Here is a 60,948-nt window from a genome sequence, read left to right on the forward strand (position 1 = left end):
TAACAGAATCCAGACAGAAGTTGAGGTTATTTTTTGTACTCTCCCTATAAATACTTTGCATGGTCACGTGATTGCAGACACTTGTAACGAAAGGTCCTGGTGACATCATCACACAGCCCACGAGGAGCACTTGGTGTTATCACTGCAGTGCTTTCTAGATATGACTAATGTTCTGTAGCGTCTGTAACTTCCACACACACTCTCTCTCTCATTTCCATCCTCTTTTTTCTATTTTTTGTTCAGTATTTCTCTGTAAACTTCCCTTCAGTTTTTTCTAAAAACCTCAGCTTTTCTAAACCCTTTTTTCTCAGCTAATCATTGGTGTGTTATTCGTGTGTTATTGGGAACAGAAAAAAGTATTGGTGTCAAAATGTAAATGCACCATAAAAGTATCATAAAAAATGGTCCATATGACTCTTGTGCAACATTGCTTAAACCACATGATATATCGCGATGAGCAAATAACAGGCTAAATTTAAGATATTCAGTGATAATCTTCACCTGCTGTGAGCTGTTAACTGCTTTACTGGATCGAGTCAGTGACTTGAACATGAGAACTAGACAGGTCAGATGTGTTTATGATAACAGAGTATAAGGGCTTGGAACAACATGAGGAAGAGTAAATAATGGCATGTGATAAAATAAAGCTGCCCTTTCTCTGGGGCTCTTACCTCCCATGTGTCCACAGAGCTGCTCTCTTTAACTCCATTTTGTGCTGCATTCATTTGCAGGGTTACTTCGTAGCATTCCTGAATATCTGAGAATAATGGAATAGCGATGTCATTGAATGCATCCATTTAAATAATGCAGGTATTTACATTGAAATATGTAATACCTCCATTACATTTTTAGATTGATAGCAGATGTATGCAAGGTTGCTGTTGGCACTATGATATTATGTGCATATTATTCTACATAGAATTGTAAAAATAATAGAACAAAATTAAAATGTGTAGTAGTATAAATAATGTTTATGCATTTATGCTAAAAGGATTAAATAACTCAAAAATGATTTATTTTTAGAATTGTCCTTTACACACCCTCATGTTGTTATAACTCTGTATGACTTACTTTCCAGAGTGAAACATCTTTTTAGCAGAAATTCCAGATTTCTCTCTATCACTAAATAAAAGTGGATGGAGACTAACCAAGGACTCTCAAAAGGACAAAAAAACATCATAAATGTATCATAAAAGCACTACATACTTGTGTGACATATTCCAAGTCTTGTTATGAAGATGTAAAATTTGTTTGAGGAACACACAAACACACAAAGTGTTTGTGTGACTCCATTCGCTTGCAAAGAGCAGCTTGAAAATACTATACAGTGTAAAGTACAGTACAGTTTCACAGTGTAAAGAAAGTCATATGCTTTTGGAAGACATGTACGGAGCCACTAAAAGAACATGATGATGATAAAAAAAATTGGAGAATAGTTTCAAGGCTTTTGAGTTATCTCGCAAAACTTTTGCATTTTTTCAGAGAAAAATGTTTTGCCAACATAATGCTCTTTATTTTCTCTTAAACTGACTACAAAGCTTCAAATGTTGCTTCTTCTAACACACCCAGGACCAATGCTAGGTCTCAAAACAGAACTGATGACCGGCACCGTGCAAGAACCGAGACACTAGAGAATGTCTCCCAACACGAACTCCTTTTAAAGCTTTTAAACCCTGTGTGGAACAACACATGATACTCTCTCAGCAGGATTGAGAGGAAATGTTTCAGAGTTATGAACACTGCCCTCATTTCTAGAAAAATTATGTACCAGTGAAGAAGAAGGTCCCCTGAAAGCCCACTGGCTGGATGGCCATCGAGAACCGCACTCCATCATTTAAGTCAGAGAGCACGTAGCCCGATATGTCCTTCAAATCTAATATCACAAACCAATCCTCGAACTGGATTTGCAACACGATTAGCTTCAGGGTAAGAATCTTGAACCTGTATTTCTGAAGAGTACGGTTCAGGCCCCTTAGATCTAGAATCGGAAGCAGCCGAATCAGCAAACTGAAAGGGACCTACCGAACTGGCCAATTTTTTTAATCACTCTTGAGGGAAGATGGGGTAAATATTCTGTTACGCGCCTCCACCCTCCGAATCACAGTTAGTGACAGGGTGAGTGGAAATTTGGGAAGTCGGGCACACAATGTTGTGGTGTGCACAGACCTCCCCTAGGAGGAGACACCTTCAGGGGCCAGGATTGTCAGAACTTTTTCTTTGCCATCTTAGAGGAAATAATATCCCCGGGATGGCTGTGTCTGAGCATGCTTCCTGGCCTTCTTATCTTTGTGCATGGGGGCAGGGGGACACGGGCCGCTATGCTGGCTTTCTGTTCTTTTCTCCTATCACTGTGCCCTGGCCTGAAGCAGCTGGTAGATGGTGCCGACTCCTGGAAATGGTGAGGGATAAATTCCCTTAGCACCACCAACTGCTTATTGACCTCATAGTATCTGTTGAACAGACCAGAAGGCAAGATTGAGGCTTTCAGGAGGAAAGCCTTGTCTCTTTCCTTGATCACAGTGAGGTTTAGCAACAGATGCCACACCGTAACAACCATACCAGCCATAAAACGGCTGATAGCGCAGGCCTTTACTTGGTCAAGTGGAGGGCGAGGTCTGTGGTCCTGCGTAAATCTTTCACTCCCTTCGCCATAATCCAATTATCTGAGCAGGTCAAACTGGTAAACCTGCAGAACCGCCATGGTGTGCAGAGGACGCCCCAGCATGACCCGCTGCTGTGTAAGCCTTACCCACAAGAGCTGAAGTGGCCCTACAACAGTGGTCATCGTGGAGGAAGCGATTGAGGGGGAAAGATAGCCAGTAAACATCTCTTCCACCCTCGGCACCGCTCCACCGACCACCGTATAGAATGTCAAAGTGGCCTGCGTATGCACTTCTGCTGAGTACGGATTCTTTGAAGAACCTCAATCTGGAAAAAAGGTCAGGGAAGAAAGGTAGCTGGCAGCGGGGAGGTAGCTCTCGGACAGATGTCAAATAGTGGCCATCTAGCTTAAACCGCGTGACCCATCTCTTTTCATCAGGCCACTCAAGGTTTAACTTGGCCCACACATATGGCTTCTGAAGACAAAGAAGCTGGCTTCATGCTGGCATGCCATCTATTTATGCATGGTTTCAGTCACGTACTAAGTTACGTAGCTATGTCATCACGCTCAGCGCTCCCATAGCATCAAACCATGACGTGGCGTAGAGTTCCACTCGAAAGGGAAATACCCTTTAATGGTCCTCAACAATAGATTAGTAAGTATTTTACATGCCAAAAAGCACAGGTGCACAGTCTTCACAAGTCAAGTGTGCAAGGTCAAGAGCAATGTCAACTTTTGGCTCAACTTGGGCATCGCTCCCACTATTGTGGGCCTCTATAAATATCGTCCAGGGGCCTCATCCAAAATTCCTGTCCATACTGGGTTTAGAGGGCCAGAGCAATCACCCTCACTTAGAGAGGCTTTTATGACTCACGACAGCACAGTGCCTGCAGACATTAGCAGAGGTAACAGTGGCTCTGGTGTTGAGGGTCAAGCATAAAGCTGTGAGCTAATTACACTAGTGCAAATTGGGACAATTAAAAATAACATGTTAAAATCATCAGTACACAATATAGAAGAGCTGTGGCATTATAACTATTCAGAATAAAACATAGGAACATAGGAAACTTGCTTAGATCGCTCAAATCAAACTTTGAAATCAAATCAAACTGGGTTTTGCAGGGGTAATTGCAGCAAATTGTTGGGTTTCTCTAAAGCATTGGACAAAAAATACCATAAATTGAGTCCTCAAAGTGGTTGGCTTCTCTTCTCTATCCACAATACTGTATATGCACATTCAAGTTACAAAAGCAAGCGGATAAAAGCTGTGGACATATATTTACCATTAATTTATTAATTCCAGTAGGGTTAATAGGAATCCACACAATCTGGAGTTCCCAATACATCGCTTGTGTTCAAATTTGTCACTCGAATTCGCCACTCAAATGTTGGCCTACAGAAAATTGCTTGGTTTGAAAGTTACTTCTGTAACACCTGACAATTGACTTGTTTTGCCCGGAATGTCGCTAATGTGACCACACCTTGAATGTAAATAGAATGTACCACTTCTAGCATGCAATATACATCTCAAATTTTAATAGGACATGATGTTCACAGTTACGACATCTCTCTTCCGAAGTAATGGAGCATTCCTCGTCGCAAAATAAGGTGGATAAATGAGTAATTGAATCGTTCATGCAAATTATCTGTTCATTGTCGGGTATTGTTGTGTGATGCATGCTGTTACGTTGCCTTCTTGCATATAGATTACCTGAGTTTGTTTTATTAATAAATCTTTTGCTTATTGGAACCTTTTTGACTCGTCTTCATAATCTAGACTAAATTGTGACATATTCGAGTTACTCAATATTAATCTCTTGATTTTAGTGTTTACAGTAATATAAAACAAGGCAGGACAACAGGACAACCTGTCGACCACAGCAATAGCAAACCACAACGATACAATCAATTCCCAGTGGACAAAATCAATTCCCGTCCAAGATTTTTTTTCTTGTTCGAGAAGCTGTTTCATTTCAGATATGTCAGGGTTCTGTCACTTCTGTCTAGTCTATTTCTTGGTTTCCTGATACTCCTGTTTTGTCTTGTCTGTGCCTTGTTTCATGTGCTTTCATGTCTTGTGCTGTGTAGCACATAGCTTGTGTTTTACACTAGCTGTGTGCTTTCATGTTGTCTTGTTTTGTGTGAACACGTGACTTATGAGTGTTCTCATTGGCTGTGTGTTCATGTCTCGTTTTGTGTGAGCACATGGCTGGTGATTTGTTTTACTGGCCATGTGCTTGTGTTTTTTGTCATGTTTGGTGTGAGCACATGGCTTGTCATGCGTTTCCTTGTGTCATGTGCTCTCCTGTTGATTGTCTAGCCCCTTCCATCTTGTTACCTGATTATTGATTAATTTGCCCCACCTGTCCTCCCGCATTACCTGCTTTGTTTGCTCTCCCTATTTATTCTCCTTGTGTTTTCAATCCAGTGCTGTTTCGTTGTCGTATGTACACTGTGTATTTCCCTGTTGTCAAGTTAAGCTAAGTCTGTCTTGGTTTCCCCCTCGGGGTAGTTTTAGTTGTCTGTTTTGGTTTATTTTTTATTATTAAAAGCCCACCAACTCTGCACTTGAGTCCTCGCTACTTCCACCTACCCAAACCCTGACAGAACGAAACAGCCATCAGAGGACTCAGCAGAAAAATGGGCATCTTCCTTTTCCCATCTGCCTGCCCCTCCGCTCAGCAAATGGATCAACGCAGCAAACTCCTTTCTCTTCGAGAAGGGGGGAGCCCCAGTGTGAAGGAGTTTGCTCACCAGTTCGTGTTTGTAGCGGAGGGGCTCCACATCAGCGACGCAGTGCTCAAGGACATTTTCAACAACAGCCTTAATGAGCCTGTCTGTGCCTGGGAGATGGGAATGCTGGGGATACTGTCATTCTGGCAGTTTGTGGAGTATGTATACAACCTTGGAGGAGGCTGGCCTTCCACCTCTTGGCCCACCTCCCATTCACCTAACAAACTACCAAATCCCCAGTCCTCCGATGACTCCTTCGGGGAGAGGGAGGAAGAACAGGTCCACCTCATCTGCCTCCTACCCAGTGGTGCCCGAAGAAGCTGCAGCGCCACCAGAGGTAACCGAAGAAGCTCCTTCCCACAGCCTCGCCCTCGCAAGCGCAGGGAGAGGGCTCCTGACGCTTCCTATCGTCCGGTGGTCCAGGAGGACCCGACTTCGGTGGTCCTAGGTCCGGCTGTCCAGGAGGACCTGACTTTGATGGTCCCAGGTCCGGTGGACCCAGAGCTGCCCGCTTCCCCTGTCAAGACTACAGAGGTCATGCCTGAGGCGCCTACTCTCCCTCTCTCAGCCACAGAGGCCGTCTCAGAGTCTGGTTTCCCAGAGAACTGTCTGCCCTGTGCCCACTGCATTGGCCGTGCTTCCCTTGGAGCAGTAATCATTGTGGGGTTCCCCTTCCTCACTCTAGTCCCTGTCTTGCCCAAGTATGACCAGTGTCTGGAGAAGACTTCGCCTCCTGTCCCGAGTCCAGTGAGGGCCCCAGTCAAGCATCCATATCTGCCTGACCCACCATGGCCTTCTGCCAGGGATCCAGACCCACCTGACCCACCCTGGACCTCAGCCGGGAATCCTGAACCGCTGGAGACCGTCTGGTCTGTCCCTCCGGCACCGCCCTGGCCTTCTGCTGGGACTCCACACCACCCTCCCATTTTTCCCCCTAGGGGTAGTTTTTGTTGTCTGTTGTTTTATTTTGTTTTATTAAAAGTCCATCAACTCTGCACTTGAGTCCTCGCTACTTTCACCTACACCAAACCATGATATTCATGATATTCATCAAAATAGGGATATGGGGGACTATCGCAACTTCCGACTTCATATGTGTTCATTGTTATGTATTTTAATACTTTAATATTTTTAAAAAAACTTTAACTTTAAACTTTAAAAAAAACATCAAAGCCAGACTTCTACTGTCCTAGTCGTAGGGTAGGTAATGTTCTTCATAAACATTTTGTTTTACTGGATTAAACTCTCTTCACATCCTGATTGCAATCAAAAATAGAAGTGGTAAAAATGTACATATCTTCTGTGGAAGTCTCAGGACCAAAACATGTTCATCCAATCATTGAATTCATTCCAAATGTGTTTTGGGGGAGGCGTGGCTTTGGAGAGCGCTCTGAAGGAGGGGTGGGATCTTATGCTTTGCTACTTGCTGGCTTGCTGTTGCTGGCCTCTCGAAATTGCCTACCCTACCTTCAAACATATCTTCAAACCAGAACGACTTGTTTCTTTACCTCATCCTTCTACCCTCTATACGTCTTACCTCATTACCTCTCAGGTCACTAACTGCCGTGGCCTGTGGTCCCCGACAGAGGGGCGACCAGCTGATGAGAATGGAGAGAGACAATACTGCTGATGTCACCCACACTGGCCCACAGCCTGAACTAACAACATAATGAGATGCTTGTTACCTTGCTGTGCCTTTGAAGCATAACACTCTCTGCCCCCTTTGCACTGGAAGAAACGAGCAAGTCTTTTTTAAGACGGAAGAAGAAAGAGATAGAGAGAAAAGCACTTTTTTGGAGAGATACGCAGTGAACTTGGACTGGCAACACATGCGGACGATGTACGTGTGCGTGTGGGGGCTGTTAGGGGCAGTAATGGAGTCCCACTGGGGTGCAGCGGGAAAGACAGAAGAAGAATGGGGCTATGTGACTCATCTGTGTCTGTGTGAGCCTGTGTGAGTGGGAGGAGAACAGTGTGTGGGAAGCGGTTTCATCGCCTGGCTGGCCAGAGCCAGATGAGAAAGTGAGAGAGCAGAGAAAAGAAAGAGAGCGACGGAGAAAGTAAACTAAACCGTAGAGTCTTCCACTAAATGGTGCATGATTATAAAACATACAGCTGTATGATAAATGGAAATGTATAAGTGTGTCAGACGGAAACACCTCCACGTTTAGTAAAGCTGTCTTGAATGGCTTTGAAGACGTGTAAGTATCTTCATCAAGGAGACCTTTCCACACAAATGCTTTTTTGAGTGAAACATACAGTAGCAGGCAACATCAGTGATTATTCATATAGGGCTACTTTCTCTCAGGATTAAAACATATGGATGTAACAGCATTAAAATAGTTTTCCAGCTGAATGTAGACAATCGGTTCTGTAAAACATACTTTGATATATGGGCACATATATCTCAGACAAAGTCCTGGTTAAATGATACTTTTTCCCAAAAAAAATGCATTCCAGCAGAATGTTCCCAGATCCAAGTAAATCCTAAAAGACCACATAAATTCCTGGCCACTGAACAGAAAACACAAAGTCCTTTTACTTAACTCCACAGTCCTCTCCACAGAATCATTCTTACACAACTGCTCTCCTTTTCACTGGGTTTAACTCATTTCAATGTCAGTATGAAGTTCACACATATTTGATTAGTTAAAAACTGGGTTTTAAAACTTGGCTGGTGTTAAAAATTGCCCTGAATTAGTTGACCGCATATACAGAAACTAAATTCATTAATTAATATTATGTATATGGTAGGTCTTATTTCATCCTTTTTATAATACTTTAATATACAAATTACACATCTAATATAATTTGTCACATACTGTATAGTAATTTACAATACAACTGCAGAGATTTGTAAAATAAAAAAATACCACTTTTATCCTCTCTGGGTACCTTATAATAATAAATAAATAATAATAAGTTTATTTTATATAGCGCCTTTCTCAAACCCAAGGTCGCTTTATATAGTTGGAAGGCAAGGAAACACAACAACAAACAACCAAAACAATACTACAAAGACAAGCCTTTGAAGGGATTTAGCAGGGAGACCAAGGAAAAGTGAGTTGCAGTAGTCTAGACGGGACATAATGAACGAGTTAATCAAAGTCTGCGCATCACTAACAGAGAGGAAGGGTTTGAGGCGAGCAATGTTACGGAGGTGAAAGAAGGCAGTCTTAGTGAGTGATTTGATATGAGGATCAAAGCTTAGGGTGGAGTCAAGTAGAATGCCAAGGTTTTTAACAACGGGGGTAGGATGGACAGGTGAACCATCAATGTTAAGAGTGAAACTGGGAGATTTGGAGAGGATGCTTTTAGGGCCAATCAGCAGAATTTCGGTTTTATCTGTATTGAGTTTGAGAAAATTATTTTGCATCCATAGTTTTAAGTCAGAAAGGCAGTCAGTGAGGGAGCGTGGTGGAGACCTTGTGTCCATTTATAATATTTTACCATATATTTCAATAATTATTGTGACATTTTGTTTAATATTTGTTTAATTATTGACAGACTTGCAATACCGTTCAAAAGTTTGGGGTCAGTCATTTAAAAAAAAATAGAAATTAATAATTTTATTCAGCAAGGCTGCACTAAATTGATCAAAAGTGACAGTTGAGACATTCATAATGTTACAAAAATATATATTTAAAATAAATGATCTTTCAAAATTTCTATTTATTCATTAAAAAATCCAACTGTTTTCAACTTTAATAATCAGAAATGTTTCTTAAGCAGCAAGCATATTAGAATAATTTCTAAAGGATCATGTGACAATGATGCTGAAAATGTTGCTTAGCCATTACAAGACTAAATTGCATTATAAAGTATATTTAAAAAATAAACAGTTATTCTAATTGTAATACTATTTCACAATATTACTGTTTATAGTGCATTTTATAATCAAATAATCGCAGCCTTGTTGAGCATAAAAGACTTCTTTCAAAATGATTTAAAAAATGTTACTGACCCCAAACTTTTGAACTGGAGTGTACATTAGCAAAGTTTGCCTCATAAAATGCAGACTGCAAAAGATTCTAAGGCAGGATTGACAATTTTAAGGTGAGGCTCAGTGAGGAATCAATTAACAGGCTTTTAATCTAGCTGTTTTACATTGTTTTTCTATTAAACTTGTGGAAAAAAGTATTAGAGATGTTGTTAGAAAGTGAAAGTGAAGTAGTAGGGTTTTTTTTTTACATCATGAACTAGTTTAACTTGGAAAGTACTGGGGAATTATGGATTGTCAGTTTTCCCTAGCAATGAAAATAGCCCTGCCTTGATATTGGGTCAAATTTGGGCACAGAACCTGTGTGATCCTTAATCTCTTTGTGTGTTTGGAAACAAAGAGATGAGTGTGCAGTTAGGAAAACCTTTGTTCGAAATTGTGCAATCATGCAGACAACCAAACAAATTTTCCCTCCTCCCACAGTGCATCACAGGACTGAATTGGTACAGGCTCATTGAATCCCCAATATATTCAATGATCTCTTCTTCTTTGATGCCACAAATAAAAAAGCTTTCGACTTTAGAGTCTAAGAACACTTTAATTATGTGAATGATCTACAAACCCAATGTTAAATAATATAAATCCTTCAATATATGAATACAAAATATAAAATAATAATACTATAATGTTTAAATATAAAATAATATAAAAATTAAACTTGGTGCTAATTTATCCACCCTCAATCCTCCTCATTTTTGCTAGAATTCGTATTGTATTCCCTTTTTTAACTCTGGCCAACACCCAATAGGCTGGAGAGATGATTGAAACCACATGTTGCTTAACTCAGCCTTACATGACCCCTCTCCTCAGTACCTGAGAGAGCGAATGGGCCGTCCTGCATAAAGCGTAACACCCTGCCTAATCTGGCCTGAGGTCAGAAGGGAGTACAGCACTGCGGCCAAGAACTGTTTGTTTATCAATCTACCTACATGTTTTCCCACATTCCCGCTAATGATCCAGCCTCTTTCTGGAATGTGTGGAATCCTTATCCGCTTACTGTGTTATGCCAGTTTCGGAATGGGACTCTATAGAAGTGGACTGGGACTGATTCAAAGTAATATGAATAAGAGCATTTGCAATATCTGTTTGGCCTGCTGTAGTCAAACAGCTTTTTTCGAGGCACAGAAAAGCGTATACGTAAATGCCAGTAGCAGGAGCCAAGTTTCTTTCAGAAAATTATCTTAAACCCTTTAGGACTAAATCACGCAGCTTACCACTATGAAACATAAATATGAACATTTTAAGTGACTGACAGTTTCTCTAATACCAGAGACATTATAATAAAAAGGTAAATACCCTCAACAATCTCCAAATGCCTTTTAACAAAAAAAAACTATTTACACACCTTTTTTTTTTAAATACATACATTTTATTCAGCAAGGATGCTTTGAACTGTTCAAAAATGACAGTAAAGACTTGATACACAAAACATTTCCATTAGTGCTGTCAAATCGATTAATGTGTGTGTGTGTGTGTGTGTACATATTATAATATATAGCCTATATTATATATAATATATAGCCACAGTTTTCACAAAAATACTAAGCAGCACAACTGTTTTCAACATTGATAAGAAGACAAAATCCTTCTTGAGCTGCAAACCAGCATATTAGAATCATTTCTGAAGGATCATGTGACACTGAAGACTGGAGTAATGGCTATACAATTTTAGCCTGGTGCTACCAGACTCTCATACATTTAATTTGTACAGAGAGTCTGGCCTCTCTCCATTGACAAGCGTTAACTTTCTTGTAGACGGGTACTCTGTTGAAGTTTAAAACTATTGGATCTGCCCAGAGCCTCTCTGCATCTGCCATAACCAATCGCTAACGTTTGGTCGTGACGAAACTTCAACTCAAACTAGCGCACGACCTCAACGTGATCGTTCTCAGCCACTCCCTCTGTTCGCTGATTGGACCGCTAAAAAAATGATCAGAGAAAACCCACGAATATACCACAAACCCAGACGTAGTACTGAAGGAAAATTAAAATTGAGCGGAAGTACGTAGGAGGGCGGAGCCAGGCTAATCAAATTTACCCAAAACTATACAATTTTGGAATTTTCTATGCCAACTCTTTATAGACTGACCAAACCATGCACAACAATATCACGTTTACTTATTAATAAGCTTATCATGCCTATCAATCCTATCACCACTGGCATATGAGAAAACTCATGAGTTAAGATCAGGGGGAAACCTGTCCCTCTCCTCACTACAGTCCCATGGCAACACAACCCCATGTCTTGGTCACAGCCCCTGTGGTCCTACTCTTCTGCATCACAGCAACATCAGCACGCATGCCTCATTAAACACTGGGCCTGGTAATTAAGATAACCACTCAACCGTTTCATAATGGGACTAATTTGTTTCCTTTGCAGGACAAAAACGAAACATAAGTTAGGAAATCTCTTATTTTAGTTAGATGCATCTCACATAACAGTGATATCTATTGTTACTTGTATGTTTGTTTGTTTTTCTGGCTGTTGTGAGACATTATAAAAATATGACAGAACATGTCCACAGCATTGATAAATCAGTTGGGGTTGTGAAAGTCTGATCCGTTGTGTAACATAAGAACAGTGGCACAAACTTTGGTAAATTTTGTAATTTACTGTATAAGTCGAGTTCTCAAATCCATGTTAAAGATTAAGCCATTGGAGACAACAGCAATGGCTCATTCAAGATTTCATTTAAAAAACAGACAACCTTTTGTTTTTATACTGAAAGAACCTATTTATGTGACTTAATCTAATAAATCAAAACTTGGTTAATGTCACATATAAATGAGTGTAAAAGATGAGCAAGTTCCAATAGGTCTGTTTTACAAAACAAAATAACAAACTTGTAAAAGTCACAGAAGGTGTAAGTTAATTTGTAAGGTAGAGTCAATAATGTGTTTGTTTACTGGGTAGAACTATTACACCCTAAAGCCATTGTTAATGTAACGGAGGACCTTGAGGCAATTGGTTCAAGGACAAAAAACTAAATGTACCATTTAGAAAACCATCAGCAGCGTTTAGTAAAGTTGAACAAACAGTAACACGACTTCTTGAAACGATTTTGCTCAGCATGGAATGTGCTGGAATCATGTGGTACGGCCCTATATAATGACAGTTAATCATTATTTTTTTTAGATCCATTACAGTTTACACAGAAACAAACCTCACCCAGCAGAGCATGAAAAAGATGACTGCCAAAGATGGTGGAGACCTTTTCCACGCTGGTCTTCAGGGCCTGTTCCTCTGGGCTAGTCAAACTTGCCTGGTACTCTTTCAGTAGCCCAGCTGCTCTTTTAGTATCTGAAATAAAAGTGAGGACAAGCATTACTATTTCAGTACAACTCCTAATCGTTTTAATGCCTTTCATAACATTACCTACATTCTCCTTGTAGGTAATGAAGACATTTTTAGACGTTCAAACTGTATGTTTAATTCCGAAAATCTTTGCACAATGCTAGATGCGTGAAATCTGACATTACTTGCCTATAATTATAAGAGCCCCTCGAAGGGGTGTGAAGCCAGATGTTTGACTCAACCAGGGCTGTCTAACAACAATTTTCCAACTAATAGCTACAAATAAATGAATGATTTAGTCTTGTGTGTTGTATAGTGAGTTATTCTTTTGGACTAGTCTAACAGAGACCATGTAGTGGCCTCAAAATTATTTGGACACTTAAGTTTCACTTAAAATGCATTAGAAAACATATAACGTTTAAATTAGTTAACCATTTTCAAAATTAAATAGTTTGACTTCCCCTTGTTCACACAGGTATAGTTCATCACATTAACTATGCATGAAAGTGCACACGTGTTGTATACAATGAACACTACAATAACAATGTGTGTTTTATTTAAAAGCTAACACACTTGTGCTTTGAAATGGTGCTTGTGTATTGTCTTTCTTTAAAATAGGCTAAATGCTAAGTTTTATTTTTTGGTATGTAATGCATTAATATTGATAGATTTTTTTGTATTATTTTTTGTAATGCTTCAGGTGCTGGTTGAAGGGAAGATGAGGTTAGTAGAGGTAGGAGGTTCCACAAAAACATCACAGTTTGTGATGGGTTAAACAGGGTCATGGTGTCACCTATAGCCTACACTTGACATTCATTGAGCTTCTGTAAAGAATAACGGATTTTTATTCAAAGTCACATAATCCCACTTCAGACTAATGCTTCCTGTTTCCCATGTGGGTTTAAAAGCAATTCACTTTAAAATACACAAAGAAATGTATCTTGAAAATACACATCGACACCGAGAAAAGTGTAAAAGAACTAAAAACTATGAAATGACTGTCATATATTCATTAGCATATGATATCGGTTTGTTTTAACGAAACTTACCATATTTATGGACCATGATGTGAAGATTGTTGCAGTTAGTTAGAAACCAGTCTTGTATCCAAAACGTTTCGACTAGTTCTCCAAATAAATAACGCTTTAAAATCCTTCTCGGGGCCAGCTGTCCCTTTCTAGCTGTCTCCGAACAGACTTTTAAAAGTTTTGCAGTAATTTCCCCACAGTGACGATATTGTTTCTTTGGGAAGTCCTAGTATTGACGACGAGAGTAAGTTAGTGCAGTTGGCAGGAGATGCGTGTTGTGGTAGTAGCCTAGTGAGAGTGTGAAGCTTCCCGTTATCTGCCTTTGGGAAGTTTTGAGGGGAACTGGGGGGCGGTCTGCAGTAACAGGGTCTTACTCATACTTCATCCAAATGTAAACTGTGGATAAATAAGCGTCTCAGTCTTTATGGTGGAAAAACATGCAGCTTTATTGTATAACGGCGAACGCTAATTATATGTGATCATAAGTGTGAACTTGTGGCTAGCAAAGAAAACAGGAAGGAAGAAAGGGTTATAAATGATCACTTCAAATATAGGCTACCTGAAATGTATTTCGTCAGTCTTTCGGAAAACACCCTGTTTGCTATGAAGGGGTGATGCAAGTTCGGCCATGGAAATTATTATTCCGAAGTGTCGCATGCCACCTAGTGGAGAAAGAGTGAACCTGCTTCAAGTGGGTCTGTCACCCTTTTTAGCAATCGTTTTTTTAGAAAAGGGAAAACACATTATATCAATAACCAGCGTGATTAGGTAGGAGCCTCAAGTTTTTCCACAAAACTTTTTTTGCCGGTGTTTTCTCTCGCCTCTATGAACGCTTTAGGCAAATGAAAATCCAGAAGTGGAGTATATCTCTTCTGTCGTTTCGCAGATCCAGATCCAGACGTTCAAGGCTGTGAGTTGCTTGGTGACACGAAGCTTGACGTTTGCGTTGAGACTGGACTTTAAAATAAAAATGAGAAATGTTGCTGTTTCGGAATTATATTGTTCTATTTTATTAAATGTAATAAAGCAAATGTTATAGAACAAATGCAATATTTTACAGTAGGCTAGCCTACAGTCTCAACGCAAACGTCAAGCTTCGTGTCACCAAGCAACTCAGAGCATAACATTTTCACACCACATAAAATTGTAAATTGTCACACCACATAAAATTGTGTTATTAGCCACCCAGCCAAATTTGAATGATAAAAAAGGCGGCAAGTAAAATAAGCTATCAAAATATTTCAAAAATTAGCAGTAGTCTCTGCTCTCAAACGCTGGGGGCGTGTCCACTGGCTGCGTTGAAACCACGCCCACTCACGAGAAAGCTGCCGTCGCGACACTCAACTGGAGTTACTGTGGAGTGTGGACTAGTTACCTACTATAATTATAACATAATGCGCACACAAGGCAACTTACACTATTTTGGTGGGCACGCACTGCTGATGATGGCACATCAGCAGCAGGCGCGACGGGACGGGACGGGATGAAGGCCGAGGCGGGAGATAGTCAGTTCGCCACATTCACCAGTAACAGCGGATTATCAGTGAATCCCAGTTGTCCGACGAAAGTTTATAAATCTATCCCGTGTAAAATGATCATTACAGAAGCGGGTTTTGGCGGGCCAGCGTCGGTGGCTCCAGTGCGTCATCAAGTAGGAGCGTGTCCAGGAGCTCAGTGGCTCCAGTGCGTCATCGAGCCCCCGTTTTAGCCCCGCCCAGAAAATCCGGAACACAGCATTGTCTGTTGTGATTGGTTTACCGCGTACAGCGCTTGTCGAAAACAAAAAAACGCCATTGCCATAACAACGCTCTGCTTGTCCTGAGGCTTCCTACACTGTAAACTAAAGACAGTCAGAAACATTGACGTCGATTTTACCATATCAATGCCAGCCTGAGTCCGACGATGAAACATTGGAAGAACTATTCATTCAACCCGAACCTTCATCACAAGGACAACTCGAGCAGGACATGTCTAACTGATACACCACTCAGTTTGAGGTACATTATGTGATGTTGCAACTGTAATTCCTCACCATCAGCACATTAACACGTGCATGTCCATCAACAAACCGATTATTTGATTTGTACTTATTTATTTACAGAGTATTTTTATAATAATATTGTGGTGAACACGTGAAAACTGTATCAATAGCAGTGCATATGCAATGTATTTAGCTGAGCTCGAGTGAATGACTGATGTAACATAAATGTTGGTAAAACAAATCTTGCTCCATGCTTAAAGGGTTAGTTCACCCAAAAATGAAAATAATGTCATTAATGACTCACCCTCATGTCGTTTCCAAGCCCGTAAGACCTCCGTTCATCTTCGGAACACAGTTTAAGATATTTTAGATTTAACGTTAGTCCGATAGCTTTCTGTCCCTCCATTGAAAAATGTATACAGTATACTGTCCATGTCCAGAAAGGTAATAAAAAAATAATCAAAGTAGTCCGTGACATCAGTGGGTTAGTTAGAAGTTTTTGAAGCATCGAAAATACTTTTTGGTCCAAAAATAACACAAAATAAGACTTTATTCAGCATTGTATTCTCTCCCGGGTCTGTTGTGAATCTGCGTTCACGACTCCGCAGTGACGCTGCTGACGTAAGACGCTGATGACGTGTTATCTGGTGCGCCCGAGCTTCGTTTACAGTCTGAGGGAGACGCACGCTATATTCAAGCTATTCTACATTGTTTGCGTGGATATCATTTTTTTAATGGTGCGTAAATGTGCATGTCGCGGATGAGACACTTTTACAGCGTGCGTTTCCCTCAGTCTATAAATGAAGCTCGGGCGCACCAGATAACACGTCATCAGCGTCTTACGCCATCAGCGTAACTGTGAAGGATTGACAACAGACCCGGGAGAGAATACAATGCTGAATAAAGTCTTATTTTGTGTTATTTTTGGACCAAAAAGTATTTTCGATGCTTCAAAAACTTCTAACTAACCCACTGATGTCACATGGACTACTTTGATGATTTTTTGATTACCTTTATGGACATGGACAGTATACTGTATATACATTTTCAATGGAGGGACAGAATGCTCTCGGACTAAATCTAAAATATCTTAAACTGTGTTCCGAAGATGAACGGAGGTCTTACGGGCTTAGAACTAAATGAGGATGAGTCATTAATGACATTATTTAAATTTTTGGGTGAACTAACCCTTTAATCTTTCCTCAAAGTAGTGAGAACGACAGACAATCTACATTAGAGATGGACAGTAACAAAGTAAATTTACTTGAGTACTGTACTTAAGTATACTTTTTGAGTATATGTACTTTTTACTTGAGTAGGCTACTATTTTTTCTGGAAACTATTTACTTTAACTTCACTATATTTAAAAGACATATATCGTACTTTTTACTCCACTACATTTCTGTCAAGATCCTTCAGTAGAAAGTAGTAATGTCAGGGATGATTTTGGTTGCAGTGAGGGGTTGCATTTTGGTTGTAAATCAAAATCGAGTTGACGTCAGAACTCGACCGATTTTGGTTTCTGACGTCAACCTGATTTTCAACCACAATACAACGTCTGTTCAACATTGGAGATTAATGTCAATCTGACGTTGGATTCTGACATCAACCTGATTTTCATTTTTAACGTTTGTTTTTGTCCTCTAAATGCGAATTTTTGTCATTGTTTTGGAGCACACTAGCTTATAACAGTAAGACTAACATATTCACACTAAAAGACAAAAAACAGTGATCAGCAATTTGGGTGTCTGAAACCATTGTGGACGTTATTGAGTGCACTTATTCAATCCCACTACTGGAACTGTGATCTAGAAATAAATGTGATGTTGATATGAGGGTAGGTAGACAGTCATAGATTCGGAGGCATAAGGTACTGTAAGTAATAAAGCAACAATAATAAAACGGTGCATTGACATTTACTTTATAAAAAGAGTACTTTTGTACTTAAATCTGTCTTTACAACTTTTGCTTGTAACGGAGTGATATTTGACCAGTAGTATCTGTACTTTTACTCGAATAAGGAAGTTGTGTACTTTGTCCACCTCTGGCATTAATAGACACAGTTATAGGTAATAGTGGCCCACAGCTGTTTAGCAGATACTTCATAGTGATAACATGAGTTAGCCAGTTAGCAGGAGACCTACACAATATAAACGAATCCTGCATTGAACTCCGAGATTTGAGAAGCAGTCGTCAGTAAAATAAAGGGAACACAGCAAAAGTTTAGGATTTATACTGCTGTGATATCGTGGTAAAGGTGAATTTTAACCACTGATTCTTCACATGCTCGTCCTTGGGCAGTGGAAATGTGAAGTCTTTACCTTCACATTGTAGAGCACAGCGTCTTATCGACATGATGCTGTCCAGTATCCACAGGAATCAGCTGCAGTGTTTGGGGTTTCAAGTTTTCCCTGGTGTGTGCGGCTGTGCGCGCAATAAGTGGGCGGACAATATGCTAATGTTTCGTCTTGACGTCACAACGAAACAGCTAAGACAATAACTTTATATACGGTGCACTTTCAGATTTAAAACTTTGCAGGATGTTTTCATTTACCTAGAGCTATGTTACACACTTACATAAAACGTCATTTTCAAAAATCCATAATAGTGCACTTTAAAATGTAGATGTTGTGCTCCTTAATTTGCCTGTTTTTATAATTCCATTTATATATTTAGGGCTATAGGGGAACCAAATGTAATATTTCAAGAATCAGGCATTGAATTTCCTATACTGATTGATTAGATGTAGGCTATGTTAGCATTGTGGCATAATTTATCACATTTGTTGTTGTACAAAAAAATAAACAAGGTTCCTCACACTATAACATTCATATATTTTAAATTCATATATTTAAAAATAAAAATCTTTTTTTGTGTGTGTGTGACAGATATCTTGGAAGAATCAATGAATGTGGAGGGCAAACATTAATTTTTATGATCTCAAAATAAACCCTGTACGCGGGTCAACTGTACTAGCCAACCAGCCTTGATCTCTTTACATTTTGAAAAATACACACACACACAACAATACAGTTAAACTTACACAAATTATTTCAGAATGTGTCTTAAATTCCCGTATTTTCCAAAATATCAATAAAAATAGCAAAAATCTTGAAAAATTAATTTCTGTTAAAACATTGTGGTCCCACTTTATATTGGGTGTCTAACTATTTAATTAGCGCAGTTAAAATTAGGGACAGGTTTAGTGGTATAGTTATGATATAATAATAACTACAGAAATTAATTACAAATGTGATTGCATGCTGGTATTTTTTATATATAGGTACCATGTAAAACAATAAGTGCATGGTATCAAATTATTAATTTAATCAAAGTACACTGTAAATCAATCAACATGTACAATCAATGTACAATCAACTTGGATGTTTGTCATTTCAACTTAAATTATAATAAACTGACTTAAAAATTAATCTTGTACAACTTGATAAAAGTTAAAAATTGCTTAACTTATTTTGATGAGTTAAAGCAATGTATGTCATAACTTATTGATATGCAATTTTTTTTACAATGTATAGGTAAAGACACTTAATATAAAGTGGGCTCAACATTCAAAGTCTTTCTTTTAAAAATGGCCTTACAATTTATCACATAAACAAACAACATCTAAATATTTTCATTGAAATGTAAACAGCAGTTCTGCCCCCAGTTTCACAAACAAGGCTTAAGTCTAGTCCCAGACTAAAATGCTTGTTTGAGCTGTTTTAACTGAAAGCAACTTGCACTGAAATTTCTTAAAATATGTCAGTGGCATTTTTTTGTCTGAGGTTTTTTGTCCTTAAATTAGAACTTAAATGTCCTAATTGAACTAAGGCCTAATCCTGGCTTAATCTAAACCCTGTCTGTGAAACTATGGCCCTGGTGTTGCAAAACAAAGGGCTGAAATAACATACATTTGTCAATGGTTGGCAGCATTGCACAATTTTCTGCCCTAGTGAGGAAATTATATCAAATATATAAATTCTCATTCCAACTGATCAATACATTGTACTGTGTAGGCTATGTAACTAAATAAAAGTACAAATATTTTGTGAATTTTCTGCTTTACAAATTTAATATGACGTGATTTTATTTTTGATGACCATATACATTCCTTCAAAAAGTGAAACGAGGAAATGCCCTTTCATGATATGGATGCATCTTTCAGAAGTTTAGCAGGGGGACTCCTCTCTGTTCTCTATTTCGACGAGAAACACGGTTCCTTTTCCTGTTCACAAAGAGAAAAATGCCCATTATAATCTGTTGTTGAGCAGACCGGTGGACATGCATGGCACGGCACCATCAACATAATTTTAGTAACTCTTCAATTAGGGTGCCAATTTGACTATTTTGTATTTTTTTTTTTATTAATCTTAAAACATTTGTTAAATGCCCTGAAAGAAAGAACATTAAAGAAAGAATGAACAAATAATTAATAGCCTTGAAGTAGGTTTGTATTGTTTTGTATTTTGTGTGGTGGTATGTTTTTGACATTTTATGATGGACATTTTCAGTTATTGGGAAAAAGTTGGATAAGCCTTAGAGTTAGTAACAAGTTAGCTTGCCTTGCAGTCATTTTTACTTACCATTTAGAATAAACAATACATTTATATTTATAAAGTAACTAATGGTTTCTGGTTTCATAATTTTAATACATTTTATACATTTATTAGAGCAAAAATTAAAAATAGAAAATATGTTACATACACTATTAATATTAGAAAGAAACTAATATAAGAACACCATTACAAAAGTTTAAAGCTATTAAATCTATCTGTTAAAGTCACGAGGAATTCAAATATGACAATCCTTATTTTTGAATGGAGTATTCATTATAAATGTTTTATCTGTGCTCGTCATTGTTGTAGTTTTTTTATTCATGCGTCCTCATAATCTTTAGGCTACGGTAGTTGAAATAACTTCCTCTTCCTCTTGTAGTGACATCTCTTATCTGATGATGTTTACAGGTGTGAGGGCGAGACACCTATTATTATAATTAAAGACTCCCTGGTGAAACTCCATACATGTCTATGTGGTGTTTTAAATGTATATATATATATATTTAAACCAACCATGTGCAAATTGAACACCATTGCTGAGTATTAAAAGAGCACAGGCTGTTTCCGAAATCGCATACTCTCTTGTATAGATACTTATTTTGAATAAGTAATTACTTCACAACCGCTAAAAAAAGTAGGCCTATGTTCTATATAGTATGAGTGGTATATTTATGGTCCACGTATACTACCAAATGAAGCAAGCGTGTAGAGTTACATCCAAGCTATTTTAAGGCATGAATTTAAAAAAATTACAGGAAAAAAAACTTTTAAATGTAATTTTGGTGATCAAAGATTAATTTTAAGGGATAACATTATTGACTCCAAGGTGACTTAAACATCATTATAAAGCACAACATCTTTAAAGGTTTAAAAAGCTATTATAATCTATCCGTAAAACTTGAATTATCCCAACAACAATGTAATTTAATCAACTCTACAGCATTATACTATATGTGCTGAGTGTCATTGCTTACCTTTGCCAAATAAACAGCCCAAACATCAACAGCAATGATATCACATCAGCCGAGATCCATATTCCCATGTACTTATTAGGCTCCTTTCATTATTACATGCATACACAAACACAAAGGATTCCAGACATGTTACATATTCAGACAAGCCCATGTGAATTATAAATGAGAGGGGAAAACAGCTTCTCTTTTATGGCACAATAGACAGTGATAGGTGAAAAGATAGGCTGAGATTTACCAGATGCCAGTCAGGCTTAGACATGTTTTTGAAGATGTGGCAGGCATTGGTGGTCACTGAACTGGCCCCAGAGCACCACAGTAATGAGAAGAGCCAGCGCTCATTCACAACCCACAGATTCACGGACACATTTTTTTCCCGCAAGTCACTGTCCAGCGAAATAAACAAAAATGTATGTAAAAAAACAAACAAAAAAACACACAAATCTTCTCTATGAATCTGGCTTTGGCGCCACATCAGCGACCTTTTCGACAGGTCGCAACAAGCCAGTTTTTTGCACAATAGACAGGAGTGGCAGGACCGTTTTAACGTGCGGTCTTATTCATCAGTCAAGCTTTTCTTGTTCAATTTGATTATTTCTTCATCTTTACAGTCAGGTAAAATTATAAAATGACAGGTGCACCCAACCGGACAAAACAATGTCTGGAAAACGCCTCATAGATCTTCATCTGTTGAAGTTTGGTAAATCAGCATTCCGGCTACTATAATCATTATTAGATACATTTTGTGTGTTTAAGCTATAGAGCACATACTTTTTCACAGCCTTTCTGTTATCTTTGTAAGAAAGTAAAACCCTGTGAGAATGATCCCTAAGGCTGTGAGATCATACCAGCAGCGGCAGCATCATGTCTCTGCATGTCAGATAAGCTGCACCAATCCTCCTCACACTCACCTTATTTCATGAGCGCTTAGTGAACTATATTCCATATTCAGGAAGCTTCCACCATCCGCGTTCATTTCGGCTACCACATTATACACCTGCTTGAACCCTGGTGAGATATTTCTCACATTGTGTCTATATTCTTTAGGAAGCCACCATATCTGAAAGTGATACACAGCATTAAAGTTACATATAATGGTGCAAAAGGGGGAAAAAACACACACACACAAAAGAATAGCATTAATCATTTTGGACAGAGATTTTTATAACAACATGTAGCATTCATAAAAGGCATGTTTTTAGGGCCTTAGGGTTAAGATTAAAGAAAAAAGAACTGTTCATCTGAAATAAAATTACTTTATGTTAAAGTATTAAAATTACCAAAAAATAAACTGAAATACGTAAATATAAAATATATATTTAAAAAAAAACACAATGTAACAAACTAAAATTAAAAAGAAAACTAAAAACCTAAAAGCTCATTTAAAATATAACTAAATACTATACTAGTAGCCTATATAAATAATACTGCTAGAAATAAAACGCTATAAGATTTTGTCACATTTAAAACAAAGAAAAAAGACAAAAATGGATGCTAGGAAATTATGACATTTCTGAAAGCTTAATGGAAATATATATTAAATTAGAAAATGGTCACAGACCCATTACTAATGGTCTCAGACTTTCAGACCCCACTGTATACAGTGCGACAATATTACCTTGTCTGGTGAGATGCCTGACTTTTTGATAGTGTCAGTGGTGTAGTAGGAGTCGCTGTTGTGGAATCCTGTTGAGTTGTTCTCATTTTTTAGGTCAAATATGAGGGAGACATTATGCTTTTTAGCCATGAGTAAGAGCTCAGAAAGAGATGGCACTGTCTGGTTTTCAGCCTCTCTCTTATCTTCCTCTGAGAGCGATGACACTGACTGAAGTGGATCTGTCTGTATTTGAAAAACAAAATATCTCATTTTAAACAATTGTCATTATACAAAAATCAGACCATCTGAACATCAAATGCAAAGTGGACTTTTTTTATTTATTTTTTTATCTGCTTAAATTGGATGAAGCTGCAACCTCAGGTCAGTTCAAGGTTGTTTTGCTAGAAATCTCTAACCAAAACATACTCCTTCCTCTTTTAATGGTGCCTGAGAGATATTGTGCTCCTTGAGGCTGCTTTTTTTTCAAATGCAACTGCACATCAATCCTTTACACCAAATATTTTATATTAGATAAGTAAGGGATAATGTATAGCGAGGCGGTTGTTATAGCGAATACAACCCTGACAGGCCCGAATCAGCCTGAAGGGGTTGTATTCGCTCACTGTAAAAATGAAAACATAGATTTTATTTATATCTAATTAATAAAAATGAGGCAACAGATTACAAGCAATATTATTAATTAAATTTAACAAATTAGAATTGAGTAATAATTAATCAAATTAATTCATTAAATGTTAACCATTTAAAATGAGTAAAAATGACAAAATATATGTTATTGCCAACATTGAAGACACCTGATGTTAACAAGCAGAATCACTGAAGGAGAAAACCATAATTAATAATTCACCATTATGGAGATCAGTGTGTGTTTTAGTTGGGCTCTAGCCTGGGAAAACCCAGACCACTCTCAGTTGTAACTGAGTTAGGGTCTGGCAAAGCTCCATAGACAATTCATTTCCACAGGGGCGTCACCAACGGACGTCACTCAAATGGCTCTGGGCGCAATTGGATAGATCTAAAACCAATCAGAGCGACGGAGAAACATCTGAGACTCTCAGCAATTCTCTGTTTGTGTTTTTCAGGAAGATGTAGCAATGGCTTCTGACGACTTTTTCCGTTTTTGTAAATGACAATTTTAAATCGCTTGAAACAGACGCGATAGCTGATTCGAACGAGTGATGTTCCACGGCGGCATCCATCTCTGTAATGTACAAAATCTGCGTCACCGTCGCTGCTCTGTCGTCATCGTGTAAAGCCCGCCCCAACGTTTCTGATTGGTGCCGCGATTTCGACGGATTGGAAATGGGTTTCAATCATAGACAGTATATAAACTGGACACAGCGACCCCATAGGTTTCAACGGAGAGAAATGAAGTCAATTAGAAGCACTCACTTCCTGATCGCAAGGCGAACTGCGCAGGCTCAAACTGAGCTTGACGACGTAGATGTGACGTGAGCAACCTGTAGGTCTTCTAGTAGCTGTGCCGAGAGAAATCTGAATCATTCCCTTCCGAATCTCGCAGAGACGGAGAGCGTGAGTATTAGCTGTCCATGAGGTAGCAGCAGGATCAACTTTATGACTCTCTATGGGCTTCTCCCTTGACTTTATGCCTCCACGTCCTCCCGATTGCTTGCGAGCTTCTCTGCCTGTCCATACGGTAATTTTTCGACTTGTGCGACAGAGTCGCGCGGGTATGACGCAATCGTTAGCCTATTTTTACAAAAACAGCTTCTACGGGGCCATAACGTAAGATACAAGGTAATGGAGCCTTTTATACATTTTCGTGTTTCTTTAGAAATAAACAATGGACAAACGGTGTCTTTAAACGCCTCAGATGTAAAGTTATTCGCTGTCAAAGTGACGCCAAAATGAATGGGAGTCAATGGAATGCTAACAGCAGGTGGGGGTCCGCTAGCCAATGGCGGCGCCCAGGTCGGCTTCAATGTCTTTCGGAACACTGCCCCCCTGGTTTCAATGGGCTCTTTGCCAGACCCACTTGCAGAGCAAATCTAAATTTGCCGGAAGTGGTCTGGGTTTTCCCAGGCTAGTTGGGCTCTTGACCCTTAAATAATTAACTTTAAGTTTTGTTTGACTGCTGTACATGAGTTATAACAGCCAGATGATGAACAAATAGAAAAGGTGATCTAATGGTGTTGGTTGTGTTTTGATGTAATCATTAATTCACAATCATTTACCCTGAATCACTAAACTCATATAGAGTCCAATTCATGAGTTAGGTTAACTTTATTAACTATAGCAGTACTGGCCTTGTACACCATAATATCATTAACTTTTACAATGTAATCCAAATAATTTCTAAAAAGTTTCTCTTGTACCTAAGTATAACACACCGTTGCCATGAAAAACAGAGCGTTGCTATGGACACGGTGTTCTTTAACGGAAGCAATACAATAGTTTTTAAATCAATAAACTCCTTTTTAAATCAATATTTTTTGTAAAATTTTTTATTTATTTGGTAGGTAGCCATGTAATAAGCGGGATAATGTATAGCGAGGCGGTTGTTGTCTGTTATCAAGAAATAACAGACCGCATCAAAGAGTATAGAAGTACTTCTATACTCTTTGACCGCATTCTACATTAGAATTTAACCAAGCCATGTAATATAATATAATACATACATTTTTATTTCTACTTTCCTGTTGTATAACAGCAATTACTGTATCAAATGTGTTATAACTATATATAAATGAAAACTTAAATTAAATTAAATACAGATGCTATAAATATAAAATAAATATTTGTCCTCACTCTTAAAAACCATTCGCCTGCATTTAACGTCTGTAACTCTTGCAATGTGAAGTTAGTGTGCCTGTCGCCATCTCGACCTGGAAATTTCTTCTTCACATCAGTTGTTCGTAGAAAGCTTTTATTGTCATGCATGAGAAAAGGCTTCATGTCCTTGCTGAAAAAAGATAGACAAGTGTATTAAAACAGACACACACACACACATACAGAGGTGGACAAAGTACACAACTTCCTTACTTGAGTGAAAGTACAGACACAACTGGTCAAATATTACTTGTTACAAGGAAACGTTGTAAAAACGTTGTAGGTCTACTTAAGTATCAAAAGTAAATGTCAATGCTTTGATTTATTATTGTTGCATTGTTGTATGTAATACTTACAGTACCGTATGCCACTGAATCTATGCGTGCCTACCTACCCTCATATCAATATTTAAAAAAAAATTAGAACACCGTTCCAGTAGTGGGATTGAATGTGAGATTAAGTGCACTCAATAACGTCCACAATGGTTTCGAACACCCAAATGTCTGTTCCCTCAAACAGTGCCCTATTTAAAAATTTTGGGCTTTTAGTATGAATATGTTAGCCTTATTGTTATCTATAAGCTAGTGTGCTCCAAAACAATGACAAAAATAGCACAAAATGACAATCAGGTTGATGTCAGAATCCAACACTGTAATGAAATTAATCTCCAACGTTGGACAGACGTTGTATTGTGGTTGAAAATGAAAATCGGGTTGACGTCAGAAACCAACATCAGTCGGGTTCTGACATTAACCCGACTTTCATTTCCAACCAAAATCATCCCCTGACTGATGTTACTACTTTCTACTCAAGAAAATTGTTGTGGAGTACAAAGTATGTACTCTTTCAATATATTACATATATTGAAAGAGTACATACTTTGTACTCCACAACAAAAATGTATATTTTTCTTTCAAATGTAGTGAAATTAAAGTAAAAAGTTTCCAGAAAAAATAATACTCAAGTAAAGTACAGATACTCAAAACGTGTACTTAAGTACAGTACTCAAGTAAATCTACTTTGTTACTGTCTACCTCTGCAAACATACACACATGTACACACATGAACAGAATCTGAACCTTTTACCTGAGTTGCACATCTGTTTCAAAAGCCACCACGCCACACTCCAAACTCTTCCTGAATGACATCATGGTATTCTCTGGAGCCAGCTAAATACATAATTAACACACACATTATATGTATATAAATGTTTTAAAACGACAAAAGAAATAACTTTTTTCCAGAAAGAACCATTAATTTACTACGTATATGTTGAGGTTCCCATGTCATGTATAAACAAAAAAGAATTCAGAGCTCTAGCATGAGTTCTTCACACGCCTCTGTTTTTATTCACATTTAACCTCCAGTCTCCTGGTGAGCGCAGGAAGATCAAACCTACAGAGCTTCAGATGTCAAAACACCTCTTCCTTTCATGCCAGTGGAATTTATCAGGTTGTGTTTGAATTGTATACTGTCAGCCATTAAAATTATATTTCTGAATGAGGACTACATGTTTTGTAATAACTGTATATGTTTTCATTGTGATTATTTAATCTATAAATTGCTTATGCTTGATAAATGTTCCAACATTTATGAGCAGACTGACATGCTAATGAAATACACTCCCCCACGTTGATAGCTTACAACCTGGGAATTATGCCATAATCATCATAATCCTAAACGGATTCAGAAACTACAGCAGATGATTCATCCTGAGGCATTTTTCTAATAAGTAAATAAATAAAAATCCTGCAGTTCAGCACCGACAAGAACAAAAACAGCAAAAACAAGATTTTGACGGGCACACCAGTGTAAACATGAGCTAATACACGTTAACAAAAGGTATGTCTCAAAATGAAAGTTACTCTGTCACTTACCATTGGAGCGCCACGATGACCGACGAGGGAAGGTTTTGGGGGAAGATTATTGGTAATGCACGGAGAGCAGATTGCAAGAGGACACAGGAACACAGCAGCGGACACGAACATGAAGGTCATCATTATAAAAACCTTACAAGCTACACAGGCAAAAACACACAAAAATATTCAGTACAACATTCTGCAATTTGAAAATAAACCATAATTAAATCTTTGCATCATTAGTGTTAACTTTCACATTTACACCGAATACCTGATCATAACTTTCATTAATATGTCACTCACCAGTAAATAAATAATGCTTTATTGCACGGCTCTTTGATTAATTCTGATTGGTCACTCGAGGTCTGATCTTTTTTCATAATATTTGCTGTCGTCTATGGCAACACTCACTCTGCTCATCCAGGTAATTAAAACTGGCACTTTTATCTCTCTAGTATCAAACTGCAGACCCTCTCGTTTTTTTTTTTTTTTGTTTTTTTTTTTTTCTGTTGTAAGGACCTTTTGAAACAACTCAATCATTTGGCGAAGTGATATAGAACTGTAAAGTGGTCAAGACCTGCCTGGAACTCCTTTAGCTGAGCATTTCCCTGAAAATGATTGCACACCTTAGAACGTTCGTCAACCAATCAGATTCAAGCATTCAACAGCCCCATAATATAATCAATATTTAATGTCCATTTTTCATCTATTTGGTAAACAGCCGTGAAATAAACAAGATAAAATACAGTCAGAAAAGATTACATTTTAAGGTATTATAATAAGCTATAAGCAGGGCCGTTGCTAGCGGGGCGAAAGGTGGGGACGATTCTAGATTTCAACAGAGGGGGACACCCTCCCCGGAATGTGATTTCAAGGGGGCCCACAGCAACAACCGGGGCCCCAAATAACCCAGCTACGGCCCTGATTATAAGCTGTTTTGGAGCCATATACTAACCAGATGGTTGAGCTTTATGATAACTCTTGAACACTAGCCAGCTGATCAAGGTCAAAGCCACTACAGCACACAGATGCAGGAAAGGAGCCGTGGCCTATGGGAAACCAAAGAGGGGATTTTCATACTCCATACAGTTCAACAATAGTGGTGTAACTGGAGATACAGGCACCTGAGAGTCAGTTCTGATAAATACAGTATAATGTTGAGGGATATGCTTTCTCTCTGTGAAATATTACACTGCCATTTTAATGTAAAAGATAACATAGAATTCAATGAGAACATGCCACAAAAACTAGAAAGAAAGAAAAAACACCAATACTGAAATGTTGAATGGCTGAAGGCTGGTTTCGATTTCATACCTGAAATGACATATAGACTGTTTTCCACTCTTTTTTCCATTTTATACAAACTCCAACTGTGCCCATAGTCACAGTGAGGAGACCCAAAAACAGAAACACCTGAACAGAGAACAGAAAGATATTAACATTTTCCGATCATTCATTAACATGCGGTGAACAATGATATAAAGTGTTACAAAAGTTTTTTTAAAAGGTAACCAAATACAGTATGACATATTTTCCTCACCTCAACTATGGGCATATTAGGTCATGAGTCTTTTTAATGCTAATTTCTTAGTTAGCATTTTATGTATATTAATATTCATATTCACTACACTTTCCAAATAATTAACCAAATAGAGCTTACTAAACATGTATTAGGGGCTAAATTGTTTGTTTCTGTGGAAATAATCTCTGGAACTGCCATACCTACATTTAAAATGTAAATTTAAAAATATATATTTTAAAATAAAAGTTGCACAAATAAATAAATATTTATTTATTTATTAATGTTTTTTTATTAACATTTAAAAAAATAATGTTTTGTTAATATTTTCTCATTTGATTTAAAGTTGGACAGCCTGTGGAACAAGGCTTCTGTCATATACAGTGGGAGAAATAATTATTTGATGCCCTGCTGATTTTGTAAGTTTGCCCACTTACAAAGAAATGAAGGGTCTATAATTATTATGGTAGGCTTATTTTAACGGATAGAGACAGAATGTCAACCAAAAAATCCAGAAAAACACATTATATAAAGGTTGTAAATTGATTAGCATTTGATCAAGTGAAATAAGTATTTGATCTGTAATATGCTTCCCACAGATTGGTTATGTGCCCATGTGGAACACAGAATAGTCCTGTTACTTTAAGAAAGTACTCCTAATGTCTTAATGTCAGTGAACACCTGTCCACAGAATCTGTTTCTAACCTCTCCACCACCACGGGCAATACCAAAGAGCTGTGAAACGTCAGGAACCAGATTGTAGACCTGCACAAGGCTGCACAAGACCATCAGCAAGAAGCTTGGTGAGAAGGAAACTTTTGTTGGTGTGATTATTCAGAAATGGAAGAAATACAAACTCAATCGCCCTCGGTCTGTAGCTCCATGCAAGATCGTGCCTCATGAGGTAAGGATGATCATGAGAAAGGTGAGGGATCAGCCCAGAACTACACGGGAGGAGCTTGTTAATAATCTCAAGGCAGTTTGGGCCACAGTCACCAAGGAAACCATTGGTGACACACTACGCTGCAATGGATTGAAATCCTGCAGAACCCGCAAGGTCCCCCTGCTCAAGAAGGCACATGTAGAAGCCTGTCTGAAGTTTGCCAGTAAATATCTATAAGCATGGAGGTGGAAACATTATGCTCTGGGGCAGTTTCTCTGCTAAGGGTACAGGACGACTTCACTGTATTGAGGGACCATGTACCGTCAAATCTTGGATGAGAACCTCCTTCCTTCAGCCAGAACACTGAGGATGGGTCGTGGATGGGTCTTCCAGCATGATAATGACCCAAAACATACCGCCAAGGCAACAAAGAGTGGCTCAAGAAGAAGCACATTAAGGTCTCGGAGTGTCCTAGGCAGTTTTCAGGCCTTAATCCTATAGAAAATCTGTGGAGAGAGCTGAAACTTTGAGTTGCCAAGTGACAGCCAAGAAACCTTAAGGATTTTGAGAGTATCTGTAAAGAGGAGTGGACCAAAATCCATCCTCAGATGTGTGCAAACCTGGTGATCAACTACAAGAAATGTCTTACCTCTGTGCTTGCCAAAAAAGGTTTCTCCACCAACTCTCTTAAGTCTAAGGCATGTTTTGCTTGGGGTTGAACTACTCATTTCATTTACTGAAATGCCAATCAATTTATAAACTTTATATAATGTGTTTTTTCTGGATTTTTTGGTTGATATTCTGTCTCTATCCATTAAAATAAACCTATATAACCCTAGACCATAGACCCTTCATTTCTTTGTAAGTGGGCGAAAATCAAATAATTATTTCCCCCACTGTACTTCCTTGTGCGTGTTTTGGGACTTTTGTTATATTTCCTGTCTTGTGTGCCAATCGGAAGTGTCCATCCCTATGCCCTACTAATTCCAAAGGGCAGAACAACACCATGAATAAATTAAACTACTTCCTTGAAGTGACCATTGCATGTTCCATTCGCTAACGGACACGTGGAAGGGCCTTCATAAAAGGGATTCAGTTGTTCACTTCGGTTGGAACGCTCCTTTAAATGGCGTCCCCTTCCTGAAGTGCATTTCAATGGTGCAAAAACGCAGATTGGAATGTGCTGTTAAGTTGTCCTTTGTAGTTTTCCCTTTTGATTAGTCTCCCCAGGTGTTTCCCGTTACCTTGTTATCTTGTTTAGCTTGTTACCCCCTGTGTTATATCCCCTGTGTTTCTCTTGTGCATTGTCAGTCGATGTTGGGATGTTCCTGTGTTTCTTCTGTTTTGAACTTGCTTCAGTTTGTTTATTAAATGTACTCTTGTGCTCTTCGATCCTCGTTTTTTAAACATACTCTTTGCACTACAGACTGTCCAGCTATGGATCTAGCAGGAGTTTGTTTTGTTCTCCTTCGTCAGGACAAGTGACCTCTTGAGGACTACACCTGTCATTTTTTTGATTCCGCTTTTCATTCCCACTTCCTGGAAAATACACTCATAACATTTTATTGTTCTGGACTCCATGAACTCCTCAGAACTCAACTTTCATATGTTAGTCCTCAAGAGACATTTTGGGAGTTTGAGGAGCATGCTATACAACCCAAGCTCCAATGGCCACAGAGCTTGGCCCACTGCGGACCCCAGCTGTGATGACTGTCATTGCAGAGTACTCCGCCATCATAGCCGCCATGCCAGAGTTTCTAGTGGTCACGTCCCCTGCACCCGAAGCTACAACGGCAGGCCCAAGGCATTTGTGACCGGATGTCTAGTGTGGTAGTGTGATCCACTGCTGATGTTGGCGCCAGCAGCCTGGATGCCCAGTTCAACGCTCTCAAGCCCGGCGACCTCTGCACTCCCTGTGATGGCAATTGCCATTTTATGTGTTTGGGCTGCACACTTTCTCCTGTGGCTGATGCCTCTGTTATGGCCGCGGGTGCCGTTTCTGAACTCTCTGTGCCCCCTGATGCCTCTGTTACGACTGCGGGCACCGTTTCTAAAATCTGTGTCCCATGATGGCTCTGTTGCAGCCCCAAAATTAGTTTCCGAACTCATTGTGTCCTCTGATGGCTCTGTTATGGCCATTCAGGTCGACCCTGAACTTCCTGTTTGCCATGAAATGACCACTGAGGTCATCCCCGAACTCCCTGCATGCCCTGTTATGATCACGGAGGCTATTACTGAACTCCCAGCCTGTTTCTCTCTCAACCAGAGAGGCCATTCTGAGTTCTCCAGTCTCATCGACTCCCCAGAAGTGGTCTTCAGCTCCGCTGTGGTGGCCTTTTGCTAACCCTTGGTGGATTTTTGATCTGCCGTGGGGGTCAACAGCTCCGCTTAACCGGGGTGGTCACTTGTCCCATCTGCTCTGCTGTGGTGGTGATCTACTCCGCCATGGGGATCTTCTGTCCCGTCTGCTCCTCCGTGGTGGTCTTGGGTCCTGCTTGCTCTGCCCTGACCACATGCTGGCCACCTGCTCATCCTGCTCCGCCGCCCTGGTCACCCGTTCCACCTGCATTGCCCTGGTCACCTGCCCTACCAGTTCCGCTTTGGCACCCCGATTCACCTCGGTCTTCTGATCCTTTCCCACTCCACAAACCTGGTCCACCATCCCTCCCCAGGTCCGCCTCCGCTCCACCATCCACCTGGACTTTTGTTTTTAGCTGTTTCTCCCTGTGAGTGTCTGGAAGCTTCTTTTAAGTGGAGGTCTCTGTCATATAGTCCCTGTTTGAGTTTTGGGACTTTTGTGATATTTCCTGTCTTGTGTGCCATGTTTGTTGTCCTTTGTAGTTTTCCCCTTTGATTAGTCTCCACAGGTGTTTCCCGTTACCTTGTCTAGCCCTGTGTATATACAGCCCTTGTTTTTCTCTTATGCTTTGTCAGTTGATATTTGGATGTTAGTGTGTTTGGTGTTCCTTGTGGTTTCCCTTTTTTGGACTTGCTTCAGTTTGTTTATTAACCCTTAAATGCATGTAAGTTTCTCCAATCATTATTACACATTTGGGTCTTTAGCGACCTGGATCTATATCTAACATGGATGGATATCTACCTGTCGCAACAATATAAAACTCACCTGATATTAGAGCATATAAAAGCTTATTTTGTTACCCTAACAAAATGTATTTATTTTTTCTTTGTTTTATTGTTTATAATAAATTGACTGAGGAATACTAAGAAGGTTGATGTCTAACTTTAAAAAAAAAATGTATTAATTATTTTCTTTTTAGAAAAGTTGCGAAAATTAAGACATGGCTAAAAGTTTCATACAAAGTGACCTTCATACAACAAATACAAAAAGTAAAAAAAAATAAGAGTACCTTATGCAGCCAGTGCAAATTCAAGGGCTCTCCAATTACAAAATGTAGCAATCCAAATACCTGAAATAAATGAAGAATGATTTCATTTGAACAACCATTATTTACTAATGCTACCCACTAAGCAATCTGTTCGCATTATTCCCTTCTTCTTACCAGTAGAAGTAGACAGTAAGTGGCCAGCACAGCAGAAATGACCATTACTATCATGTACCAGTTCACCCATGTTTTCAAGTTTTCAAAGGCACGGCTGCAAGAGGAAAATGAAGCAATATGGCACAATGACACAATCAGTAATTAATGAACAAAGTGGGAAGCAACATGCCAATGTATTTACAATTATAATTATATAATTTGCATATTGTGTTTATTTGCTCACTCGTTTACATCGGTGCGGTCGTTGAAGGCAATATAGCAAACGTACATCCAACTCAGGGCAAGTATGGACACAAAAGACAGAAAAGAGAACCAGCAGCATGGCCTCTACAAACAAAGACAAAACAAGACTGCACATTTCAAAATGGTTCCTCTTTCTGTAAGTCATTAAGCTCTTCTCTTTATCCGGTTTAAAAAGAATTAAATAATAGTTTTCCCTGATCACTCCCCCTGTGTGCGTGTTATGTTTCAAAGTGACGATTTAGCAACAAATGAGAGCCTGGGGGCATAGTGTTCTCACGTTGAGTTTCGCTTACTGATTATAATATTCAAAAGCGGGGCCAACCCCTAAAGTGTTTATTATTGTAGCTGATTATTACTAGTCCATTCCACACAGGATTTAAGAAATATCTGAATGCAGCGGTAATTGTTTCTGACACAAATCAAAATAATTGCTTTTATTCAGGCTTCTAATTAACATACTTTTCTGCCTGTTATGATCATCATCAGTCTCCACAGCTTTGTACTCACTTAAAAGGAAAGAGCATTTACATGATAATTGCTCATTAAAGAGGCATTCAATGAAAACTATTTTCTTTGATTCTGTTCGAAATTTATTATGAGAAAATATTCTGCCTCTCTCAACTGATTATGTGAGAAGAAAAAATAATCAAAACATATTGAAAAGATGTCTGCCAATCATAGAGAGAATGGATGCATAGCCTATTTGGCTAAAAATAGATTGTGAAAAAAATCTCACATTTGGTCTTGTATTATCACTGATCCAATGACAACTGTAGATCCCTCTGAGGAAGGTTTTGGCAATCGAGATCATTGTGTTTTTCCACATCAAATGATTCCAGTTGAAAGTTTGCACATGAATTGGGGTCTTGTCAGGTAGTGAGGTTTACCCTTATTTATACTGGTGCAGGTGTTTGATATGAATGACTCACTGCTTCACCTGAACCTGAGAAGGAGAGAAGAGAATACAAGATGTTCGTTATGCAAGGAAACCTGTTCTTTAGCTCAAAGCAGAACTCACAATGCCTGGCTTATTAGTCAGGAAAAGTAAATTACGATATTGTTGAGGGAGAAAGAGAGAGTGGGTGTATAGGAGATGTGACTCCAGTCACATGACAGAGCAGGTATGGAAAGGTTAAATGTAATTATAAAGGAGTGGCAAAGCTTTCAAAAGCCCTGAAGCAGAAAACTACAAGACAACCTGTGAGAAAGATCTCATATCAATCACTCATCTCTAATAAAACCATGGAATGTTCGACCCCAGTTTAAGTTCAACACTGCAGCTGTGCAAATGATAAATATATTAAATAACATTTTGACTATCTAATAAAAGGTTGCCTAATGCTTGAACAGTAATTTGAGTGTCATACTGTAAATTATATAAACTGACATGAGGTATTAAAGATTATTCTGAGCAAGGAAAAATGACCTTGCTCCGGTTTTGACAGAGCGTGCATTAAATGAAATATAATCTGCAATGTTATGAATACTTTTCCTGTTGTTTTTGTTTTTAGGTTCAATGGATGTGAAACCCATGATCAGATAAACATGTCTAAGCAATAAGTGCCTTAAGTGCTAAAAGCAACTGTGAGGAGTTGGTTAGCACAACAGGAAGGGAAATCATATTGGAACAAACATGTAATTAAAAAATACTTCAATGTGCTTGTGTAAGTATTTTTACACGTGATGATCAATGACAGTAAAAACACTGGATACACCTGGATGAATGCATGATTCTCCATACCTTAAAGAACTTTTAATCTAAAGGCTTGAACATTAAATCAACTAAACTAAAATTATATATAAGTTGTTGTTTCTTTATAAATTAATAATTTTATTCAGCAAGTGTACATTCAAATTTATCAAAGTGACAGCCATTAATGTTACAGAAGATTCCTATTGCCATTCCTTCTTTTTGACTTTTTATTCAAAGAATCCTGAAAGAAAATATGGTTTCCATAAAAACGTTAAAAGCGCAACTGTTCAAAATTTATAAAAATAAGATAAAATGTCATGAGACACTGAGACCGGAGTAATTGCTACTGACAATTCAGCTTTTCCATCACAGGAATAAATTACATTTAAAAATGTTTAGTTTTAAATGTAATAATATTTCACAATATTGTATTTGTAATGTATTTTACATTATTGCTTTTCAAATGTCTAAAAAGCTCCAATAATAGCAAGATTTGTACAAATTGTTTAGTTTTTTTGTAAAAAGAAAGCTGACCATAACATACAACAGCACTGACAATAACATAATAAGACTCAATAAGAATCAGCAAACATAACAGTGCAATTATCATGCATCTCAAGATCTTCACTCTTCCATCGGTATATTGTCTGTCAGCCAGGTAAGCTCCACAAATGCGTAAACATTACTTTATCAAAAAAGCATAGTGGTGGAGGGTGATGCTGTGGTCCATAAGCCATGACAAAACATTCCCAATGCAATCACTCTATAACTGTCAGATCATCATCTGACTCACTGAAGTGTATCAGGGTCAGTGCAATTCCTGCTAACAGCTCTATGCATTAAGGATACAAATCTATCCAGAAAAATTCATTACAAAAAGTCAGTGAAAAATTAGAAAGTACATCACACCCTGTAACCACTACTGTGTACAGCAGTTTCTTGCTAAGTAACATATTAAGCAACCGTTTTGCCAACGGTGAAAAGCTTCACAAAATCCTGGAGGCAACTAGTGTTCTTCTGGCTTGACAAAGGAAGAAAAGCAGCTTGTCAACAGTTGATGTTTTGGCCCTGCAGAGAGGTATGGTAGCAGTAGCATTTAACCCCATTTAAGATCAGACATTAAGTACTTTGTCAACTACAGCTGTTTATGATTAAACAACCTGTTGCCTTTGACAGTTTGCACTTTGCACAACTAAAAAACACCCTAGGCATATTCACGGATGCCATTTTCTCAACATCACACCACACCTCTCAGAACATGGTAAATACTCCTTTGCCATGGTCATGGCTTGAGATTGGATTTGTTTCAAATTATCTTTTTTTTGCAATATGAACTGATCTCTAGGAATTATTATTCAAATGGGTCTTGCAAAAAATATTTCTTAAAATGTCAAAAGAAGGAGAAGAAGAAAAATAAGGGACAGTAAAATTTTACATTTCCAAAAATTCTGTCATCATTTACTCACCCTCAGGTTGTTCCAAACCTATATACCGGTAAATGTCTTTGTTCTGTTGAACACAAAGGAAGATATTTTGAGGATTGTGGGAAACTGAACCGTTCTGGGGCATGATTGACTTTCATAGGTTTTTTTTCCTACTATGGAAGTCAATGGTGGCCTAAATGGGCCTGGTTACAAACTTTCTTCAAAATATCTTCTTTTGTGTTCAGAACAAAGAAATGAATACAGGTTTGAAACAACTTGAGGGTGAGTCGTATTTTTGGGTGAACTATTCCTTTAAGCCAGTGGGACCATTTCTATAACTTTAAACATCTTTAGTTTTGATTTTGTCTATATTCTTTTCATTCAAAGTTCCCAAGTGATTTTCTGAATTTAGTGCATATTCATTTATCAGAGACTAATGAAATAGGCATCCCCAAATGTATTGACAGTGACAAATGCGCAAAGTTTGCTGCTTAATATATTTTTCCACACGTTTCTATAGTATAAATAAGCATTTCATAAGTTTTAAAAGCTTTATTGGCTTATTTATTTTTACAGCATTGTCCCTTCCTCATAACCTCTGAAATTTGCTCTGCGATGCTGTATATCAGATTTGGGCCAAATCCTGTAAGATTATTCATTGGATTAATAACGACCCCACATGTAAGTCTTTACAGATCTTGGGATTTCTTCTTGAGAAATGTCCTAATGATTGTCCAAATGTCTTGGCCTCACTGTATGTGCAGATGCACTGACACCCACTGGCTGCCAATATTGAGCAAGTTGGTGACAAGTTGGTTCACTGGTGGTGACACGATTCTGTAGCCGACTCCTCAGGAGGTGGTCCTGGCACTTGCTGGGCACTCTGGGACGTCCTGACGCCTTCTTTACTGCAGTTAAACCTTTCTACTTCAAGTTCTTGATAATTTGGTAAATGGTTCTTTCAGTTGCATTATTCTTTGCAGACATTTCTTTTTCACATGAGGCCATTTTGATGCAAAGTGATGATGGCATCCCTCCTTTTATAGCAATAAGTCTGCTCTTATAATCCAATCAGCTTTTCGCAATTATTTAAAATGCACCTGATCACTCTGCTTAATAATCTAGAAAATATGTGAATCAACATCACAACAACTGAAGCAGCAAACTTTGTTAAAAAAATGCATGTCACTGCCTATACTTTTTGCATTCACATCTCTGTTATCATCCATCATTTTGTGAAAAAGCTATTTATGTGATCTCAAAAACTTAAAATTGATTATCAATAATTATTTTATTAATAAATAATAAAAAGAAAATTCATTGTTGTTCAACTTAGACATGAATGATGCACACTTAAGATAAGTTTGCTGTGAAAGTTACGAAATGCATTCAGCAGCTTGAAGATAAAATACAAATATTTCCAGTTGCTAAGATTATTACCCCTGTGCAGACAGGTATAACAGGACTTCCAAAAAAAGACTAGTATGTCCCATTTTCAACAGGGTCAAAAAAGAAATCCTTTTCACTTGTGGACAAACTACGCAGTATTTTCACAGCCATTGTGATCTTAGTAAAATACAGTAGAAACACATAGCTTTACAACTTTCTCAAATCCACTCCATCATCATCAGGCTTTTACTGTATGTGCTTTTATCATTAGAAAGCTGAACTGATGAAAAGACTTTAGATGACTGTACATATTTAACATCACACGTGACACCTCTTTTATCAAAGTGCTTCAGTGCAAGTCAACTTTTTTATTTAAAGAAATGTTTATTTTAAATGTGAAAAAAAGATTACAATTAAATATGGTTGCAAGAAAGCGAATGAAAGGAAAGCAGCCTATGCAAAGCTATATGTAAAACTTGCACATAAATCAAACGACCAAGGCAAATGTTGAACACAGTGCGTTGTTGTGAAAAAAAAGAAAGAAAGAAAGTTAAATAAAATTGTCATGGGTCCACTGACTTTCACTTTCTTCATTAAGCTTTAACTAGACCGCTATGATACAAAGACATCTGCCCATTTTGCTGTAACAACATATTACAAACTAGATACACAAGCTGTAGTTTTTGCTGTCCTGCTTAATTTATTAAGGTATCATCATATTGGCTGTGAGAGCTTTTCAACCCATTCTAAAATTGATTTACAACCACAGATCTTGAACCGCAGGTCAGTGACATTATTGTTGTGTCATTTTTGTTTTTTACCCAAAGGTATTAAAATGTTCTTCAGGGTTCAACCTCACAGGGAAACATTTCTGAGTGCAACAGCCTGCAACTTCTAAGTAAACCTATGTAAAAAAAAAAAAAAAAAAAAAGGTGCTTCTATGTGCATTCTAATCCGAAATAAAAAAAATGAATAAGCAATTTTTTTAACATCCTGAATACAATGTATTTTCAAACCGCATTTTTGCAACCTATAAACATTTTTTTTACTTAAACAATATTTTTTATTTATTAAATAGGCTACTTGAAGAAGAGAAAATAACCTATAAGCACCTGTAATGACACGCTTAAGCACACCTGACGATATTCAGCTCACACGTTTTTCAATAACATTGGATCAGAACAGATAGTCCGAGAGAATAAACTGAATTTGCAAACTACCTACCTTGCTGAAAAGGTAACAAAAAGTTGACAGGGAAATCCAAATCAGTCTCTAAAACTTTAGCACTTTTCAACAGTCTCTGCACGTGAAGTCATGCTGAGACTTAATCCGCGGATTGAATATTAATAAGGCGGTAACAATGAATGAGCTTTTCATTCCTCCTCGTCGCTTTTATATGGAGCGACACCAATGCAAGGCTGTTCCACTCCTCTCCAAGTCCAACAGAGGGCGACATTTAATGTGTTCCGAACCATTAAAAAGCAAGAGATGCTACCTATACCGACGAATGTTAATTTTGAACCTGACACACAAAATTAACATTCGTCTGTATAATATTATATAGTGACTGCAAATGCACTATATTCTGCCTATTGCGAACTGCTGCAAAAAGTAGCTTAATAACGTGTAACGTCATTCGAAGCCCATGCCGGAGCTCATTTAAAGGGAGTCCTGATCTCAGATATATCTTAGATTAATAATAAAATTCACTCATCCCTTTATTTACATTTGCACAAAAATATAGGAATGTATACAACATGTAGGCATATAATGAGCAAACAAAAATCAATAAGGAATAAATATATAATTTATTATAAATTGAAATGAATTTATATAAATTTAAATAAAACGAGAACTTTAAAATGTATTAATATATATTAATTTATGGGTATTGTTTTATGTGTTACTTTATGCATTTCAATATAGCCAGTTTAAGGTGAAATGTAAACAAAAATGCAATGTAGCCTAATGCAAATGTTTTTGTTATGCTATTCACATTTTGTGGATGTAGGCCTACTATGTAATATTATTTATAGAATATGAATAATTAATAGAGAATTTATAAAACTTTTTTATTTTTTAAATAAGCATAGACCTTCAAAGTACTATAGCCTAACAATACACGGTATATTTTCTAAATGTATTGTTTATTGAAATGTGACATTCAGCTTCAAATGTTGCCAAGAAGAGGTAGATGATGGGCAGCAAAAAGAAAACGTATAGCCTAGCTACTATATTTTCAGTTTAAATAATTTCAGAACGTGCATTTACCACCTGCTTGGCTTTACAGCGCTGTGGGTTATTTCCAATGTTCCATATAGTTAATTATTACCCATTACTTACACGCATAGAAGTTAATGAACGAAGACACTGATACACAGTTTTACTCAATTGATTTTAATTCAGGCTAGGCTCATTTTTAGCAGATAAGTTCTGACTAGGCACATACCTAAAAGTCTTACAAAAGAAACCTTGAAAATAAGCAGCCTCAGACCAAGTAGCCATTCATGATCTTATGATGCTCTTGAAATTGAGCAACGGGACAGGAAGGACAGTTGTCAGAGATGACCCAGAGGCCATATTTACATCTCTGGATGAAATGCGAGAAGCAGTCCCAACATCAATATTTTCTTTAGCTCTTAATCGTTTTTGTTGGGGTGGGAGAGAATTGGAAAAAAGGGCTGGTCACATGATCTCTAAGAGGGCGGGGCTAATGGTTCTCTCGAGGAGTTCGTGGTGAGTACACAGACAAAAACAAAACTGTCGAGCAAAAGCAGTTGTTTATAATGCTTGTCTTTCATTTTAGTGTGATTTGTAACGTCAGTTTATTCACTCAATGATTAGAATTTTTTATGGCTATAGCTCATTGTGCATCGCATCGTGTGTTTATTGTTGAGTGTTAGCAAGCTAGCCTGCTGTACTCACTGTACAATGTGAACCGTAGATAATTTATTTACATTCCTTTAATTATAAATCTTTGTTAATTTAATGTTTTAGTAATCAGTATAGTCACAGTTTTGTAAAGAATATCATTTAGTCTTTAAAAATGGAACAATGTCATAAAGTACATCGAGGACAATCTGACGATAGACATCTTCATGTCGCTGTTGTTGTTTCTCGCATCTTCAATTTCTAGCTCGAAAAACATGGACCAAAAGATACCATACGATGACTATCAACTGCCAGTAGTGTTTCTTCCATCCTATGAGAGCCCTCCTGCATGGATCCCTCCACAAGAGGTGCTTTAACACTATTAATGCATGTTTTCATCTTTTCTTTTGTGATCATATTGACTTAATTTATATTTTTCTTCCTAATAATCAGAGGATACATCACCCTGACTATAACAATGAGCTCACTCATTTCCTACCTCGCACTGTAGTCTTAAAAAAGCCCCCTGGAGCACAACTGGGCTTCAATATCCGTGGAGGAAAGGCGTCGCAGCTCGGTATATTTATTTCAAAGGTGAGTTGTGTCAATTAAAACCTTATTTGTTTATCAAAAGAACTGCCTTCCTCATCATGGTCTTGTTCAAAATGTCTTGACAGGTGGTGCCAGATTCAGATGCCCATAGGGCAGGACTACAAGAGGGTGATCAGGTGCTTTCTGTCAATGATGTGGACTTTCAAGACATTGAGCATTCAAGGGTAAGGCTTGATATGTCCGTCCAAGAGACAGAAACACGCTTGATATTTCCTCCTAATCTGTTTTTGATTTCTCCTAGGCTGTGGAGATTTTAAAGACCGCAAGAGAGATTTTGATGAAGGTCCGATACTTCCCTTACAGTGAGTATTATATTGATCCTTCCTTTAAGATATTGACTTGATGTTTTCAATACACCCTTGTTGTTCCATTCTTTCTATTCTAGGCCTATATCGTTTTACTTATTTTAATTTAAATACTGTAGTTAACTGATTCAATTGGAGTACCTGACATAAATGAGTGTCCTGCATCTGTTTTTCTAGATTACCAACGGCAGAAGGAGAGGACTGTACACTAGGTGGCAGAGATGACATTCATGACTGAAGCAGTGAGTGACGCAGCTGATGAGGCATTGGCGTGTCAGCCAAACTTCCATCTTCTCTGCATCATCTTCCTCCTACTAACTATTGTCTCTGACTAGAAGACTGCTCAAAGAAATCATCTTCAAACACTTAAGAACATACCTGATGATTCAAAGCTTCTTCACCCCTTTTGGTAGTTTTTAGGCATCTGTGTTTTGAGCTGCACAAGTTTTGAATGCAGCTGGTAAAATTTCCAGATCATTTCTCTCTTTCCCTTTCCTCTGGGGAATTTAGTATATTCTATGAGATATATCATGCATATAAAAAGAAAACATGGTAGATATTATTTATTGAATGAAATAAGTATATAGGGTTATAGGGCAAAGGGTACATCATGAATAAATCTGCTATTAATATCATCAACTGATGTCCTGCTGACAAACACATTGCTATTGATTAATTCATTGTCATTGAATCAATATGCTAATGCAAACAGTTCTGTTCAGGTGTAAATACTTTATGCTCATTTTTAAATAAACCTCTGGAGAAATAGCTTGGCGAGAGAGGGTGTGTGTGTGTGTGTGTGTATAAAATGAATACATTATCTGATTTGGTAACTAAAGTTATGATGTTAAGTAGTGTGGCTAAATGTTAATATATTGCATCAACTTGTGGTACTATAAATATGTAGTCCTAATGAAATTCAACACATTTTTTGTATTACATTATTTTATTACACAAAATTGACCTTTTACTGTGTCACGAGGTCAATGGAACAGAAGACAGTTTATATGCAAATATAAACCTACCAAAATGCAACTTCTTATTGGACGAAATAAAAGAAAGTCAAAAACAAATTTTTAACCATTTATTTAAAATGTTAAAAGTATAAAACATTATTACCCTTTAGTGAGTTAGGACATCATACATATGAAATTCAAGTTTTCAAACACACAAATTTTCATATCCATCCATCTTCAGAAAAATATCATGTCATAAATCTGGGTAACTGCCACTTCTAGTGCAAATGTCTTTGCATGGATCCACTGGTATCACGTTGTTAACATGCCTTTTTCTTTCATGTTCAAGGGCCAAACACATATTTGAGAAGTACAGAACAGCTCATTTCTCTGCCTTCTATTTTCCTCTGCCTGTTACAGGCAAATTAACAAATACCACTTCAAGTAATAAATCTTGAGGTAATACCACTTTGTGTCTTGGACTGCTTTGGTCATATTACAGGGCCATTACACAGGTTTTCTCCCATGGTTCACACACATGCTAATACAGACACAGCTCTTTGAAAAAGCACAGACAATTACACAAACATAAAAAGATGACATTGCAAGGAACCTCTCCCCTACCATGGAGATTTAAAATAAGAATTAAACATCCTTGACCATATTCATAAAGAAAAACAATCTATTCACCTGCATGTCATCATCAATCATTTAGGTGTAGCTTCATCATAACCATTTAGTAATAAATTACAGGTCAAAAAAAGGTCTCGTTTAGGACAATGAACCACCTTCAAAAGGCTTTCAAATTAAATTAACGAGTAGAGCTGCATAGTATAAAGAATTTCCCCTTGTTCAAGTAAGCATCATGTCACGTGCGATGCCCTAAGAAACCCAGACATCAGTAAAGGAATGTGTAGCACAGTGATTGTAAACTCTTACTCTGTGAGGGGAAGGAAGGAATGTTGACATCAACTAGCTATAAGTGGGGTAAGAGACAAGAGACTGATCCTGTGACGTGGACCTTTTCTTTGAGTCGTTTTAGCTGCTGTCTTCATTCTCTTGAACGTCCCTGGATGAGCTCTCATCCACGTTCTCGAGCGAGTCTCCGCGCTGGATGGACAGCTGTGCTGGATCCATCATGGCCAGTTCACTCTGTATGGGGTACAGCCACGGCTTGTGATCCGGAGAATTTGCTGCTTTCCATGCAGGGTAGCTCTGACCGGCTTTATGAACGCTTCTTAAGACCTGTGGAATGACAGATGAAGGTGAAGGAGTGGCACGAGTATCAACGGAAGTTACACTGAACTTTTTTTCAGCCTTGTGTAACCCAAACAATGAACTGGAATCCAGTTTTACCTCATTTTCAGGCTGTGCAATGACTCAAATTGCAGCAAGTCTTTTTGCTCAAGCATAGTTATAAATAAACAGTGTTTCTGGTTTCTGTCTGGGTCTTCAGAATTTTTTGGCAGCACAAAATATCAGTGTGCGTGCGTGCAATACTGCTTATAAACTCTGACTTCTGAACTAAAGGTAATGGGCTTTGTTATTTTGTCAAACAGTATTAATAGATAGGAAACAAACCACTTAAAACAAATAACCAAAATAAATAAAATCTTCAGCATCCTCCTTTTAGACATGTAATATAGCCTAGTTGTACCATGTAAACACACACATATGTATATATGTATACACACACACACACACACGACGTGTGTATGTGTATATATATGAAATAAAACAATATGAACTGTTTTCAACATTGATAAGAAATGTTTGAGCATCAAATCAGCTTATCAGAATGATTTCTAAAGGATCATGTGACACTGAAGACTGGAGTAATGCTGCTGAAAATTCAGCTTTACCATCACAGGAATTACATTTGAAAAATATCTTAAAATAGAAAAGATAATAAGCTTTGATGAGCATTAGAGACTTTTCACAAACGTTAGTGTATGTTAATCAAATCGTAAACCTGATTAATGATCAGTGGAAAGACAAACACCTCAGTTTTCAATAATAGTGTATAACACACAAAGTGTGATGTATATACTATGTTATCAGTGTGCCCTTTGGACAGAGATACCGTCTGCAAACAGCCCTACCACATGCTGTAATTCCATTCAAAACTATGAAACCAACAGCAAAAAAAAGCCACAATTCAAAACAAGACTGACTTCTTGTTCTCAATCAGAAGAACATATTCACCATAGTTATCTTTAGATATCAATCTGAACACTTGATGAGAGCTGAAGCATTATTATAGGCGTTTCTAAAAACTGTAAAGTCTAACTGTGTCAATCAGTCATAATTACAAATGATTAATAAAGAGAAGAGATTTGCATTTAATAGAAGCCTAAGTGATGCGCTCTTCTGTAAAATGAAAAGAATGACTGAAGTCATGCAGCCTAGAGACTGCCTACTAGCCTACGAACAAGATAAACGAGTTTCACTTTGGCACAGCAAGTGCTGCGTGAGCGTCGTCTTCAGTACAAGATATTCCAGTAGGTTACCATAGTAACAACAATTAGGATTTCACAAACCTTAAACACAGACCCACATACAAAGATACTCGAATCCTCAAAGAGTATAAACGACAGAAACAGCAGTCAGAGACTAAACATGTTCACTTACTTTTGGAGCCAGGACCTGAGATGCTTTGTTGACAACCCACTTTGGAAGAGACCCTAAAAGATAAAACAAAAAAAGGTTATAAAACAGCAACAAATTAAAGTCTTCCAATGTAACTGAATGATGGGAGCGAACCGGTTCACACCTCTGGGATCAGCCTGTGAGAGGTATGTGAAAGTGCAGCTGTTGGGCCCTGTAGGTTTGAACAGGTAACCCGTCAGAAGGGACACGGCCCTCACCAGATCCTTTCGTGGGGGATATTTCTAAAATGAAAGCAAAGCTTTATTACAGTATTTGTATAATTTATGTAGTAATACATTGTATTATTTATTATTATAAAATAATGAGAATAATGTTCAATGTTAAAATATTGTCTCCTACAAGGTTGTGAATTTGGATGGGCGAAAACTTGAAAACAGTCATTATTTTTGCAATTTCATTTGACTTAATATTTTACCTTTAAGAAAATCTGATATTTCAAGGTCTCTTGCTTTATCTAGACATTCATTAATAGAAGGTGTAAGTAGATAAAAGACGTACCGGATGTTTCACTGAGAAGTTAATGATCACATACTCATTTTCAGACGCCTGCCATGAGCGCAGGGTCACCACATCTCTGTTCTTCAATGGTTTCGGACAAATCCCTGTGAATAAAGGAGGGAATGAAATATTTTTATGACATATAGGCCCATAAATAAACTTCACTGCCTAAATACACACAAAAACATAGTCCCAGCAGGAGGCTTATCTTCAGCCCTGTACTGTGATAAGCCACTACACTGAAGCAATCACATTGTTGCATGAACTACTAACTAACAAAAGCCCCAAAGAACTACTAGAATAACCATAAGACATGAAAGAGGTCTTAAAAATGGACAGGAATTTAAAAGATTACATGACTCACAGGAATAGTAGCCCACATCAGCATTGGGAGCCAGCCGAGCGATGTCAAAACTCTCAAGCATTGTAGGATCCCATGACTTCCGGTACTGACTGTCATGAAGCACGTCATACATGGTAGCAGCCGATACATCCTTTATGTTCATTCTACACTGTATTGGAAACAAATGCATTTGCATTAGTGTTGTTATGACAGCAGTACACACAGGACTGGACATGTAAATTAAACTGAAATGTAATAGAGAGAGAAAAAAAGAGATTGTGATCTACTGGGGGTCCATAGAGAAGATATGTAAACAAAGCACATTTTCATAACTACCATTAAATCATGTCTAACCAATGACCCATTAAGCATTTCATGATGTAATACAATTAATGTTCCTAATATAACTTATTATAAAGGGTTATATATATATATATATATATATATATATATATATATATATATATATATATATATATATATATATATATATATATATGCCCCTGAATTGTCTGGGTTGGGGGCCCTGCAGTAAAGTTTGAAACCACTGGTTTAAATGAATTTAAATGGTAACATTGACACCATAACTTTTAAAGACAAATCAAAACAAAATATTGTCATACACGCATATCCGTAGTTAGGCAAACATCTTACCTTGATTTTGTGGACTTTGGATAAGTTCACTTTGTTGCTTGTAGAAGTAGATACAGGGGGCCCCTCGACCCATACCTCCATGTCATTCTTATCATACTTGTTGTGCCAATTCTCGGTGGACAAGCATTGTCTTTTGAACTCATTAAACATGAATTCATCTGGAATAATCCCCGGACCGCGAGACATAACTGAAACAACAATTTCACCAATCGTTTTCACCGCGAGAATGACAGATCTTGTACCGAGGCTCAGTAACTTTGTTCTGCTCGCTAAGTATGATGTGGTGTTATTGTAGTCACAGATTAACAGTTCAAGCTCGACAAGATTTTTCTCACAAATTCCTCACCTGACGTCAACGCTTGCGCGTGGAAAAACCTCGTCACCACTTCCGGGAGTAGAACAGGTGTATTACAACACTGCAAGGTGCGCAGCTAGTCAGTCAGCTCGGAACTACAGTGATTTAGCACACTGACATGATCTAGCAAACTGACATCATGTTGATTTATACCCAATGGCTTTTATGTACTCAAGTGAGAACTGTTGACAAACTGCCACAAACTGGGTGTGTCGGACCGCCCATATTGATTGGTCATTCGGATGCGGGTCCAGTGGTCTCTCTCTGCTACTGCATTGATATGCATGGTTAATTCATCACGGAATCCCAAGACGAGCTGTGAGTCTGTGAACTCCGCCTTGTGTTCACGACCGAAACCTTTCTTCAAATCACCTCCACAGGAACAGCATTCAACAGGCTTGTGCAATGTGCCATTAATAAGAAACTGAATTTCATAGCTGTTTCTGTTCTGTGTGTTGTGGACTATGGTACCAACAGTGGACCAAAGAGTTTAAAAACATGAAAACCTTTAATAAGATTATTTAACCCTTTGCTTACTATGCAGTATACATAAATATTCTTATATAAATAGAATACTGGTAACAGCTTATCACAGGACAATAATCAGTATCACAGACATAACACACTATCTGCAATTGAATTTTTTTTTTAAATGAAGATTTGTTATATTAATTCTATAGTTACAACACTGTGTATAAGCCTATATACAGTAAGTAGAAGCAGGACAAAGAGCGAATCTGGTGAAATATCTTTTATTCATGTGATACATTTTGGTGTCTCTTTAACCGTCCATTTTTTACAGCATATAATAATAGTACTTTGTCACACAAACGTAGCTAAACACTAGTAGACAGCGTATTTCAAACAGACCAACACACTTCAGAATAGCACACAGCTGAGTATTCAGTGAGTGACACGTGATAGAGCTGTTCAGGAGGGTTTTCACTCTTATTTATTTCATTTCCTACATATCAAACCATAGTAAATGTTAATGTTTAAAACACACTTGATGCCCTTTTTAAGTCTTAGTGATGAAAGGACTTGTCGGTTTACAGTTGAACGAGAGGAAAAGCGACAGTTCTGGGGGGCTCGGTGATACCTCTCCAGCAAATAAAAGCCCATTCAAGCTATACTGTTGAAACCCAGCATTACAGATGGGGCGTGAAAGTCTTTAAGAGTGGCACGATTGTGGCACGACTAGGTCTTTGTGATACAGTAGCCAGGCAGCAATGCAAATTATACATCAAACTTTGATTCCCACACATTGCTAACTGCCATTCCCGTCAAGCATACAACACATTGTATCACTAACTAGTGAGATAATAAATAAACACATGAAACCAACAGTCTTACGACGAGCAATACCAAGACGTGTCTGTACACTAAGCGATAGCCGTGTTGAAGGAAGAAATCTAAATGTCCTGTTAAACAAAACCTCATTATCTCTATGCAATGTTAATAGGCTCGAGCAAACCACAGCACTGTGGCCTGATTTGGTGCACCATGACAACCAAACAAGCAAGGCATTTTGTGTTAAACTGTCTCTAAACTGCATGCGGTCCCTACACTTGCGCAGCAAAAACAAGACAGAAAATGAGCGGAATTAGTGTGAATTGCTGATGCTTTCCATATCCAAGCTCAGAGCGACGCTACGATAGTTTTGTTAGTACATACACGTTTTTACAATTAACGTTAGGTTTTGTGACTACGGTCGTGGATAAGTCATTAAATATCTTAGGATTTGAATTTGAACTAAATTAAATAGCAATTTTCCCTTTTCTAAGAACATTAAATCCAATTTTCTTTCCCCCACAGCTCAATACATTCTACTTCCATGCAACCCTCCAAAGATTTCGGTATAAAATTAGCCTGTCCAGAATGAGGCTTGTCGCAAACAAAACTGCTAATTTTTTTGTCCATACATGTATATTTCCTGAAACAAAACAACTTTTAAATTATATCTGGTCCCTAATACCATATTCAACATGGAAACATCCAATTATACAGAATATTGTGTCCATGGTGAAATTTCACGACAAAATCAAAGAGATTCGTTCTGTATCTTTCTTTTAAATAACTTCTGCCAAAAAACACAAATAATAGTGTAATGTTAATGTAAAAAAAAAAAAAAAAAAATGAATATGAATCAGTAACAGCCAGAAGTTCTTCCTCCAGTGAAATTAAAAAAGGTGGCAAAAAAGGCCTAAAAATGATGACATCAGCCCCAGCTCTGAAACATGTTAACTTCACAACAACTATGATGGCACCGACGTGTGAAAACATAAGAGCATATGAGCTTAAGTCAGTCTGCAATCCCATATAATGCCATGCAGCCCGAACAGATGAGGATCTGAATGGTTTTAGCATATAATCTATGCTGTGATTTTACTTTTTTCGTTAATATATGCATTTTTGGAATCCATTTTAATACAGAGTAAAAGCACATCCACACGGTTACTCTGAAAAGTCACTGAGTCGAAGAGAAAGAAAAGGTTCTCCGCTCATGACACGGGGCCGTGAGAGGAGCGAGTGACCACTGAGAGGCAAGCTGTTTGTGTGTGAGGGGGTGGAGTGAGGGGGATGCAGGACCTGGTGGGGGACGAGGGTGGTTACTAGCACGAGCAGCTGCTCTCGGTAACCGGCAGCTCTGGAGGCTTCTCCAGTTTGATGTCGATCACTGAAAGTTTCTGTTAAGGATCAGTTACTGAGAGACTGGATCATTTGAATAAGCATGTCTTTACACTTTTCATTCATTTCTGCAAACAAGCTTATGATCTCCTGCTATTAGGCTGTCATGGACAAACTGACTGACATTTGAATGTGAGCGATGGCATATTTAAGGTGCATGTGAAGGATACTGTCCTCTTTGCTTTTCTCTGGTGTACTATCCATTCCAGGCAAAGCTGCAGCAACACGACGAAACAGCTAGAGAGAGAAAAAAGTTCATTACTTAAAACTGCTTTAGCCACATGTACATAAATCAATGCAGTTTTAATATAATACAAAATATATATATATTTTACAGTAGTATGGGAGACTGGGGCTAGTTCTAAAATTTTTTACTCCAGTTTTACTCCAGTCAACACACGTTGACCTTTTGAGACAATATTTTTTTGGCATATTCTTAGGAAGTTATATTATAGAATATTATAGGCGTTTCAAGTACATTTAAACAGCAAAACACATATACAACAAAATCTCATGAAAGGGACACACCTCATGAAACCTCAAAAATAAAGAATAAACATTTCAAACTCTTGTTTTGGCCAACAGATATTGTAATTAAGTTGTAAAATGAAAAAAGAAATATATATATATATATATATAAAATGTTTTTTTTTTAAAGTTTATCTTTGATAAAAATTCTAAAACTAAATCTGGTCTTCAACTGATAAGTTAAGAGTCCCAACAGAGTTAAAGCCATCACAGTCCATCAAAATATGCTTTAGCGATGGACAAGAGGGGCATAAAGGAGGATCTTCACTCTTTTAAAAAAACGTATGGGTTAGCCTGGAGTGGCCAGTGTAGATAACATGGTCGAAGCTATTTTAAAAATGGACACAACGGTTTCCACCAACCACAGGATTGATTTTGTAAAGTTTGTTTCTATTACACTGATCCCATTGAGGATATAAGCATTTCTAATAGGTTTGAGGTCTGACGGTGGAATTGGGCATTTGGAGCTCTGAAGACGAAGCCTCTTTTGCTGCAGCATCTGCTTTCTCATTCCCTGGTATTCCACAATTTAATGTGTTCTTGCTGAATAAAAGTACTAATTTATTTCGAAACCCCAAACTTTTGAACGGTAGAGTGGCTCTTATGACAACTTCCTCATGTGCAACTAGCCCTAGTCTCCCCTATTTCAAATAAATTATAACTCCCAATGGGTAGAGAGGTAAAAAAAAAGAAAAGAGGTAATTTCCGAAGACACTAGCATTATGACAAAAAAGACACCATGATCCACTAATTCTGAAAACAAAAAGCAATACAATATGCTTTTTAAAAGCACAATGGACAATGAAATGTCTACATTGAGTCTGTGAATTACAAGGGGTGCTAAAACAGCATTCTAGCGATGCTTGGCCAACATGCAAAGGACATCTGTGACAGTACATGGGGAGCACTTCAAGCAAACAAAACACACAAAAGAACAGCTTAATAGCACAGGACACCTGTGAATGTGAGGCGAGGGAAGAATGGCTAATGATGGGCGAGGCGGGGAAAGATAGAAACCAAAGAAAACAGAAGCTAGAGTGGTGGAGGGAAGGTGGGGTTTGGCCGTCCTCATTTCTCCGTGATTCTACCTGTTTGACATTGTAGCCAGTCTTTGCGCTGGTTTCAATGAACATGACATTCAGTTCCTTAGCCCTCTGCTCGCCCTCCTCTGTGGTAATCTGTCTGCTCGACCGGAGAAGGGAGGGGAAAGGAAAGAAATACAGACAGACAAAAGAAATGCATCAAGAAGAAGAGAAAGAGACAGAGACTGTCTGAAGTTCACATTAGTAATAGGGAAAAAAAGAGGGTTAGTGTTTTGATAGGACCCCAACACAGGTTGAAGAGTTGAGAAATGGCGGAAATCGTAACCTTGAAAAGAGATCACTGCACTGTAGTTCAACAAAAAGGGCCATTCACCGGAAACACATTTGTTACTTGAGGACAATCTACAACAAAAATAAACACCCTATCAAGGGAAGTGATGATAATGTCATTGGCACTTTGGTCACTGAAATATCCCTTGTTTATTTTTGGCTTAAAGATTTAATCTAGAAACTCTGTCATCAATTACTCACCCTCATGTCATTCAAAGCCTGTTTCACTTACTTTCTTCTGCAGAACACAAAAAGATTTACATAGAAGAATGTCCAAGCTTCTCTTTTCCATCCACTTCTATAGTATAGACTAGGGTATGCACATGACGTCACCGTTGGCCGGAGTGAACGCGGTTACGCCCACTGAGTGGCAGAAAGACTGAGCCACAGCACTGGCTTTCAGTGTAAATGCCGCGAAAAAACACACAAAGCACATCTAAAACTGGAAAAAGATTTGAGATTGACTGTATAAATATATTTGACAAGAAATCTGAGGTATATTTTTACAGACTGCCGAAAGCTACCGAAAAGAGAAGCAAATGGATCGCTGCAATTCATAGAAACAACTGGATACAAACGCAGCGAAACATGGATTTGCAGTTATCATTTTGTGTCAGTATGCTGAATTTGGGTGTAAAATCATACCCTATATATTGTATTGACAACTCTTGGATGTTTTTTTAAAAAACTATACAAGTCTTAGGGCTGGACGATATGACGATATATATGACATTGATATAAGTGATCACCTGGATTTAGAGCTACCTATATTGTATTTATATAAAGTATTCACAGGAAAATTTGCTTTATGCATTTTCCCAGTGTCAAAATCAGGCACATATAAATGTCAAGAAACATGATTTCTGGTTGCATGTCACTGGATCTTTGGTAAGTTGTAAAGAACACTATATCGAGTCTTTCAACCTTTAGTTTAAACTGATAATCCCTTGTTTTACTCGCGTTTTTGCAGTTTCCCCAATTAAAATCCAGCCATTAAGCTACTTTTGCCACTCAGTCTGGCCGAGGGGGCGTTCCGGCAGGAAAGTGACGTCAATGCATACCCTCTATAGTGAAAAGACATTTTGCTAAACGTCTTCTTTTGTGTTCCACGGAAGAAAAAAGGTTATACATGTTTGGAATGACACGAGGGTGATAAATTATGACCAATATTTCAGTATTTTGGGTGAACTATCCCTTTGTCTCTACACCGGATCTGTGGCATTCTTTCAAATTGATCGACTTCCCACAGACAATAATTTTGACTCTGTAAGATAGTTATGCCCAGACCAAGACTTTTGACATTTTCTGTATTGACTTGAGGGAAGTCGAATGATACCCGAATGGATCGATGTTAGAAAATGTTAAACTGAGGAATAAATTGTTAGCTGAAAGTATAATCAACAGGGCAAAAGATTTAACAAAAGGCCACACAAGAGGTAGGAGATGTAAAGAACTTTGTGAATGACACGTGTTCTAATTCAATGAAAATCTGCAGAGCTTTCTGCTGAATTCCGTGTCTGTAGAATCCAAGTGGGTGTTATGTCACATTCCTTCCATGTTTCTTTGTGGTATCCTTGATCAGTTAACAACAATGTGATTCTATTACAAAAAAAAAAAAAATGCACGTTCGAAATGCACTAATTTCAAACCGGAATCCATAAAATTTAGAGTTTCGACTGAAGGTGAAAATTACCCCATGTAGATTTTATATCAGGTTCAAGATTGTCACGCACAGTTTGTAACGTTGACCAATAGAAAGATGCTTGATTTAAAAATGACCCGTGTGAGCTGTACTCCATGCAATGCTACACTATTGAAAATTGACCTTTTTTGCTCACGAAATTCCCGCCCCTTTACGATTATACTCAATATTAGCCTATTTTTTTTGCTAGGATTCTGCTAGGATGTATTACTGTATTTAGCTTGTTTTTACAATGTGAGGACAGTCTCAAAACAATTTTTTGTGGAAATCGACAATATGCCACAGATTCTGTTATATAAGTTAGAACGCTTAGGTCTACACTACAGCTGTATCGTGTCACCCACCTGTTTGACGTTATAACCAGCTTTGGCGCTGGTCTCTATGTACATCACACCCAGTTCCCGGGCTTTTTTCTCTGCTGCCTCTACTGACACTTGCCTGCCATTATCCATAGTTGAGGTGTGGACACAGTTCAAATTAGAATGGATATGAAAAACAAAAGTAGTAATGGGAAATCAAAAATAAAATCAACAGAGAAAATATGACCGAAAAGAAAAGCAACAATGGCACAAATTATTCAACATAACGCTCAAATTAATAAAGAGAAAACTGAACATAAAAATAACACATAGTGAAGAGCTTAAAACGTGAAGTCTGAGGGATGAACAAAAGATGTGTTCATCAAACTACTGTACCTTTTATCAGCCAAGTCTGTCTTGTTGCCAACCAACATGATAATGACATCACTTCCTCTCTCTGTTCTGACATCATCTATCCACTTTGAGGTTTGCTGGAAGGAGTTGAGATCTGAAGAACAGAAGGAAAAATGTTAGGCATGGACTTATTACAGAGGAAAAATGTCTCTTGTGATCTGCAGGAACTCATTTTAGTGATAAATTAATTGAAAATCAATTTGCAAAATTCAAATTTGGCAGCTTGATTCGTTTCAAAGCCGAGCTTCTTAGAAGAAAGTGTGCAAGCAGACTGTTAGAATGAAGTTCAACAAAACAGAGGACGGTTAAGTTAAAGCACAGATCATTTCAATGCTAAGAGAGAGGCATGTTCGATCTACTTTTCATTTAATCTGAATGACATAATAAAAACAGCATTGTTCCCAAGCAACTGTACTAAGATGAACTGCCATGGCCTAGAAGCAGCTGCTGAATGCTAACTGTGCCCTGAGGGCATAGATCCCTGCTGACCCAATGAGTGAGGCTCAGACTCACTGGTGATGTCATAGACCACCACAGCAATAGTGGAGTCTCGGATGTAGCTGGGAATGAGGCTGCGGAAGCGCTCCTGCCCTGCAGTGTCCCATAGCTGGAGCCGAACCTGATGGACCAGCAAACCGTGGTGGTGTGCAAAGAAAACAGGGGGAAGAGAAAGGCAGAACAGAGAAAAGAAAAAGTATAAAGAGAGGATAGAGCCAGGGAGCAGGGTTAGACGAAAAGGACAACATCAAAGAAGCAACACATGAAGGAAAATGAGAATAACCACAAGGTTTTAGGAATCTGAAAGCATTTCTCCATTCCTGCTCTCTGAATGACGCTGCTTTCTGCAAGATGCTTTGCAAATGGCACTCCTTATGCACAAGTATTGCTGGACATGTTTTCAGTCGAAACAACAAACTTTATGGTTTTGAAATATTTGTAAAAGCTCAAATTGTACTCATAAAGACACAAAAATGGAAATTTTTCTATCATTTATTCACCCTTATGTTTTTCAAAACATGTATGACTTACTTGATTTTGCAGAACACAAAAAGAAAGTATTTTGAAGAATGCTTTAACTGTATTTGTCCATATCACACAAGTCAATGGCCAAAAAAAATTAATAAATCCTAAATATCTTTTTTTTTGTGTTCAATGCAATAAAATACAATATAAATGATATCTAAAACTGCTTTCCAGCAGATAAGTTAAATAAAATAAACTAATTCTAAATTAATTCTGGTAAGGTGTAAAAGCCATACTAAAAAGATACGTCTTCAAACATCCAATATCAGGGAAAATGTAATATGCAGTGAATTTGAACTCCATAATTGGCGAGCATAGAAAAGGCCCTATCAGCATTTGATTTTAATCTAGCTTTAGGAACAATGAATTCCATCTGAATAAATTATCAACTGTCTAGCATTCTGATTCAGCAATATTTGAAATGTCAGAAGAATTAAAGTTCTACAGGTTTGGAATGACATGAGGGTGAGAAAATTATGATTCACATTGTTAAAACTGATTTTTACACCCCCTCCCCCCCCCCCCCCCCCATCTAACTTTGTTTAACTTTACCAGGAACGCTAAAATAAACCAGCAAACTTATAAAGCTACATGAGTGCCATTTACTCAAGCAGAACCCAACTTGACCCCACCATGTGGTGAAGCAGGAGCACTAGCTACCTACTTGCTATATCATAGACCACCACTGCGGCTGCTGAGTCTCTGATGTAACTGGGAATGAGGCTACGGAAGCGTTCCTGCCCAGCAGTGTCCCACAGCTGTAGCCGAATCTATGACCGTCCATGCAGCACAACAGGCATGGGGACCCATTCAGCACCCAGCCATGGAAGAGAGTGGGGTGAGGTGGACAAAGACACAACCAAACTTAAAAAGGTGAAATCAAAATAAATGACAAACTAATGACATAAGTGTGATGAGCTACAAGCATGCGCAAGGAATTACGCAAATGATAACTGTGATGAATCTGTGACAGACAGTGAAATCACCTGGTGGACTAGCCCTATTTGGACGTTAGAGAAATGCGTCTTTGTGATTTTAATCCTGTCTGAATCTGCCATGTCTGTGTGTTTTCTCACGCAACCCCAGTAAAAATTCCAGGGCAAATTACCTGCTGTTTTTGGCAAACTCAACGGTCCACTGAGAAATCTAATCCTCTCCGAATGTGAATGTCTGTAATTGTATTATAGCCAACTAACGCTTTTCCTCATTTTTTTAAAACCTTCCCGAGTTACAGTATGTGTACCAATCTTTCGCATGCTTTCCTTTCATTTTAAAATGGATGCTATCTGATGAAAAAATGTAATTATTAAATTAATAAATAGAGCCAAATCGTGAAAACTGTAAAGACTGCCCATTTTAATATCAGTGTCATGTATGATACTTGTCTAGATATCTCTGCTCACTTATGTGGGTTTATAAACAGCCACTTTAATAAACTTATGAAGTATATTTAAATAGTTTTTAATAATATATTAAAGTTATATCAAGTAATTCATTAAAAAATATATACGTAATGCATAGCACAGTAGGCGACCTTCTGTAATGCCCATGTCTAGAAAACACACACTCCCACCCCTTTAATAAACAGATCTCAGTTCCATCCGAATCGGTACATGAAATCACAGACGTGAGGTGATAAGAATTGTAACTCAAACATCGTTTAGAAAACCAGTCCTGTCCGAATAGGGCGTTATAGACCTTACAGGTGATATTAGAAAACATCAAGGTGAATGACTTGAGCCAGTGTGTGTCAAAACCATCTATTACTAACATTAATAGTCAATATGTCAACTAAATCAGGCTTTAAAAAAGGCTTGGACACACAGAGACTCCTTGGAAATTATTCTAGAAATGTTGATCTCCGTCCTACCGTGCGGTCTTCCAAGTACATGGTTTTTGACAGAAAGTCTATACCAATAGTTGCCTATGGAGAGAAACAATGAGTTAACTTAGTGCACAATCACATTGTAAAATACAGATTGTATTGTATTTTGATTGTATTTTCTGTGGAACACAAAATTTGATATTTTGCAGAATTTTCATTTTGCTCTTTTCATTTCATAAACTCAAAAAATAAAATGGATCCTTGTTCACTGAAAATCTAATTTGCTCTTGTGCATATTCAAACTTTCTGCAACAAGACACTTTTATATCAAATTTGATCTCAATGACACCAAAAGCCATTGGTTCTAATGTGCGTCAGATGCACACATGTGAACGAGATTTGAGAGCTATGAACTAAATGAACACTCGACAAACACCAAATGCAAGTTAAAATGGGCGTGAAATAAATGTTATTGAGACTGGACTTAGTATATGTATGGTCTGAGTAGAAATATAAAAAAAAATTCTGTTTCAAATAAATGCTGTTGTTTTTTTTTATACTTCAAATCCTGAAAAATAAAATGCATCACAGTTTCCACAAAAATATTAAGCAGCACAACATTATTATTGAGAATATTTTTTTCTTGAGCATCAAATCAGCATATTAGAATGATTTCTGAAATATCATGTGACACGGCTGGAGTAAAGATGCTAAAAATTCTGCTTTTCCATCACAGGAATAAATTAAAGTAGGCCTATATTAAAATAGAAAACAGTTATTTAAATTATATTTAAAATATAAATTATTTTTTGCTTTTTGATCAAATAAATGCTGCCTAGGTGAGTATAAAAGACATAATTCAAAAATATTAAAACCTCTTGAATAGTATATTTCTTGTTTATAAAAATAATGTAAAATAGATTTTATGGCTAGTAAAATTAATAAATTTTAAAAATAAGAAAAAATTATTTATTTCAGTGTGCCAAAAAAATTACTTTGAACTGTTACTACAGAGTTAGACAGCTTTTGGCCATCATATGCTTTTGTTGTAGGGAGAATGACAGTGTGACTATTCTACAGAGTATCTCCTTATGTGTTCCATGGGGAAAAGAAAGGATTGGATCAACATGACATCATATGACAACACTATTCATTAGTGAGTGAACTATTCCTTCAAGGAAGTAACCACACCGACGTCATGATAGCTTTCATAAAGTCAATAATGCTTTGATATTAAGTTGTTTTAGGTAACATGGTAAGCATCTGCCACACGGACAGGACATAACATGGGCTGTAACAATCACAGCAGCTGTTACCTGATAGGTATTATCGAAGCTGTCATACATAAACCTGGTGATAAGTGAAGTTTTGCCCACTGTGGAGGAAAAGAAAAACAACGCATTAGACATAAGGGACTCGCAGTGAATGCGTCTCAACACCTAGTGTGATCCCTACATAGACAGCTTGTTTGAAATTGAATGTATCGCGTCAAAGATGCATTGGTCTGCGCAGGATGATTCTGAACTCTGATCGCTGTGTTGGCAACATGGGTGTCGCCGTCCTGCTTTCCACAGCAACATACTGCATCACTACAGGCTAAGACGTGCAGAACTCTCCTTTACGACAGCTAGCGAATGCTTTTCAACGTTAAATCCAGCCATTATTAAACGAGAACGTGGATGATGTGGAAGTTAAACATCCCTGATGTGGTTTATAGTATCATGATCTTGATTGTCACAGCCGGTCAGCTAGAAACATGCTAACAGCTAACAGTTAGCAACCATTTTCACACCAGACAGTATCGTTTTACAGATTTAAAAAAATAACATCCAGTACCAGTATAATAGCATTTGCATCTTATGTGTTAAACAGTAATGGTGGTTGCAATCACATATAAAAGGCCTTTAAAAATGGGAGATCTCTGTTGTGGCTAGGAACAGAAAACACAAACATGCTAATACAAGGACTTGATGGTTTCCTTCGATGTCTACATTCAAGAATACATAAACACTGAGAGGAAAGACAGAAAAAATACATATAAACTATCAATTAAATCATAATGAAGTTGATATTCGGATCTCACATCTTTTGTATAGTTCGTGTATTGCAAGGATGTTCAATGCTACATGCTACAAAAGCAAAATTTTGTGTATTTTAAGTGCATGTCGACAAAAGTATCAGTCCACACTGTCAAATTATTACTTGCATGTATATTAAGTAACATCTATCCTTCTGGAGCATCATTTCACCTGGCCTGTCTATCTCTCCGTCCACGTCTCACATATCTGAACACTTACCGCTTTGCTCGCCCAAGAAAACCAGCTTAAATTTCCGCAGAGGGTTGCCAAACTCTCCGCCACCGGTCGTAGTAGACATATTTTTCGAGTATAATAAACAGCAGCTATCTAAATATTATTTTCTGTGCGCGGACGAAGGACACTGTACAGTCCAGTGACGGAGCGCTAATAGCTGATGATTCCTGAGTGTGACAGCGCCTCTTAGTGGCCAGAGAAGCAAACGCAGGACACGCTCGGTCTGTGTTTCAGCGCACAGTGCTACAAAAGCTGACTACTATCCTATGCTGTCTAGGTTTAAGACTATAATGGCCAAAATGCTGTCTTGGTAGGCAGCTGACTAGGGTTTGAGACACAGTCTATTTCTACTGTCACACCTTACCATTGTGTAGTAGCATCTGAATATTTTTAGTGTTGCCTGCGCAATTAATTTATATAGGCTACATTTCTATTTATATAATCCTATACATGTTTATAATACAATTTTACGTTAAATGTTTCACATCACTAAGATGTAATTCATTTTTGTATATATATGCAACAAAAAACATGTAAATATTCATAATTTATTCTATATTGTGTTAATATATATTTAAATGTAGAATATATTACATATATATATTTTTTTTAGTTATTTGGAGGGAAAATTATAAAACAGCATATCAAAGTTGTTTTAATGTAATTTTATTGAAAATGTACACCATGGAATCTTACTACAGTTAAATACTTCACAAATTTCTGGGATTACAGGGGTGGGGGTAATTGACATTAAGGGGAAAATATGGAAGATGACTAGAAAAATGTAGGCCAGTCTTGACACCCACAATGTTTCACACAAAAAAATAGTCACTTGTCAATGTCATTAATCATTAAAACAGATTTTAAAGTTGATACGCAAAATAGGTCCTTAAAAATTATATGTACTGCACACATATGCATAAACGTCTGTACCTCATAACTGACTTACTTGAAATTACTGAAAACCCTTGATGTATATCTCTATGCAATATTTGGCAAAATGGAAAATGACATTTATAAATTGAACATAACTGCACATTGTACCTGAAATAAATACACATAATAAAATGGTCCAAAGTAAGAAGCATTTGAAGTGTAAATATGTCTAATCAAAGAATAACTCAATATATAAACAAAAATATGTTCAGGGCATGCAAAAGAACAGAAGATAAAGAATATAAAAGTGGCACTGAATGTGACCTACATGGTATTTCAATAGGTGCTCCATTACTCCCTAAGACTATATTTTAAATAAAATAATAACTATTGCTGTGAGTGTTTAAGACTTGAAATGTGTCCTGTAAAATGTAAAGGGGATTACAAAACATACAATACAAACCTCTCCGATTTTGCTCATGCTTCCAGATAAAGATTCTCATTAAATTACAGTTAAATCTCTCTCACTTAACACATTT

General features: G+C 37.7%; 5 protein-coding genes across 11 annotated transcripts in view; 1 reads left to right on the forward strand and 4 right to left on the reverse strand.

Moving 5' to 3' along the window:
* Window positions 1–14,462, reverse strand: part of dlg3 (discs, large homolog 3) — a 96,652-nt gene extending 82,190 nt beyond the window's left edge. The window contains exons 1-3 of the mRNA XM_079630331.1: window positions 13,680–14,462; window positions 12,505–12,636; window positions 672–757 (exon numbers count right to left, since the gene is read on the reverse strand). Coding sequence (XP_079486457.1) covers window positions 672–757; window positions 12,505–12,636; window positions 13,680–13,695 — 234 coding nt within the window. The 5' untranslated portion in view covers window positions 13,696–14,462. The remainder of the gene's footprint in view (window positions 1–671; window positions 758–12,504; window positions 12,637–13,679) is intronic.
* A 4,089-nt stretch (window positions 14,463–18,551) lies between these two features.
* gdpd2 (glycerophosphodiester phosphodiesterase domain containing 2) lies at window positions 18,552–39,573 on the reverse strand. The gene is made up of 15 exons (XM_079629770.1): window positions 39,330–39,573; window positions 34,336–34,542; window positions 33,580–33,683; window positions 33,357–33,450; window positions 33,204–33,263; window positions 28,748–28,846; window positions 28,389–28,482; window positions 27,452–27,591; window positions 26,661–26,743; window positions 25,554–25,707; window positions 22,785–23,006; window positions 22,078–22,226; window positions 21,405–21,552; window positions 21,170–21,252; window positions 18,552–19,864 (listed from the first exon to the last, which is right to left on the reverse strand). Exons 2-15 carry the CDS (start codon window positions 34,423–34,425, stop codon window positions 19,801–19,803), a joined length of 1,584 nt encoding a protein of 527 aa, XP_079485896.1. The 5' UTR covers window positions 34,426–34,542; window positions 39,330–39,573; the 3' UTR covers window positions 18,552–19,800.
* A 1,148-nt stretch (window positions 39,574–40,721) lies between these two features.
* On the forward strand, window positions 40,722–42,662 carry pdzd11 (PDZ domain containing 11). Its single transcript, XM_079629783.1, has 6 exons — window positions 40,722–40,841; window positions 41,242–41,344; window positions 41,430–41,570; window positions 41,654–41,752; window positions 41,830–41,890; window positions 42,071–42,662. The coding sequence occupies exons 1-6, from the start codon at window positions 40,795–40,797 to the stop codon at window positions 42,103–42,105; spliced, it is 486 nt and encodes a 161-aa protein (XP_079485909.1). The 5' UTR covers window positions 40,722–40,794; the 3' UTR covers window positions 42,106–42,662.
* Window positions 42,663–42,826: 164 nt separating this feature from the next.
* Window positions 42,827–47,709, reverse strand: stard14 (START domain containing 14). 2 transcript variants are annotated; one of them, XM_079629771.1, is made up of 7 exons: window positions 47,361–47,709; window positions 47,015–47,202; window positions 46,382–46,529; window positions 46,018–46,121; window positions 45,623–45,740; window positions 45,481–45,533; window positions 42,827–44,094 (listed from the first exon to the last, which is right to left on the reverse strand). In XM_079629771.1, the coding sequence occupies exons 2-7, from the start codon at window positions 47,198–47,200 to the stop codon at window positions 43,888–43,890; spliced, it is 816 nt and encodes a 271-aa protein (XP_079485897.1). In that variant the 5' UTR covers window positions 47,201–47,202; window positions 47,361–47,709; the 3' UTR covers window positions 42,827–43,887. The 2 variants fall into 2 exon arrangements, with proteins under 2 accessions (XP_079485897.1, XP_079485898.1); XM_079629772.1 differs by lacking the exon at window positions 47,361–47,709 and having other exon boundaries at window positions 47,015–47,350.
* A 1,799-nt stretch (window positions 47,710–49,508) lies between these two features.
* Window positions 49,509–59,852, reverse strand: rab41 (RAB41, member RAS oncogene family). 6 transcript variants are annotated; one of them, XR_013799643.1, is made up of 9 exons: window positions 59,519–59,797; window positions 58,538–58,596; window positions 57,267–57,320; window positions 56,061–56,166; window positions 54,356–54,467; window positions 54,005–54,098; window positions 51,674–51,767; window positions 50,228–50,294; window positions 49,509–50,046 (listed from the first exon to the last, which is right to left on the reverse strand). XR_013799643.1 is itself a non-coding variant. In XM_079629775.1 (8 exons), exons 1-8 carry the CDS (start codon window positions 59,595–59,597, stop codon window positions 49,982–49,984), a joined length of 636 nt encoding a protein of 211 aa, XP_079485901.1. In that variant the 5' UTR covers window positions 59,598–59,852; the 3' UTR covers window positions 49,509–49,981. The 6 variants fall into 6 exon arrangements, 4 of the variants coding, with proteins under 4 accessions (XP_079485901.1, XP_079485899.1, XP_079485902.1 ...); XR_013799644.1 differs by lacking the exon at window positions 56,061–56,166 and adding an exon at window positions 54,887–54,992 and having other exon boundaries at window positions 59,519–59,704; XM_079629775.1 differs by lacking the exons at window positions 51,674–51,767; window positions 56,061–56,166 and adding an exon at window positions 54,887–54,992 and having other exon boundaries at window positions 59,519–59,852.
* Between the last annotated feature and the right edge of the window lie 1,096 nt (window positions 59,853–60,948).

The sequence above is a fragment of the Phoxinus phoxinus genome, assembly GCF_949152265.1.
Source record: "Phoxinus phoxinus genome assembly, chromosome: 12".
Classification (NCBI taxonomy): Eukaryota; Metazoa; Chordata; class Actinopteri; order Cypriniformes; family Leuciscidae; genus Phoxinus; species Phoxinus phoxinus.

What these genes read in the sequence shown, in the direction of transcription:
- gdpd2 (XM_079629770.1), bottom strand. Translation starts at nt 34,425, where the DNA reads ATGTGGAAAAACACAATGATCTCGATTGCCAAAACCTTCCTCAGAGGG. An exon ending in GTGATAATACAAGACCAAAT is followed by an intron (nt 33,684 to 34,335) that starts GTGAGATTTTTT and finishes CTTTGTTTGTAG; the next exon opens with AGGCCATGCTGCTGGTTCTC. An exon ending in CTTACTGTCTACTTCTACTG is followed by an intron (nt 33,264 to 33,356) that starts GTAAGAAGAAGG and finishes CATTTATTTCAG; the next exon opens with GTATTTGGATTGCTACATTT.
- pdzd11 (XM_079629783.1), top strand. Translation starts at nt 40,795, where the DNA reads ATGATCTCTAAGAGGGCGGGGCTAATGGTTCTCTCGAGGAGTTCGTG. An exon ending in CATGGATCCCTCCACAAGAG is followed by an intron (nt 41,345 to 41,429) that starts GTGCTTTAACAC and finishes CCTAATAATCAG; the next exon opens with AGGATACATCACCCTGACTA. An exon ending in AAGACATTGAGCATTCAAGG is followed by an intron (nt 41,753 to 41,829) that starts GTAAGGCTTGAT and finishes GATTTCTCCTAG; the next exon opens with GCTGTGGAGATTTTAAAGAC.
- stard14 (XM_079629771.1), bottom strand. Translation starts at nt 47,200, where the DNA reads ATGTCTCGCGGTCCGGGGATTATTCCAGATGAATTCATGTTTAATGAG. An exon ending in TGATGTGGGCTACTATTCCT is followed by an intron (nt 46,122 to 46,381) that starts GTGAGTCATGTA and finishes CTTTATTCACAG; the next exon opens with GGATTTGTCCGAAACCATTG. An exon ending in CTCAGGTCCTGGCTCCAAAA is followed by an intron (nt 44,095 to 45,480) that starts GTAAGTGAACAT and finishes GTCATTCCACAG; the next exon opens with GTCTTAAGAAGCGTTCATAA.
- rab41 (XM_079629775.1), bottom strand. Translation starts at nt 59,597, where the DNA reads ATGTCTACTACGACCGGTGGCGGAGAGTTTGGCAACCCTCTGCGGAAA. An exon ending in TGTACTTGGAAGACCGCACG is followed by an intron (nt 54,993 to 57,266) that starts GTAGGACGGAGA and finishes CTGGTCCATCAG; the next exon opens with GTTCGGCTCCAGCTATGGGA. An exon ending in ACAGACTTGGCTGATAAAAG is followed by an intron (nt 54,099 to 54,355) that starts GTACAGTAGTTT and finishes GGATAATGGCAG; the next exon opens with GCAAGTGTCAGTAGAGGCAG.